At 36.1% G+C, this 72,089-nt stretch overlaps 2 long non-coding RNA genes across 2 annotated transcripts; both read right to left on the bottom strand.

Moving 5' to 3' along the window:
• Positions 1 to 24,012: 24,012 nt before the first annotated feature.
• On the bottom strand, positions 24,013 to 35,186 carry LOC137225357 (uncharacterized). Its single transcript, XR_010943813.1, has 3 exons — positions 33,686 to 35,186; positions 28,296 to 28,447; positions 24,013 to 27,829 (listed from the first exon to the last, which is right to left on the bottom strand). It is a non-coding gene; the product is annotated as an uncharacterized lncRNA (long non-coding RNA).
• Positions 35,187 to 37,899: 2,713 nt separating this feature from the next.
• LOC137225355 (uncharacterized) lies at positions 37,900 to 53,068 on the bottom strand. The gene is made up of 4 exons (XR_010943812.1): positions 53,005 to 53,068; positions 40,973 to 41,023; positions 40,034 to 40,102; positions 37,900 to 39,121 (listed from the first exon to the last, which is right to left on the bottom strand). It is a non-coding gene; the product is annotated as an uncharacterized lncRNA (long non-coding RNA).
• Between the last annotated feature and the right edge of the window lie 19,021 nt (positions 53,069 to 72,089).

The following is a 72,089-nucleotide window of genomic DNA, read 5'->3' as shown; positions in this document are numbered from 1 at the left end:
TCATTTTTTTTGAGATTTTAGAGTATTTTAATGTCCATTTCTTCAATGTGGGTGCCTTTTGAAATTATTAGGATTAACAACTTAAAAAGGGTAGAGCAACGGAAAGATGGAGAACGCAAACAATTGGTTCTCGTGGATTTAATTTCAGATTCTAGGCATGACGTGATTTTTCGAAACAACCACCAAAAAGTGCTTACCTCGAAAATCTAGAAATGCAAACGCGGACAGATCTTTGCAAACTACAAATCACTACAGCCCACATAATGGGGAAGCACGCGGCCCTTCGGCTCTCAATGTCAAGTGCAAACGTGCAGGTGTCTCCACAGCGCAGCCAGGGTAACAGCCATGAGCAGCCTCCACGCTCCGTGAGGGTTTCATAACTCATGCTCTGCACTTGTTTGCACTGGATGCAATTATGTGTGCTTGTTTATATATATTTATACATATATAATTTGATCTGACCTGAGGCCAAGAAGAAACTAGCAATTGCAACTCAAAGCAACTATTTACACACATTCAATTCTGAAGTATTGCTTCCTGCCCTAAGTTCACGGGAGGTATTGCCACTCTGAAGAACACCTCCACCGAACGGGAAGCGCTTGAACCCGATGCTCAGAAGCCCGTCTGTGCAAATGCCCACCGAGTCAGAGGCCCAGCGCTGCTGCTGCAGACACTCCGTGGTTCTGTGTTGAGGTATGCTTCCAAGCAGGGGCTGGGAAAGACCCGGGTCACTGGTGGCCCAAAAAGAACATCTGTACTGGTTGTTTAGGAAAGCTCGGGGTGTTTTTTAAAAGACAATTTAAACCGCCCGTCAAAGGCTCCCATTTGCACAATGCTGAACCCCCCTCTCTCTCCCTGCGTCCGCAGCCCCTTGGCTTCCCAGGAATCACAGGAGGGGAAGGGGAGAAAAAAAAAAGAGTTTGATAGGGAGGAAGCGTGTGCAGGGATGAACTCTGTGAAGCACGTTTTGAGCGGAACAGCAGGGACACGGGGAACAGCAGGAAGCACCCAGACCCCTAGCTGCCGCCAAAGCTTTAAAGCCTGGAGCCAGCTGGCTGAGGGAGAGGCCCACACTCAACACACTTCTTAATACTGATGGAAGGAACCCCTGATGTGAGAAAGTACTGCTCATAACCCAACTCCCTGATATTTCTTGGAGTTTAGTACAAGGCATTTCTTTAAGATATGGACAAGACATTTCTTTAAATTATGTTTGTAATTATCTTACCTTGGTCGCTGTGGAAGGGAAACAAGCATTGCATTGATTAAATGTGTACTCTGTGAATTTGATAAGATAGCAAAAGTGGTGAGCTCATACTGGTCATAGGTCATCTCAAAAGTATATCATGGCTGAGTAATATTCCAGAGTATGTATGTGTGTGTATATATATATATATATATATATATATATATATATATCACATCTCAGCCATAAAAAAGAACGAAATAATGCCATTTTCAGCAACATGGATGGACCTAGGGATTATCATACTAAGTGAAGTATGCCAGACAAAGACAAATATAATACAATATCACTTATATGTGGAATCTTAAAAAATGATGCAAATGAACTTCCTTGCAAAAAAGAAGCAGACTCACAGACATAGAAAACAAACTTATGGTTACCAAAGGGGAAGGGGGTGAGGGATAAATTAGGAGCTCGGGATTAACATATATACACTACTATATATAAAATAGATAACTGATAAGGACCTACTGTATAACACAGGAAACTATACTCAATATTTTGTAATAACCTATAAGGGAAAAGAATCTGAAAAAGAATATATATATTATAAAAGAATATATATTTTATATATATATTATTAAACGTATATATATACACACATACATATATAGCTGAGTCACTTTGCTGTACAACTGAAACTAGCACAACATTATAAATCAACTATACTTCATTTTAAAAAAATACACATCGATTTGAAAAAAAACATTTCAATTGCTAGTTTTATTTTGCTTTTATATTCAAGGTAAATCCTTTGAGAACACACACACACAATTTCTTATGGATATAAGGGACAATGAGAAAAAAAATCACTTTATGAAGACTAGTGAAGAGTACAACCTACTCCTCATTAAAGAGCTTAAAGTGTGCATGAAAAGGAGGCCTGATCCATTGACAGATGAAGGGATAAAGAAGACGTGGCACATATATACAATGGAATGTTACTCAGCCATAAAAAGAAACGAATCTGAGTTTTTTGTAGGGAGGTGGATGGACCTAGAGTCTGTCATACAGAGTGAAGTAAGTCAGAAAGAGAAAAACGAATACCATACCATATGCTAACACATATATATGGAATCTAAAAAAAAAAAAAAAAAAGGTCCTGAAGAACCTAGGGACAGGACAGGAATAAAGATGCAGTCGTAGAGAATGGACTTGAGGACACGGGGAGAGGGGAAGGGTAAGCTGGGACGAACTGAGAGAGTGGCATGGACATAGATACACTACCAAACGTAAAATAGATAGCTAGTGGGAACAGCTGCATAGCACAGGGAGATCAGCTCGCTGCTTTGTGACCACCTAGAGGGGTGGGATAGGGAGGATGAGAGGGAGACACAAGAGGGAGGAGATATGGGGATATATGTATATGTATAGCTGATTCACTTTGTTATAAAGCAGAAACTAACACACCATTGTAAAGCAATGATACTCCAATAAAGATGTTAAAAAAAAAAGAGGCCTGAGATATAACCACAGCATGGGCTCCACCAGTTTGCAGAACCATATTTTTCTGTCCAGATGATACCCTGAGACTTAATTCTATTCTTTAGATGGGGCATTTGGCAGAAACCCAATTCAACCTTGCCACAATCTTAAATGAGCTATTATTATCATATTTTACCAGTCACGTTCTCTTTGATGGAGACCCTACAAATTATGACAGTGTCCTGGAACGAAGATTGGCCAGTGTGAATATGGGGAGGATGGGCATTTGGCACCATTGATTCATACTTTGTTCACTTCAAAAGGTAAACCAACACTTTTTTCCATTTTTAAGGGTTTGTTTTTGAGGATTCAATTTTATGTGTCCATGTGCATGGGTTTGAAAGGACTGGGATAAACCTTTCCTAGCCAGTACTCATTACTTCACATATAGAAAAGCAACCTCACAGCAGGTCCAGATCTGTCCTAGAAGACTGAGGGCCACATGATTCCTTGACACTATGGGTAATGACTTTTGTCCTTTTATATTCTTAGGAAGCCATTCTATCTGGGTGGGTACTTGCATGTGGAGGGCTGCATGCTGAATTCACTGCTAAGGTGTGGTTGGTGTCCCAGGCTATGTCACGGGCCCACCACACCTAACTACCATGAAGAAGCAATTTAAATCAGTTTCAGAAATTGTGCATGTCAAATCCCATTCCATGGCCACCTCAAGTCCACCATCTTGCCAGGATATTCACCTTACACATTACATTAAGTCCCCTACATACGAACCTTCAAGTTGCGAACTTTCAAAGATGAGAACGTGCATTTGCATGTCCAATCACGTAAGTTAGTTCATGTGTCTGGTGTACCTTATCATGTGTGTGCATTCTCTACAAGTGGTTGTGCTTCTGTGTACTTTACTGTACAGTACTGTATAGAGTACAGTAGTACAGTATCTTTATTTCAAGCCCAGGATGTCTGGAAATAAGCGTAAAAGTAGGAGTGATGTAGCTGATGCTACTGTACTTTTCAAGGTACTGTACTGTAAGATTTAAAATGTTTTCTTTTTTTGTGTTTGCTTTTTTATGTATTATTTGTGTGAAATGTATTATAAACCTACTGCAGTACAGTATTGTACAGCCGATTGTGTTAGTTGGGGACCTAGGCTAACTTTGTTGGACTTACAAACATATTGGACTTAAGAACGTGCTCTAGGAAGGGAACTCATTCGTATGCAGGGGACTTACTGTAGTGTATTAAGGCTTTTAGACATTTAGGAAAAGATGGTTAATGATCTTCCAATATCCGTTTCTCCTCCCTCATTGTAATTATAGAATCCCCTGTCACCACTGACCTTTTGTGAGCAGCATTCATCCCTGCTGCCCAATCCAGAAACTACAATTCCCAGCCTGCTTTGTATCTGGTTGTGGTCATGTGACTAATGGGATGTGAGGGGAAGTGATGTGTGCACCTTTTGAATTACTTCTCTAGAAAGGAAGCTGCTTCCCTCCTAGGGAGGAGGAAACACTAAGCAGCTAATCTAGACTCAGAGGTGAAATCCAATGCCTACTATCTTCCCTGGATCTTCTGCCCAATATAAACAAAATATGAGAAAGGAATACATGCATATCTTGTTTAAGTCATTGTAGTTTTGCCAGTTAGCCTGCACCTTAAATAATACATCAAGCTGTAAAGAAACCTGTTTAACTATTAATAACCTGGTGCAACCAAAATTTATGATGATAGAAGTAGAAGTCCTACTGAAAAACTAGTGCACCAACAACATGGTGATTTAAAGAATGGGGGGAAAGGTAACTAACTCATACCTTAGAATTTGTATATTTTCAAATATATGCTAAGGTTATCATCCAATTGTATTGTTTATTCTATCCAGATTTTTAAACAGGCATTTTGGGTTTTTTCATTTCTTTTCCTTTACTTATTTTATTTAATACATGTAATATTATAAGTAATATATATGTTGGTTATAAAGTATAACAAGATCATGGAAAAAAAGAAATTTTTAAAATAAAATTCTCTCTTTACCTTAGGAAAAAAATATCATGAACACTTATGAGCATTTCATCCAAGCTAGTAACTAGAATCTTACTAATAACTTGCATCTTCGTATGTGTTTCTGATCATCTAATAACTCTATCACCAGCTCAGAGGTGCTCAGGATTCGATATTTTAAGAAAAATAAAAAGTATGTTAATATCACTTGTAATCACACATAGATGTTAACCATGATTCAGACTTCGGGTTTAGTTCTGAAACTTTAAACATTCTAAGCCTGATTCTGTAAAACACTATATTAATTCCTCCCTCAAGATCTGCTGAATAGTTCATAATGCAATAGTGAAGATAAAAGGCCAGTGTTTAGAGCCTCACATATGGGCGTGGATTGGAAAAGAGAATCCGAAGGAAAGAGGAGTACAGATGGTGGAAAAGAGGTCAAGTCTTCCCAGCACAGCCAAGGAGAAGGCATGTGGAGTCAAACAACCAGGGCTTCGGCATGCATTCCTATCTGTGAATAAGAAGCTGAGATGTGGCTAAGGGGACTGATGAAGAATACTCTTCTGTAATCTTTGAATCGGTGATAATGTGATGTCTCTCAATACCTTGATGCATATAAAATGCATGTTTAGAACAGTGCCTGGCACATAGTCAGCATTATTTAAGTGTTGCTAAAACTGCTATACTTGGGAAGGACGTAGAAAAGCTACTCCACCATACAAGTTATTCCTTTGGATAAAGACCATGGGAATTCCCTGGCTGTCCATTGGTTAGGACTCCACACTTTCACTGCCCTGTCGAGGGCGCAGGTTCATTCCCTGCTCAGGGGACTAAGATCCTGCAAGCCTCGGTGTGAGGCCATAAATAAATAAATAAATAAATAAATAAAAAGAGATAAGGACCGTGAACGTGTAAAGTGATCCCTTCATTGATTTACACTGAGACGTTGGGATTTAAGCCACTAGAATGTTCTTACATTACAGTAATTTACATTCTAGTGACATGATTTCAATAAACAGATCATTGTTACTTATGTTTATCTAGTTTGTTGATGTATCCCCAAGCTTTATCACTATGTTTGACACATCGTGGATGCTCAACAATATTTACTGAATAAATGTCTAAGAAATTAAAATTTTCCAAGGAATTTTCCTATTAAAAGCATCGAGGTTGCTCTCTGGCACTGGCATAGCAAATATTCCACTAGGCAGGAAGACAGCGATTCCTAAATAAATTCTTGTAATTCAGAAACTTTTGAATTTGACTTATGGTTCCAGAACCCAATTGCTGAATGGAATTATCTGAAGGAAATTTATAAATACAAATTCCTGGGCCTGACACAAGAGAATCTCAATCAGTAGATCTATACTTTTGTTTTTTTGTTTGTTTTACTTAGTTGAGGTCAAATTTTACCTGCAATTTAATAACCTGCTCTATAGATTAAACCATAAGAGACTATAAAAATATCAATTTCACAAGAATACTTCTTCATGAATAAATGATACTCCATTGAGTGAATATGCCATAATTTACATTACTTTTTATTTTCATTGAACACTTAAGCTGCTTGCATTCTTTCTATCACTATTATATATTTAAAAATTAATTTGTATATTTAAAAGTGCATTTGTTGACAAGGGGTAGAGCTTTTTAAAACACATTTTGTTGGGGTTTTTATCCTGGTTTGCTTTTCCTGAGGTTTTTTTTCCAGGTTTATTAATGTCTATCTCCTCATTTGTAAACTATCAAAGCAACTTTCAAGATCTGGGCTAGATTTCTCCCCAGCGCAACGAGATTAGAGGGATGTTCCAAGAGGAAAGAGACTAGTGTAACAAGTTATTTAAACTTCCATTTTATAGGGTAAATATCCTTTGGCTCCCCTATAAATATACCACCAAATCCTATTCTGGTTTTGTTTTCAAAATGTCTCAGATTTTTCTACTCTTTTCCAGAATACTGTGGTTACCAAATTTAGAATCGTAACCTTATACCTTGAGTACTGAGAAGAATAATTCCTTATAATAGTCTTGACTGGTGTCTAGACTTCAAACTTCTACCCTAAACAATACATTCTGCTACTAATGTAAAAGTTTCAAAACGGCAAATTCACAACTCATTTAAATATAAAATGAAGAAGCATCAAAGTGAGGGAATTAATGACTGAGGAAACCAGTAAGATGTTAAAAGTAGTTCAAGGAAGAACAGACTATACACATATACATATATCTGTACATGTATTCATTTACGTATGTACCTGTATACATATATGTGTATGTGTATATATAAAATTAGGAATGCTAGACTAAAGTTGTTAGTAGATGCAATACTGGTTAATATTTTATAATATAATAAAATCTCATGTTTGGGCTCATCTTCTCTACAGAACATAAATCAATTTTATCAAAATTTATTTGCATCATCATCAGTTTTTTACAACCTAACTTCTGCCCCTACTGAGTTACAATACAGCTAGTCAATAGAAAAACAATCAAAGGCACACATTCCTAAACAACTAGATAAACCCAGCATTTCACTGAAAAAACACCCAGTAATCACTTCTGCATCGTCACTTATAATTCATCTTTATTGCTATTTCAGCATTTATAATATAGTCTATGTCATGCCCCTTCTCCACCGTCCAAATTAATCATTCCAGAATACATCCTCCACTCAATACAGGTCAATTTTTGCCATTTCCTGCACACTCCATAAGTTTCTTCCTGCTCTACCCAAACTTCCTTCCAAATAATTCAGCCAACCTGTGTAGTAGACACCTGGCATATAATAGTGAACGGATATACTTTCTACTCTCATGGAGTTTACAGTCTAAAACAACATTTCCTTTTTTCTCTATGAACTTAACTACTTTTTATCTTTCAGCACTTTGTAGAATTCTCTCTACTCCTGCAAGAAGCCTTCTCCAACTGCACCCACTGACACTCAGCACTTAAAATGGAACGTGCTGTGCGAGCTATGAATTCCTGATTGGTTTACAAAATTATTTAGGATGGGGACTCTGTTTTAACCTTTAATTTTGACTACCTTCTGCAACATCTACTACTTTTTGGTTTAAAACTGATAACTGTTACTTGAGAGGCAGGGACTGTATATAAAAACTCACTTCTCCAGTCTCCATGTCCAAGAGTTTCTGGAAAAATTTTGCTATCAAACTTTCCTGATGTTGCTAGTTGAGATTATCCTAATTAATGATTCTAAAGCTTTGACTTCAGAGTGATAGCTGTCATGTAAATATAGATTAAAATGAGCATAAATATGCAGGTGCTAATCTATAAAAACATCTGCACTGTGAAGCAAACCACTTATAAAACATCAACAGAGGAAAATTTCTGGAGGAGGAGATAAGAGTGGTTACTTTCCTAGTGTTTGTTACAGAGACTACTATTTCCTTAATTCCTTAGTTTATTAAGAGCTCCCCACTACAGTGGAAATCTCATTCTCTTTTGCTAAGAATGAGTAGGTAAAAGTTATGCATGTCTATGAGGCTGTGCATTTCAAAAAGTAAGAGAAAGTATAGTTCCATAAGGTTAAAATATTAGCATAAAACAATTTCAAGTCCTTGGTTATATTATTATGAGTCTCTATTCGAAACAGTCACAGAAAAGTTCATCATGAATGGTTCAGATATTTCCAAATGGAAATAGAAGATCTGATCTGAATGCAAAATCAAAAGACCATCTACCATAGCGATTTTATGTGATACTTGTGTCATCTTGTTAACAATTCCTGAAAATGAACAGAGTGTAAGCTCTGGTAAGGAAACTATTTTTTAAATTAAAATCTCTTTCTGTATTGTAAAAGTTTCATATGAGGCATGTGCATACCATATCTTTCCAGTGGAAGCACAATAAGTTTAGGAAGAGTCAAATTGCTTGCTTCTTCAGTTAAAGGTTGATGGTTAGAAATAAGATGACAATGAATTTGCACTTAGGACTGAATGAACTTGATAATCATCTAACAAATGCGTTAGACTAAGGAAGAGCTTCGTTTCCATCTGTCATTAGTCTCCTAATCAAATTGCCTAAACACCATAAAGCCTCACAGGCAAGATAGAACAAACACTCAAAATGATTTTTTTTTTTAATTATCTCGTTTTCTTCCTGAGCTCTCTGCCAACCCCTCCTGGTCCTTATAATGAGAACTGAAAATAAATTCAGGCACAAACCAAACAAATAATAAAATTTGAAGTAATGAAAGTTAAAATTATTTAATTTTCTGCGAAATTACAGAAATTCACACTAGAATCACTTTAATGCTACTTATGAAAATAAGACCAATATTTTAGAGTAAGTTTCTGAAAGTAAGATAAAATTATAGCTGCTAAAAACAATTCCTGAAACCAAAGACTTTATGACTGATCAACACGGGTGACCAAAACACTAGAAGATTTAACACCAAGAGTTAAAATTCAGAGGCTACTCATTTGCTGTAAGAGAGAAACAGCAAGAATCTGGATGGAAAAAACAGCATGGGCTTGGCAGAACATGTCATTCTAGAAAAATAATTAATATGATTTTAACAGAATTAATGTACAAAGTATTTGGGAACCAATACTAAGCTATTTTTATGGAACTTACTCCATATGGAGGAGCAATACTTTCAAATTTGATATTAAATCATTTGATTCCTGGCACCATTTCAATGGAAAAAATTGCTTATATAATTATTTAAAATTTAATGTTCACTATATATGTGGCAACCCGTAAGGCAAAAGCATGGGTATAAATTCCATCACAGTCAATGTTCTTTCCAATACTCACATACAATACAGATTAACAAGTTTTGGTACCCAATGATGTTCATGTATTTCATGAATGTTTATTTCTTTATATGGTACTTACCAGTTACAGCTAGACGAAAGTAAAGTATTTAAACTCCCTTCTTGTCTACTTAATAGAATTCCAGAATTGGTAACCATGAAACAATATCTTCTTGAAAGCACGCAGATAAATCTGATGTTGGTGGTCCAAGACCAAACTTTAAGAAAAAGTGCTTTAGAGAATCATCAGCTCATGGAAGCTAACATTAATATTTTTTAAAATTATTTTTTGGTGTGAACACAATGGCATTCATCTCTCAAGTATCTAAGGAAATTGAGGAAGAGCCATGACATAGCTAATCTAAAAAAATAGATAACATAAGTGTAGATAATCGACTCTCCAATACCTTATTCATATTCCTAATTTTGTCTAATGTAATTTTAGAGTGAAGTGATGTTTCTAGCCACATGCTAGGTAGGTTGTGAGAAAAGAGGGCCCAATGACACGTTGAATCATCGAAAAGAGGTCAGATGATGTTTCTTCTCCATGAGAAGCTTTTGAAATGGGGTAGATTACTATAATACTGTACAATATGGGAGTTGGGATTTTATCCTCTTTTATGCCAATGTTGGATGATGCCATAGTGAGTGGAAATTTCCAATTAGGAGAAAGATTCAAAACGACAGTGGAGGAAAAAACAAATGATATTGTAATCAACTAAAACCTCAGCCAGCGATGATGCTAGATAAACTCTCCAAACACAAAAATGCAACAAAAAGCACAAAAATATAGCTTAGATGTGGGTGAGCAAAATGCTTGGTGCACAGGAAAATGCCTCAGAAGAACCATTACTGCTCACATCCCCACATTTCTCCAACAATCATCAGAATTTTGAATTTTCAAAAAACGGCTCCGAGCCGGAAGCTTTTGTTTGCAGTGGAAACGACTTACTCTTTAATTATCAGACAAGTATTTTCTTCCACTTGAACTTCTTCTGGGCCCTAAATAGACACTGCTAATGTGCTTTAAAAAAAAAAAAGTCAGAATTTTAAAGAAGTAGTGCATGAAGCTATAAGACCAGTTCATTAAATGCATCATTGGTATTGGTTTTTAATCTTAGCTCTCTTGTCCCCTCATTGGGCACACACCACTTTCATTAACTTTCAGGGAGTTGCATACATGCATTAAGGAAAAGAAAGTTCTTCAGAGTAATGAGGCCAGAAGTGTATGACAGCATCATCGCTTTTCCCCCTTGCTTTGTACTTACACACAATACCACTCTGGTACCTCCAAATAAGGCTTCTCAGCCTTAGTTTCTAAACATAGATATATCAAGCCATTCTTTGTTGTTTCCTAACCATTGCCACTGTAATTTTACAGAAATGTGTATTTTCATAACGAGAGGAACGATTTAAATGATTTTCTTTAACATCTGCTAACTTCCATGACTGTGTATTTATTGAATTTGGTCTCTGAATTTGCTAGGAGCTATTCTAGAGCTAACAAAAGAAGGTCCCTGCTGGATTTGAGCTTACAATTTAAAGAAACAAAGCAAATAATAAAATAAGCATAATACCTTGTGTTTGTATAGTGTTTATGATTAACAAATTGCTTTCCCATGCCTTATTTCAGTTAACGCTTCAAACTACCTTACGGAAGAGCAATGTGACATGATTACTGCAGTTTAAGTATGAACTAGCTGAAAGGTATAGGTGTTTTTAAGTTACTCAGGGTCACAGAGTCAAGGCAGTAACAGCCCAGGCTATGTTCATCTTTGCTGACTGACACTAATGTTCAACTGCTCTTTCCAGGCACCAAGTTAATGTAACTTTCAATAGTTGCTGTACATTACCCCATAGGTGGAAAGATTGCACTGCTGTCCCTTTGAGAGGAGCAATAAATTCTTACACTATTTACATCGTTTTCCTGCAGTTGATGGGAGTTGACTTGGAACTTAGGTGGGAAAGAAACAGAGAAAAACAGAAAAACCTATTTTGAACATGACCTAAGGGCAAGCAGAATTAAAAAATGGGAAGGGGAAAAAGAAGGGAGAACAAAGCGAAGACTAGATTCCCTTGAAAGAACATGAAAGATCATAAGAAAGACAAAAATGTAAAGGGGATTCTGCATGAAATAAAGTCACATGAAATGGTTTAGAGAGAATGATGTTTACCTTTTCTAAATGTTAAGGCAGGGCACTTGGGGGTTCTCTTCAGAGGTGTGACTGAGACGTTAAAGTAAAAAGAAAAACCACGGTTCATAGTAAAATCTTAGCAAGCCCTTTTTGTATCTGAACTGAATCCAAAATGGCTGGATGTGGAAATTGAGAAATACGACTTGGCTCTTGGGAAGAAAAAAGGGTGAATACTAGAACTATACCGAGAGAATGGAGAAGCAAGATACAAAGGGAGCAGGAGAATCAATAAGGAATCAAAGATCTTAACCTTTTAAAGTCTGAGCACTGGGATAAACAGTGCCGTTTATCCCATGAGTTAGGAAAATGGTGGAAACAAAGCAAGAAATTTAGTGTTTCCTGAAGTCCTATGACTCTGAAGATTAGGGTTTGAGATTGCTGAAGATAATCATGTTAATTAAATTAAGACACCGTCAAGGATAATACATTCCGGCTTATATGTTGATGCACTTCTGCCTTTTTTTTTTTTTTTTACTAGTCAGTATGAACCGAGACACGATCAACTGCCTTCTGTTAATGAATGCATTCCATTTAGCTGATGTTTGGATAATTATTTTCTGAAATACCTTCAGATACTTAAAACAGAAACAGTGTCTAAGTTCTGAGGGGAATAATAGCTCATTTTTCAAAAACAGATGAGATGTTTGTCTCATCTTTCTTCAGGTTTTATTTTTTCATTCAAGCTTATAATACAGGAGAAGAAATATTGAGATGAATTTCATACTTTCTTAATTATGTTGGTCTTCAGGTCAGGAGAAACCAATCAAGCACATGTGCTGATTAAACTTCGAAGCTTGGTTATGCTCAAGTGGCTGACTTTTAAGATTAGTGAAGCAAAATCCTAGCTCATTTTTCTTTCTATTTATTTAACTTAATTAAATGTGTGATTTTATATGATGCAAATAAAAGAGTTTTAAAACAGCTTATTTTTTGGCATAATTTGCTAAACCTTCTTTTTTTTAAACATCTTTATTGGAATATAATTGCTTTACAATGCTATGTTAGTTTCTGCTTTATAACAATGTGAATCAGCTATACATATACATATATCCCCATATCTCCTCCCTCTTGAGCTTCCCTCCCACCCTCCCTATCCCACCCCTCTAGATGGTCAGAAAGCACCAAGCTGATCTCCCTGTGCTATGCGGCTCCTTCCCACTAGCTATCTATTTCACATTTGGTAGTGTATATATGTCCATGCCACTCTCTCACTTCACCCAGCTTACCCTTCTCCCCTCCCCATGCCCTCAAGTCCATTCTCTATATCTGTGTCTTTACTCCTTTCCTGCCCCTAGGTTCTTCAAAATCTTTTTTTTTTAAGATTCCATATATATGTGTTAGCATACAGTATTTATTTTTCTCTTTCTGACTTATTTCACTCTGTATGACAGACTCTAGGTCCATCCACCTCACTACAAATAACTCAATATCATTTCTTTTTATGGCTGAGTAATATTCCATTGTATATATGTGGCACATCCTCTTTACCCATGCATCTGTCAATGGACACTTAGGTTGCTTCCATGTCCTGGCTACTGTAAATAGAGCTGCAATGAACATTGTGGTACATGACTGTTTTTTAATTATGGTTTTCTCAGGGTATATGCCCAGTAGTGGGATTGCTGGATCGTATGGTAATTCTATTTTTAGTTTTCTAAGGAACCTCCATACTATTCTCCATAGTGGCTGTATTAATTTACATTCCCACCAACAGTGCAAGAGGGCTGACTTTTCTCCACATTTATTGTTTGTAGATTTTTTGATGATGGCCATTTTGACTGGTGTGAGACGATATCTCACTGTAGTTTTGATTTACATTTCTCTAATGATTAGTGATGTTGAGCATCCTTTCTCGTGATTGTTGGCAATCTGTATATCTTCTTTGCAGAAATGTCTATTTAGGTCTTCTGCCCATTTCTGGATCAGGTTGTTTGTTTTTTTGATATTGAACTGCATGAGCTGCTTATAAATTTTGGAGATTAATCCTTTGTCAGTTGCTTCATTTGCAAATATTTTCTCCCATTCTGAGGGTTGTCTTTTCATCTTGTTTCCTTTGCTGTGCAAAAGCTTTTAAGTTTTATTAGGTCCCATATGTTTATTTTTGGTTTTACTTCCATTTCTCTGGAGGTGGGTCAAAAAGGATCTTGCTGTGGTTTATGTCATAGACTGTTTTGCCTAAGTATTCCTCTAAGAGTTTTATAGTGTCTGGATTTACATTTAGGTTTTAATCGATTTTGAGTTGATTTTTGTGTATGGTGTTAGGGAGTGTTCTAATTTCATTCTTTTACATGTAGCTGTCCAGTTTTGTTCGCACCACTTATTGAAGAGGCTGTCTTTTCTCCATTGTATATTCTTGCGTCCTTTATCAAAACTAAGGTGACTATATGTTTGTGGGTTTATCTCTGGGCTTTCTATCCTATTTCATTGATCTATATATCTGTTTTTGTGCCAGTACCATACTGTCTTGATTACTGTAGCTTTATAGTATAGTCTGAAGGCAGGGAACCTGATTCCTCCAGCTCCGTTTTTCTTTCTCAAGATTGCTTTGGTTATTCGGGGTCTTCTGGGTTTGCATACAAATTGTGAAATTTTTTGTTCTAGTTCTCTGAAAGATGCCATTGGTAGTTTGATAGGGAGTGCATTGAATCTGTAGATTGCTTTGGGTAGTGCAGTCATTTTCACAACGTTGATTCTTCAAATGCTAGAACATGGTATATCTCTCCATCTGTTATCATCATCTTTATTTTTTTTCATGAGTGTCTTATAATTTTCTGCATACAGGTTTTTGTCTCCTTAGGTAGGTTTATTTTTAGGTATTTTATTATTTTTTGTTGCAGTGGTAAATGATAGTGTTTCCTTAAATTCTCTTTCAGATTTTTCATCGTTAGTGTATAGGAATGCAAGAGATTTCTGTGCATTCATTTTGTATCCTGCTACTTTACCAAATTCAATGATTAGCTCTAGTCATTTTCTGGTAACATCTTTAGGATTCTCTATGTATAGTATCATGTCATCTGCAAACAGTGACAGCTTTACTTCTTCTTTTCCAATTTGGATTCCATTTATTTCTTTATCTTCTCTGATTGCTGCGGCTAAAACTTCCAAAATTATGTTGAATAATAGTGGTGAGAGTGCACAACCTTGTCTTGTTCCTGATCTTAGAGGAAATGGTTTCAGTTTTCACCATTGAGAATGATGTTGGTTGTGGGTTTGTCGTATATGGCCTTTATTATGTTGAGGTAAGTTCCCTCTATGCCCACTTTCTGGAGCATTTTTGTGATAAATGGGTGTTGAATTTTGTCAAAAGCTTTTTATACATCTATTGAGATGATCATATGATGTTTCTCCTTTAATTTGTTAATATGGTTTATCACATTGATTGATTTGTGTGTATTGAAGAATCCTTGCGTTCCTGGGATAAACCCCACTTGATCACGGTGTATGATCCTTTTAATGTGCTGTTGGATTCTGTTTGCTAGTATTTTGTTGAGGATTTTTGTATCTATGTTCATCAGTGATATTACCCTGTAGTTTTCTTTCTTTGTGACATCTTTGTCTGGTTTTGGTATCAGGGTGATGGTGGCCTTGTAGAATGAGTTTGGGAGTGTTCCTCCCTCTGCTATATTTTGGAAGAGTTTGAGAAGGATAGGTGTTAGTTCTTCTCTAAATGTTTGATAGAATTCGCCTGTGAAGCCATCTGGTCCTGGGCTTTGGTTTGTTGGAAGATTTTAATCACAGTCTCAATTTCAGTGTTTGTGATTGGTCTGTTTATATTTTCCATTTCTTCCTGGTTCAGTCTCGGAAGGTTGAGCTTTACTAAGAATTTGCCCATTTCTTCCAGGTTGTCCATTTTATTGGCATATAGTTGCTTGCAGTAATCTCTCATGATCCATTGTACTTCTGCAGTGTCAGTTGTTATTTCTTTTTCATTTCTAATTCTATTGATTTGAGTCTTCTCCCTTTTTTTCTTGATGAGTCTGGCTAATGTTTTATCAATTTTGTTTATCTTCTCAAAGAAACAGCTTTCAGTTTTATTGATCTTTGCTATCGTTTCCTTCATTTCTTTTTCATTTATTTCTGATCTGAGCTGTATGATTTATTTTATTCTGCTAACTTTGTGGGGGGTTTTGTTCTTCTATCTCTAATTGTTCTAGGTGTAAGACTAGGTTTTTTATTTGAGATGTTTCTTCTTCCTTGAGGTAGGATTGTATTGCTATAAACTTCCCTCTTAGAACTGCTTTTGCTGCATCCCATAGGTTTTGGCTCATAGTGTTTTCATTGGTTTCTAGGTATGTTTTATTTCCTCTTTGATTTCTTCAGTGATCTCTTGGTTATTAAGTAGTGTATTGTTTAGCCCCCATGTGTTTGTATTTTTTGCAGGATTTTTCCTGTAATTCATATCTAGTCTCATAGAATTGTGGTCAGAAAAGATACTTGATATGATTTCAATTTTCTTAAATTTACCAAGGCTTGATTTGTGACTGAAGATATGATCTATCCTGGAGGATGTTCCATGAGCACTTGAGAAGAAAGTGTATTCTGTTGTTCTGGGATGGCATGTCCTATAAATATCAATGAGTCCATCTTGTTTAATGTATCATTTAAAGCTTGTGTTTCCTTACTTATTTTCATTTTGGATGATCTGTCCATTGGTGAAAGTGGGGTGTTAAAATTCCCTACTATGATTGTGTTACTGTTGATTTCCCCTTTTATGGTTGTTAGCATTTGCCATATGCACTGAGGTGCTCCTATGCTGGGTGCATAAATACTTTCAATTGTTATATCGTCTTCTTGAATTGATCCTTATGTAGTGTACTTCTTTGTGTCTTGTAATAGTCTTTATTTTAAAGTCTCTTTTGTCTGATATGAGAATTGCTACTGCAGTTTTCTTTTGATTTCCATTTGCATGGAATATCTTTTTCCATTCCCCTCACTTTCAGCCTGTGTGTGTCCCTAGGTCTGAAGTGGGTCTCTTGTACACAGCATATATACAGGTCTTGTGTGTGTATATATATATATATATATATAAAGAAAAGTAAGAGAGCAGTCCAATCAATAAACAAATCTACCAATGATAATAAACTCTAAATACTAAACTAAGATATACCTAAAACCAGAAACCAGTCAGTCACATAGAGCAAAACCCAAGTCTACAGTTTTCCCAAAGTCTGCCATCTAAATATTGGGGTGATTTTTGTCTGCTCAGGTGTTCCACAGATGCAGGGTACATCAAGTTGATTGTGGAGCTTTAATCCTCTGCTCCTGAGGCTGCTGGGAGAGATTTCCCTCTCTCTTCTTTGTTCCCACAGCTCCTGGGGTTCAGCTTTAGATTTGGCCCTGCCTCTGCATGTAGGTCACCTGAGGCCATCTGTTCCCCGCCCAGACAGGAGGGGGTTAAAGGAGCAGCTGATTCGGGGGCTCTGGCTCACTCAGGGCGGGGGAAGGGAGGGGTACGGATGCAGGGCGAGCCTGCGGCGGCAGAGGCCGGCATGACGTTGCACCAGCCTGTGGCGCGCCCTGTGTTCTCCCTGGGAATGTGTCCCTGGATCACGGGACCCTGGCAGTGGCTGGCTGCACAGGCTCCCGGGAGGGGCGGTGTGGAGAGTGACCTGTGCTTGCACACAGGTTCTTGGTGGCGGCAGCAGCAGCCTTAGCGTCTCATGCCCGTCTCTGGGGTCTGCGTTGGTAGCCGCAGCTTGCGCCCGTCTCTGGAGCTCGTTTAGGCGGTGCTCTTAATCCCCTTGCCTCGTGCGCCCCGAATCAATGGTCTCTTGCCTCTTCGGCAGCTCCAGACTTTTTCCTGGACTCCCTCCCAGCTCGCCGTGGTGCACTAACCCCCTGCAGGCTGTGTTCACGCCGCCAACCCCAGTCCTCTCCCTGTGCTCTGAACGAAGCTCCCAGCCGCGCCCGCCCCGGCGGGTGAGCAGACAAGCCTCTCGGGCTGGTGAGTACTGGTCGGCACCGATCCTCTGTGCGGGAATCTCTCCCCTTTGCCCTCCGCACCTCTGTTGCTGTGGTCTCCTCCGTGGCCCCGAAGCTTCCCCCCTCTGCCACCCGCAGTCTCCGCCCGCGAAGGGGCTTCCTAGTGAGTGGAAACTTTTCCTCCTTCACAGCTCCCTCCCACTGGTCCAGGTCCCGTCCCTATTCTTTGTCTCTGTTTTTTCTTTTTTCTTTTGCCCTACCCAGGTACATGGGGAGTTTCTTGCCTTTTAGGAGCTCTGAGGTCTGCCAGCGTTCAGTAGGTGTTCTGTAGGAGCTGTTCCACATGTAGATGTATTTCTGATGTATTTGTGGGGAGGAGGGTGATCTCCGCGTCTTACTCTTCCGCCATCTTCAATGTCTCTTCCTGGCTCAACCTTTCTGTTTCACATTTTGGGTTGTTAAGACAATCTGTAAATGATGTTTCTAATTATTTCAGATTCTTGCTAAGGACAAAGTGTGATAATTATTGGAGTTCTGTAGATTGTAGTTTTATTTTGTGTCATCCCAACCTTCTAGGTTCCGAAGACTTCTCTTTATAACACATTCAGCAGAGAAAGTGTAGAAACACTTAACAAATTGGTTAATAGAAATAAACCAGGACAAATTTGGATGTGTTTTCTTTTTAAATTTTACATTACCTTCATATAACATATGCTGACAATGTTAAAGAAAAACTTTTACAGGCTGAAAGGTCTCTTCGAATGTAAACTAGGTATCATATAAATAACATTAATCCTTTTTTGGTTCTAGAGTCAGGAAAGAGGCTATTTTTTTTTTTTTAGACGAGTCAAATTTTTTTATGATAAATAGCCAAACCACTCTTACAATTCTCCCAAATTAAAAAAAAAAGAACAACAATCAAAGCAACAATTTCCAAAGCAACAGCAAACAAACGTAAACATATAGAAGTTAAATTATTATTTTTTTAACATCTTTAATAGAGTATAGTGTGAGGGAGATGCAAGAGGGAGGTGATATGGGCATATATGTATATGTAAAGCTGATTCACTTTGTTATAAAGCAGAAACTAGCACACCATTGTAAAGAGGATGACTTTTTAAAAAGATAATGTTTGTTGCCAAGGTTTCTTCCTATTTATGGTATGATCTAGGAATTTCAAAGGGATACCTTTACTGATACTTTCATTCTATTTGCTATGGGAAGAGGAAACACAATTCTGACCTTTATCGTGATATAGTTTATGTTCACAGCTATTAAATCCATATTCCTAGTGAATCATGTGTTTCTCTGCTCCATTTGCATGTGCAAAGTGAAGTTTTGCCACCTCCTCGTTAGTTTAAATCATCAGTCAAATATTCCTATGAGAACTAAGTAAAGAAATATAATTTTCATCTGACATGAGCCCACTGGACTGTTTTCCACTAAGGGAGCATACACCCAGCTTTATCATCAATGTTTTAAAATGTGAAGTTCTTGCAATGTAGGGTTGAATGATTCCTCTATACTTTCATGCTCTTTTTGTGATAGATTTTAAACTGCTTGAACCTGCTTTCATTTATGCCACTTTTAATATATAGAAATAATAAAGTTGTCAGTGCCCTGTTTAAGCTGAGGGAGGAAAAACTGTATTTCTTAGAGATATAAGCAGAAACAGGCTTATCTGGATAACCTTATGCTCATCCAGGTAATCCTCTAAGGAAATGCTGTTCAGTGCTTGTGTGTTTAGAATAGTTCTTACCTGAGCCATCCTGTGACTTAGGGGAATAACATTCCATCATACTCTGATGGCCCAACTGTGACAGTGGGAATGTTCCTATGATATTTGTTGGCAAACAGGAGTATTGAAACAGCAAACAATTAAATCAACAACAGTGTAAGATAGCCAAGCTTCCTGGGCATTTGGGTCTTACACATTGAAGTCCAGAATGGATGTGCAGTAGTTGTTAAGTCTGTAATTACTGAGGATGTTTTCTAGATGGAGTCTGTTGGAGGCTTAATATCCACTACCTTGAGAACATCAGGTTGAAGAAAGGTCTAAAATGGAGGTCTGTGAACTTTTGAGGATGATGATGGACCCAGACTCCACTAGTCCTGTCCCAAATATACTTCACACACACACACACACACACACAAATATATATGTGTCCTTCTACTCTCACAACCAGAACTAGGCCTGCAGCCCATACTTCAAAGGTCAGTGATGATTCCATAGTCCCTACAGCTAGGTTTTTCTGTAGTTTTCCAATCTACTAAATTGGAAAATTCACATGAGATCTTGAAGTGGTATCCACATAGGTGAGGTTTCTATCTTCCTGGTTTCTCTGAGTGGTTTTCCACACAATCTTGAAGGAGCTGAGAACTCTTTTCTTGATATTTCGTGTTGGGAATGAGGTCATCCACTCAAAGGTAACAGGGCTGCTGGGAACTGTCGTGAGATATCTACTTAATTCCAACAAATATGGTTGATTACCATAATTTTATAGAACTGGTAACTTTATTTCAAAAAGAAAAAAAGGAGCAAAGCAGGAGGGAAAAAGTCTTGACATTGGTTTATGATGTTTTCAATCTTGATTTACTGCTGATGACCATATAAATACTATTCATTCTGAACAATTCACATACTTTTTAAAGGTAGCAAAAACAAAACAAACAAACAAAAAAAAAAACAAAAAAAACCAGACCATAACATGGCAGAGAATAGGATAGGAGTAAAAAACAAAGAAGAAAAATCTTAAAATGTAAAGGGATTTTTATATGCTGTTTTATCTGTGAATGGAGCAAATGTCCTAATACATTTTAATGGATTTTAATAGGTAACAGTTTTATAATATTCTTTTTTAACTTCTTGGAATTCTTATTCCTCGTGAAATCTATGCCTTAAGAACAGGGAATGCCTCAGGCTCTTAATTTTTTGCTGACTCCCTCCAGTCCTTTTTCTTTTTCACTTCATTTCCAAGTGTACTACTTAAATAAAATCTAACATTTTATTTTTAATTTAATTTTTAAATTTTTATACAATTTTTAAAGGTTACACTCCATTTACAGTTATTTAAAAATATTGGCTACATTCTTTTTTTTTTTTTTTTGTCAGTACGCGGGCCTCTCACTGTTGTGGCCTCTCCCGTTGCGGAGCGCAGGCTCAGCGGCCATGGCTTACAGGCCCAGCCGCTCTGCCACATGTGGGATCTTCCTGGACCAGGGCACGAGCCCGCGTCCCCCGCATTGGCAGGCAGACTCCCAACCACTGCGCCACCAGGGAAGCCCTTGGCTACATTCCTTGTGTTGTACAATACATCATTGTATCCTATCTTACATCCAATAGTCTGTACCTCGCACCATTTTAAATTGATAGGAATCTTAGGAGAGGCTACCTCTTAAGGAAAAGGGATGAAAATGTAGCTTCTTTGATGGTAGAAGCAGTAGTATCTTCCTGGCTATAACTTCTGCTGATGCTTAGAATGCTGAACATTTATTATAATTTAGATGGAATTATTCAACTCAAAGTAATGCTGGAACCCTTTATAAAACAGCATAGTTGCTAGGAATGCTTTCATCTTAATTGGGAAAAATGTTGATTTTATTTGCTATAGTACTTACTCAAGGAAATGAAAATTTGAATACTGTGACTTGGCTAACTTATTTTACATAAATTCTCCCTTGTTAGATCATCCAGTTTTACATGGAGACTCCCCATTCCTATATCAAAAACAAGAAAGAGGGCTTCCCTGGTGGCACAGTGGTTGGGAGTCCGCCTGCTGATGCAGGGGACATGGGTTCGTGCTCCGGTCCGGGAAGATCCCACATGCCGCGGAGCGGCTGGGCCCGTGAGACATGGCCGCTGAGCCTGCGCGTCCGGAGTCTGTGCTCTGCAACAGGAGACGCCACAACAGTGAGAGGCCCGTGTATCGTACAAAAAAAAAAAAAAAAAAGAGTGAGCGAGAAAGAGAAGAGAGAGAAGAAGGCATGGAGGGAGGGAAAATTGAAAGACGTAATAGTTAACATATTTTGCTTTCTTCTGCCAGGCAAGTGTTTTATATATTTTATCTTAATTAATCATTGCAGCAACCCTATGAGATGGTCCTATTATTTTCTTCATTTTTCAGATGGAAAAACTGAGGAACAGCAAGTTTAAATGATTTTTCTAGCTAGTAAGTGGAGATAGATCCATTTTACTTGATTAAAGAATGTGCAATGTTAATCTTGTGTTTATCAGTGACAATATGGCTTAGTATTTACTAAATGGGATATTAGAAGCTTGATAAATTGAACCCCTTCTCCTCTCCCCATTATTGTTTAAAAGAGAATAGTCTTTAGGGACATAAAAATTTGTTGCATTTCAGAAAGAAAAATGTGTTTGAGGAGAAATGGATTAAAAAATTGATAAAAATGACAGACAAATTGATGATACAAACTATCAATACTGCTGTAGTTTAATATTTATTCCTTTATTTGCAGTCTCTAAAAAATTAACACCAAGAGAAATAATTTTACATATATTCCCTTAAGATTATCAATATTATTTCTCTTCATTGCATCAACATTAAAGAAGAGGACTTATGTCAGCTCACAAATCCTGAGAATGAAGACCTTTTTAATTAGTAAGCCAGCATCACAATCTTTGGGATTTCAAATGAAGTTGAATGCATGAAAGCAAGTACAGTCAATCTACACAAAAGACAAATATGCTATGATTTGCACATGCTTATAAATGCTGAAGAAATGTTAGAAGTTATCTTAGTCTGTTTGGGCTATTACAGCAAAGTACTATTAACAGAGTGGCTTATAAACAATAGAAATTTCTCACAGTTCTGGAGGCTGAAAGTCAAAGATCAGGGTGTCAACATGAGTGTGTCCTGGTGAGAACCCTTTTCCAGATTGTAGACTGCAGTCTTCTCTCTGTGTTCTCATATGGCAGAAGGGGCAAGGGAGCTCTTGGGGTCTCTTTTATATGGGCACTAATCCCATGCATGAGGGCTCCACTCGATGACTTACTTCCCAAATGTCCCACTTCCTAATACCATCACACTGAGGGGTAGGATTTCAACATACGAATTTTAGGAGAACACATTCAGTCTGTAACAGATGAATACCAGGAAACTGACACTCAAGAAGCATATGATGTTCTCTGATACATAGGCTAGAGTGTGAATTTTGATACCCAAATGTCTAGGTTCAAAGTTCAGCTCTGTCACTTACTACCAATGTGACCTTAGGCCATTACCTAACTTCTTCATTGCCTCAGTTTCCTCATCTCTGGAGTCTAACTGTTTTTGTCCATATTATCTTTCCATCTTTACTGGCTTCTACCCCCTGGCCAAGAGCCTAACCTCCCAGATATTTTCCAGATAGATGAAGTGGCTTTTATCAACCTAGGGCTATTCTCAAAAGGGTACATCTGTGAGCTATTAGTAGCCAACACTCACAAATGGGGTATGGGTGCACTGGCTCCTTTAATTTAAACAAAACTTATTACCATCTTATCCTAAAGTGACCTTGGAAGCTTTGGCCTAAGAATTTACAGATGGGAGCAATATATTAGATAAGGTCACCTGCTGGCATCTTTGACTTCCTTAAGTCTTAAAGTTTGCAATTCTATAAATGGGTGAAAAAAATCCACCAAATTTTAAGAAATAATTAAATACGAAAATTTACATTAAACTCTGCAAATTAAAGACGGATTGCTTGTATTTTAAAAAAAACAACCAAAACTTTCATTTTTGAAGTAGTAGTCTTTAGAGGTAATTAGCTGCTTCTAAGGTTTTTCCTATTATTTCTGTTGGATTTCATCACTGATTTGTCACCCACCTTTCCATACCTGGAGTAGCTTAAAATCAGACTGAAGACTCAATTCTACACTTTGTTCCATGACTTTGATAAGACTGTTCAGGCTAATGAATGTTCTGCAGTTCTACTATGAAGCACTTTGCTGCTCATCTGATAACTCCATTCCCCACCTAAGAAAACTTCTTCATTGCAATAGATATAGCAATAATGTTTACATGGTAGTAATTATAAATGGCATGCTTCTGCATGAGAACTTTCTACAAGATTTCTGGTGGTATTTTTCAGTTCCATAATATAAAAGTTGGAATGGATTTGCACATTATCCAACCACTCTCCCTATTGACAAATAAGAACATTGAGGTTTATAGAAAGTAATGACTTTTCCAAATTATCAGTGCTAGTTTAGGGTGGAATGGGAACCAAGCATGAGTTCTCCTGTGAAGTAGTTTATTAGTCTTTCCGCTGCACCACACATCTTTATATTTCTACTGTTTAATAGAGACTAAATTCAAGATTATCTGTTATCTATCTATTTGCCTATCATCTATCTGTCTAATTTATTTATACACCAGCTTGCTTCAGAAAGGATTTAAGCTGGCTTACAAAAAAAGACACAACACAAAGAGATTTTAGACATTTAATATATGAAGTGGAAGGAACATCAATTTGGGAAAAATAAGCTAAAGCCATGATCAAAGGTAATGGACAAAGTGTATGTTGTGAGACTTTTCCATTGGCTAAAGATAAGACATTCTCTAAGATCTGAGATTTCTACTCTGCAAAGAAAGAACACGGATTACATGATCACATCAGTGTGGATCAGGTAGCTGGATTATTGGTTGCAATGGATCATAGTCACCATTAAATAAAAATAAGCTAGTTTCTTAAAAGAACAGTCAATACTTTCTGACAAAATTGTTAAACTGTTTTCTTGAAGAGAATGGTACCAGTCCAAAGAAATAAATTGCAAGTGAAATCAGCTTGGTACCATTGCTCTTTTCTGACCATGTGTTCTGTCAGAACCTAAAAAGAAACTAAATAGAACACTTTTTTTATTATAGTTTTGCAAAATTATAAACAGATTTTTGTACTATTCTAACTTAAAACACAAATATAATTAAACTCCTGCCTTACTACAATTATACCAGTATATTTAAGAATAGTTTTATGTAAAGTCACAGTACATAGTAAAATTGCTGCCCCACAGTATCATTTTCCTACTAAAGTTTGAAACTCTGTCATTTTAAGGTGAGAAGTCAGAGGTATTTAGGATGTTCTCAAGGTGTAAAGGACATCAAAAGTCTGAAAGGTCACTAAGTCTGTAGTCACAGAAAGCAGCCATCTAAACTATATACATTTTAGAAATAAGCCCAATTTATTTGTTTAAACTCTGCCTGGTTTCTTCAATCATTCTTCGAATATCGTTTATAATTAGCCTCCAAAAATCACTAAGAAATGTATGGAAAAATAAATACAGCTCCAGTTAGATCTGTACCATATCTAGGTCAAGCTCACTAATGTTACATATATGAAGAGAAGATTGTCTCATTATTTATTGTGAAAGCATCACTGGTTGATGAAAGCAGAGAGGCTTTAGCTTTGATTGCTCAGAAGCTCAACATTATTATTCCACCAAGAGATTGATTCAAACCAGCCATATTGCCATTTTGTTATGTATTAGCTGTGGCTTTTCTTAGGATCCAGATTCATGTTTGTGTGTTTTCTTAATGTTTATTTTGTCTCATATTTCACTTCAATAGCCCTTTTGGCCAGATAAGCAAATTTTCTGTCAAACACATTCTTCCCAGAACTCATGAGATGGACTATTGCATTAAAAAGGCACTCATGTAGGAATCATAAATCGTAGACCAAGAAGTCAAATTCCATTTTTATATCAACCTTGTAGAAAATTTTTCATTTTCCATGAGAGATAAACGTAAGTGATTTCCTTGTGGCCTCAGTCATCTGTGGTCTTCCCAAGATTCCAGTTTCCTTAAAATTTCCAGTTCATTTTGATGATAGAGCTTGAGCTTGTTGCTACATAAATCAGTAGACATGGGAGTTTTAATGAGCTGGTTAGTTTTCGGGAGTTTCTTTACTACATATCAGATACTTATAGTGAGAAGACAGGCCATCTGTGAAATAGGCTTTACCACGTCTCCACCTTTCCTCAGAAAATCATCAGTAACCATAGTTCTCACTTTTTTGAGAGATGAGAATCATCCTCCCTCCACTTATCAAATTGTCTTTTTTGCCCCCTGCAGCATTGGGGACTACTGCTTAAGCAGCTCTGGAATTACCCTTGAAAGTAAATTTTACTTATTGCCTTACTCAGAATAGTATAGAACCTAAAATAATTCTTTTACAAATTTAAAATTTTTCTAGTTACTGACTTCTCGGTGATGGTCTTGATACTGCTTTCTTTCTTCAAAAATTTCCTCTTCTTGACATCCTTCCTGGATTATTTTTTCTTCCTTTCTAGCAACTTATTATTTTTACCAATGAAATAGAAAGAAGAGAGGTGATCCTCACACCCTTTCACTTGGTGCTAAAAGAGATTGTCCAATCTGTTCTCATAGCACCAGTAATTGGAAAATATTTTGGTCAAGATGTCAAAAAACACAGTATATATCTGCATATTACTAAAATAGTTCTTTATGTCTCCATACCAACTAATGGAACTCAGATAAACTTTAATCCTCTGCCTACCCTGTACACACACACACACACACACACACACACACACACACAACTTATCTCCTATCTTTAAAATCCAGAAAATCATTACAAATTTATATGGCAAACTGCCTCTTTTAAACACTTATCCTACTGTGATTGCATAAACCAGGAAACATTCCCAGAAATGGAAACATGAAGTCAGCCTGTCATCCCAATCTTTTTCAGTGAATCTCTTTTAATTAGGAAAAATGTGAACAAGGTCAACCTGGCTCCTTTCCGCAATTATCAAGTACTCAAAGAGTCGTGAACCAAGTATCTCAAATCACACCGTCATATATATGCATCTTCTTTATCATAGGACCCTTGGACTTGTAATACTACAAGTCTACTAATTTGAAAGTATGGGCTTTATAGATACATCCCAACCTGCAGGTTTAGGTGCTGCATCACCTGGAGTCCTGGTAAGAAAAGATGCCACACTGAAACTGAGGAATTTGAAGAGAGTCTAATAAAGGAATGATTTACAAAGGGATAGTGCTTAATCTGAGGCTAACAACTGACAGAGCTGCTATCCCTAGGTGAGAAAGAAGCAGTGACTTGAACTTGGAACTTGAAAATGGCATGGTTTGGAGGAGGATTGCTGAGAGCAATTTTGGCCTCCGGTAGAGGGAGGCTGCCAACACTTGGAAGGAAGGCTGAAGAAAACATTGCCTAACCTCACTCTCCTGTCTGTGCTTCTCATTGGCTGAACACAACCTGAATCCAGAGAACTGGGAATCTCTGGCCTAGAATCAGCATCCTGGGGCGTGGAGTAGGGTGGAAAGGGGGTGGAAAGTGGCACTCGATGGAATAAATGGAAAGCATTCAGCACAGTCACTACCCTTGAAAATGGTGACCATGTGAGGCAACATGGCAGGCACCAGAAGACACATCCTCCAGTCCAAAGCAGAAAATTTGAACTCTAAAATGGCATTCTAGAAGTGCGATGCTACTAGTCTCTTTGGGATTCAACTGGCACAATCTATCATTATGCCCTTATATCATTTTCTGAAGTAATCTGTCTTTGTATCCCCCATATGGCTGTATATAGTCACATGCATAGTAAATTCTCAGTAAACTCTTGGTAGAGTCACTGAATAACTTTCCTCTTATGTTCCCTACCACTGCTGCTAGCCTATTATCTTGTATGAGTTTCTGTCAGCAATGTTTCAAAATTCCAAGAACAGTCATGTATCCACATGCAGTGGTGTGCCAGACTTGGACAAATAATACAGAATACTGTATTTTGACAGTTGTGATCAAAGGCAGTGCAATTGCTGTTATGTCCAAGAGAAGTGAGGTCAGCAGCAAATCACCTCTGTCAAATGACTTCACTTAGAAAAGCCTCGTGGGATACTTTGTAGTTTTACTGTGACACTGTCTCCCAGAGCTAAAATGATAAAGATGGAAATGTTCAGTAAAAATTCAGAAACTTTCCTTCCTCTCGATTTCTCAACGAAAAAAAGAAAAAGTAGTATTGCCTGCCAATATCAGGAGTATATAGATGCAAGAACATCTTTTTCTGCTACATGAAGATGAATTGCCTGTAACGATTGCCATTTGAAAATTGTGGCCTCAAATTTTAAGCATCCATGTTGTACTGTTAAAAGCAGGTAAGTCCTGTTCTGATGGAAATGCACACGCTTCACTCTTCTGTAGAATATATTGCATCGAAGAAAAGGGTTTATTTTTCTTCTCTAAAATTTCAGTATCTCCGGTGATCTATGGGGGAAAAAAATCTGTACTGGGTAGTGCAGTAAAGGTCACACACTATGTATGCAGCTGTATTACTTTTGAGGCACAGAAGCAAACTCTTTAAGTTCTAGTAGCTAATTAAGATAAAGATTTGCTTGGCATGCAATTTTGCTTCCTTAACATCTTTTATATTGAAGTCACTCTGACTTACAGAGCATTGTACATTTTAGTCACTGACCCATAAAGTACAAATGAGAGCTGGTTAAAGGATAACAATGGTCATTCTGAATAACTTGCTGAGAAATGCCTCAAACTTGGAAGACGTTTTAATAATAATTCCGTTAAAGACTAGAGAAGCACAAAGAGAAAATTTGAATTACACAGCTCCTCTTGCTGTAATTTAAAGGTATTTCAAGCTAAATTTAAGCCTCTTGGATATGATATCATGCTGTTTTTGAGCCAGCAAATACAAGATACTAATAATAAAACCTACTTAGGGCTTCCCTGGTGGCGCAGTGGTTGAGAGTCCGCCTGCCGATGCAGGGGACACGGGTTCGTGACCCGGTCCGGGAAGGTTCCACATGCCGCGGAGCAGCTGGGCCTGTGAGCCATAGCCACTGAGCCTGCGCGTCCGGAGCCTGTACTCTGCAACGGGAGAGGCCACAACAGTGAGAGGCCCGCATACCGCAAAAACAAACAAACAAACAAGGATATCAATATAGATTTCAGAAAACTCTTAAATAAAAATTCACAAGCCTATCACAAAATTTATATGGAAATGCAAACAACCTAAGCAAAAAGCATCTAAAAAACTGATAGACTCACACTACCAGACTTTAAGGCTTATTATAAAACCACAGTACTCAAAACAGTGATCTTATCATAAGAATAGATATTTTTAAAAATAAGGTTTTTAAAAAATTTGCATCAACTTCAGCCTTTCGTCAACATCTCCTGTGGCATACATTTTAGTCCCATCTGTGTTACATACACAATGCTAGCATGCTCTGTGAATGAATTTGTTTCTGACCACTTTTTCAAATTATAGTTTTATTTTTTGTTTTTTCAAATTTTGGATTTTTTTGCATATATATTAACTTCCTGGGACTTCCATAACAAAATACCACAAACTAGGTGGTTCAAACAATAGAAATTTATTGTCTGACCATAAATTCTGCAGGCTACAAGCCCGGATCAAGATGTATGCAGAGCTGGTTCCTTCTGAAGTCTGTGAGGAGGCATAGGACATGCCTCTCTCCAGGTTTCTGGCATTCCTTTTGGGTTGTATATGTTATCATCTCAATTTCTGCCTTTATCTTCACAGGGCATTCTCCTTGGGTGTCTGTGTCCAAATTTCTCCTTCTTATAAGGACATCAATCATACTTGATTGGAGACCCACTCTAAATCTAATGTGACCTCGTTTTAACTTAACTAATTACATCTGCAATGACCCTAATAAGGTCACATCCTTATAGTGGGAGTTAGTACTTCAACATGTCATTTGGGGTGGGGAGAACACAATTCATCCGCTAATAGCATGTCTGGTCATTAATTTCAGTCTTTTTTCTTCTTTTGCCTAAGTCCCTATACTTTTAATTACTTTACTTTCAAGTTTTCTAATGAACTTCTATGTCTATTCCACTTTTAAGTCCATTCACTGAGTTATTTCTTATTCATTGTGTTACATGTTCTTTTCCCTATATTTTCTTTGTTTTATCTTCTATTTTTTTCTTATTATGTTCATTTCCCTTTCAATACTTGAACACATAGACAATAATTATAGAAGATTTCTTCATGTCTTTGTCTACTCATTCCATCATTTTCGTCATTTGTCTTCTCCTTTTGCCAAATTTTTCTCCTGTTAATGGGTTACATTCTTCTTCTTCACATGTCTTTTCATGTCTTGTAATTTTGGACACAGTGAATTTTTGTTAATGAGGACTGGATTTTATAGTCTTCAAGAGTGTTAAAATTTGTTCTGTTAAGTTTTAAAATTAATTGCAGAGCTGCTTGATCTTTCCTTAGCTTGTCTAGAGAAGCCATTATTCTAGGGTGTAGCCACATTACAGAGGCATGGCCCTTCTACCATCTTTGCCCAATGCCCCAGATGTTGAATGACTACATTCATTCTATCTGGTTAGAATATAAAGTGTCTTCCAGCCCTATTTGAGGTCTACGAACTGTTCAGATTATACCTTCCTTGGTGTTCTTTTCCCAATCTCATGACATTTCACCCTACACATATGAGGCTTGGTATTCATCAACACAATCAAGGGCATCCTATACGGATTTCTAGAGCTTTCTCCATGCAGTTCTATCTTCCCTAGTAACCTTCCTTGCAATTTGCAGCTATCTCATTCTTTCCAAAGTGGACTCCATCTCCTCAAACCCTGGGGACCACCATGCTCTCCTTATGATTCCACTCCCTGTGCCATGATCCAGGAAATGCTTCCACCCAGATAGCCAGAGTATTCCTCCAATTCCCTTCTTTTGTTTCCCTGTCTCATGGATCACAGTTCTGTGTTCTGAATTCGAAAACCTATTACAATTTTGTCCAGTATTCTAATTATTTATGGCAGGAGAAGAAAATCTGGATCCAGTTACCCCATCATGAATATAGCAGAAGACTTACTATGCATTTTGATAAACAAGTTCTCTAATAGAATTTCTTCTTTAATGGTTAGTGCTTTTGTCCTATTTAAGCAAAATGATGAAGGTAATCACATTTTCCTCTAATATCTTTATTGTTTTACTTTTAACAATTATATCTGCAATTCATCTGAAAAAAATATTTTTCTGTATGGTGCATTAGGCCATTTGATATTCAAGATCTTTTTTTCCCATTTGAATGTCAAGTGGCCTAGTCTATTTATTAAAAACACTTACCTTTTATTGCTTTTACAAATAATGTCACTATATATATATATATATATATCATTTTACTTTGGGACTCTGTTGCATCAGTTTGTCTATTTGTGTACCACCACTGCACTCTGAATTACTATAGCTCTATAATAATTTAGATAGATAGACTAAGTCTTTCGGCTTCGTTTTTTACAAGATTGCCTGGGCCATCCTTGGCCATTGGTATTTCCCAATGTATTTTAAATTCAACTTGGTGATTTCTAAAATAAATAAACAGATTTCTAAATAAATAAATACTATTTTTATAGTATTTTTTATCATGACCTTATTGAATCTTAGACTTGTGTGAGAATAATTTAAATCTTTACCATAATGAGACTTCCAAAACCTCCTGAAATATTTTTAAATTTATATAGATGACATTTCATTTCTGTTGATTGGTTCTTGGATTTTAGGAAAAACATATTGCACATCATTATTTAGATATATTCCTATGTGTCTGATTTTTTTGATGTACTTATAACTAATATCTTTCTTACAACTTGTTTCCCTATACATTTTTTGCTGGTACCTAAACATACAATTGTTTCTTGTTTATAATCATCAGTATAGTCACATTGCTCAATTTACTATGAATTTAATAGCTTTTTAAATTATTTTGGAATTTCTACATACATAATCATCTTGTTCTAAATAATGGCATCTTTATTTCCCTCTTAATTATCCTTACACTTTTTTTTTTTTCTAGCCTTATTGGCTAGAGACTGAATTAAAATATTGAATTAAAGAGGTGTCATCATCCTGTTTTTAATCTTGAGGGGATATTTTCAATATTTCACAGCAGTGTATGTTTATTTCTATAGGTTATTTATGGATATTCTTTGTCAGGTTAAGAACATTTCTTCCTATTTCTGTTTACTCTAACTTGCAAGGAGGTTTTTGTGTATTTTTTTGTTTTCATCATAAATATATTGAATTTGACCAAATTTTTTTTCTGTACCTTTCAAAATGACTATATGACCTTTATTTTTTATTCATAATGTAGTTTTATTCAACTATGTTGATCAATTTTTTTAAAAAAATTGTATTAATCTACCTTGAATAAACCCCAGTCAGTCTTGAGATAGAACTTTCTAATGTTTGTTAAGCCATCTTCTCAAACAAATTGATTATGAACATGTTGGAATTTATCTTGAAATTTGCCACAAAGGGGCTTATGAACATGTCAATTCATATAGTTCTTCAGGGAGGTACATTTTAGAGAGAAAATGGCTGTATAATAGTTGTTAGATTGGATAAAATATAATGCAACAGCTAATTAAACATTAGGCTCTTCCTAAAGTTGAACACTGTTAGAATTTTCGGAGGGGCTCTCAGGTTTATTAATGTCTATCAGAGAATTGCTGGAGAATCTTATCAGTAATGGTAATTACTTCCAGAAGGAACGCCTAATCACATTAGACCATAAAATTCTTCCAAGTTTTGGACAGTTCTTTTAAATGTCAAACAAAAGATCTGTTTATTAACTGAGAGGGTCATGAAAAGCTATGAAAACTGCCCAATGCAGGTGACACGGGTTTGTGCCCCAGTGCGGGAAGATGCCACATCCAGTTGTAGAACAAAAGAATGGGTTCACAATGGAAGTTTAAAGGGATAGTAGTGGAAAGAATAAAGATACTCTTTGCTGGTACCCTCTTGAGTCCAGCTGATCTTTGCACTGTGGCACATACCCTTTGATCCATTACTTATATTTCTAGTTATTTGGCATGAGAGGATAATCATGTATGGATCACATATATAGCTATTAATATTCTCATTGTAACAGGACTTATACCAAAAATAGTGAGACAATGAGAGAAGGTGGGAGGGAGGTGGAAAAGAAAGAAAAATTTTCAATGCTTATCAGTGATGGAATGACTGTATAATTGGAATCCATCAGTAAAACTAAATAATTCGCAGAAGCCATTCAAATGACTATTATTGAAGATTTTCATTAACATCAATATCAACCGTACATTGTTAAATGAACAACAAAAAAGCAGATTCCAATACCATATATTCTCATTAAAAATAACGTATACACAAATAGTGTATATAAAAATCCTGTATATAGTAATGTGGAAAGGCTCTATTAAATTATTTCTGGGATGATAGATTATTTTTATTTTCTTATTTTGGATTCCTTTATAACTTTCTTAAATATGTTTTGCTTTAATAATAAGAAAAAATATTTCTTATAATAATATATTTTGCTGTAGTTAGACACAAATACAACCTTCCCATATTATTTCATAAAAGCCTCTAAAACCCTTTTTAAAAGATGCTTTCCTTGGGCTTCCCTTGGGCTTCCCTTGGGCTTCCCTGGTGGCGCAGTGGTTGAGAGTCCGCCTGCCGATGCAGGGGACACGGGTTTGTGCCCCGGTCTGGGAAAATCCTACATGCCGCGGAGTGGCTGGGCCCGTGAGCCATGGCCGCTGAGCCTGCACGTCCGGAGCCTGTGCTCCGCAACGGGAGAGGCCACAACAGTGAGAGGCCCACGCACCGCAAAAAAAAAAAAAAAAAAAAAAAATGCTTTCCTCAATGTAAAGCAATTCTTTAACATGCTTTACTGAACGTATACTAAAAGGCCAAGAGAGATATTCCATTTCACTTCTGTGTTATTTCCTACACTGCATTATTGAGAATACAGCTTAGTGTGTTTTTATTCCAAGCATGCCTCGCACAAGTAGCACACATTATTTCACTGTAGCCCATGGCATCCTTTGTGCAAATCTGCTGTCAAGTAGCCCACCAAATGCAATTTATCCAGTCCTCTTTATAGTTGTTGGAGTTTCTGGAATTATAAAGTCCCTGGCAGTATTCTCCAGAGCAATACTTTGTTACTTAGAATTTGCCTGTACCAAAAGGGACAGGCATAAGAATGCAGTGTCATCTAGTCAATGATAACAAGAGTCCGAAAAGTGGCATAAGAACACGTAAGCAAGTGCTCAAGTGAGTCAGTCAGATTCCTGCGATACCTGTGAAGAATGCAGCACCAAAACACAGTCGCCAGTTGCCCATCTGAGAGCCACAGCTTCTACAGAGCGCTGGATGTTCTCAGCTTCTTTCATTCTGGGAGGAATCTGATTGGAAAAATTATTGCTGACGTGTTCATTAAGAACAAGATTAAGAACACAATAACAAAGAAATGAGCAAAAGACTTGAACAGAGGCTTCTCAAAATGACCAGTAAGCATATAAAAAGTAACCTGGGCTCACACCAGTCAGAATGGCCATCATTCAAAAGTCTACAAATAACAAGTGCTCGAGAGGGTGTGGAGAAAAGAGAAAACTTCTACTCTGTTGGTGGGAATGTAAACTGGTGCAGCTACAATGAAAAACAGTATGGAGGTTCCTTCAAAAAACTAAAACTAGAGTTGCCATGTGATCCAGCAATCCCACTCCTGGGCATATACCCAAATAAAACTATAATTCAAAAAGATATGTACACCCCTACGTTCACAGCAACACTATCCACAATAGCCAAGACATGGAAACAACCTAAATGTCCATCGACAGATGAATGGATAAAGAGGATGTGGTACATATATACAATAGAATATTACTCAGCCATAAAAAAGAATAAAATAATTCCTTTTGCAGCAACATGGATGGACCTAGAAATTATCATACTGAGTGAAGTAAGTCAGAAACAGAAAGATAAATAGCATATGACATCACTTATATGTGGAATCTAAAATATGACACAAACTTACCTATGAAACAGACTCACAGACATAGAGAACAAACATGTGGTTGTCAACGGGAGGAGGGTGGGGGAGGGATGGAGTGGGAGTTTGGGATTAGCAGATGCAAAATGTTATATATAGAATGGATAAACAACAAAGTCCTACTGTATAGCATATGATATACATATATATCTATATATATCTCCTGTGATAAACCTTAGTAGAAAAGAATATGAAATAAAGTGTATATACGTATAACTGAATCACTTTGCTGTACATCAGAAATTAACACAACATTATAAATCAACTATAATTGAATAAAATAAAATTTTTTAAAATGTATCTTGGCCTCACAAATACCAAAGAAATGAATATTAAGTAAATGCTATTCTCACGAAAATTAAAAGGACTAGCAATTCCAATTGTTGGCTAGGATGTGAAGCAACAGCAATCATCATATTCTGCTGATGGAAATGAAAACTTATACAACTACTTTGGAAAACTGACAGTAGCTACTAAAGTTCAACAAATGTCTGACTTATGACACAGAAATTATCCAACTCAGTATATAACCAATAGAATTCTGTTTGTATACACATCAAAAGACCAGTATAAGGGTTTCCCTGGTGGCGCAGTGGTTGAGGGTCCGCCTGCCGATGCAGGGGAAGCAGGTTCATGTCCCGGTCCTGGAGGATCCCACATGCCACGGAGCGGCTGGGCCCGTGAGCCATGGCCGCTGAGCCTGCACGTCCGGAGCCTGTGCTCCGCAGCGGGAGAGGCCACAGCAGTGAGAGGCCCGCGTACCGCAAAAAAAAAAAAAAAAAAAAGACCAGTATAAGAATGTTCATCAAAGTACTGTTGAAGCTCCTATTCTCATTCTTAAACATTCATCACAGTAGCATTATTTGCAATACCCCAAAGTAGAAACAATGCAAATGTTTGTCAGCCCAAATGTCTATGAATTTTGATATATTCAGAGAATGGAATACTATTCAGTGATGAAAAATAAATGACTTACAGCAACATTCATCAAAAAGAATGATTCTTACTGTAACAATAAAAAAAAAAATCATCCTTGTTGATGAATGTTGTTAGAATCATAATGTTCAATAGTCAACATTAAACATAATGTTGAGTAAAAGAAGCCAAACACAAAATATGACATAGCATATGATTCCATTTTTATACAATTCAAAAATTAGCAATGTTAAATTATGGTGTGAGAAGTAAGGATAGTAAGTATACTCTGGTTGGGGGAAGAATTTTTGGAAGGAAGCATGAGTGGGCATCTGGCATATTTTTTCCATAAATTTGGTCACTTTATAAAAGTTTTAAATTTGTGCACTTTACTGAGCATGTGTCTTAAGTCAAAAGTTTATTTAAAACATTTTTAAACATGCAAAATTAATCAATGGTATTAAAAACCAGAAGAGTAATGATCTTTGGGGAGGGATCTGGGCAGTGCTTGGGAGCAGGTCTGAAGGGGGCATCTAGAATGCAGGTAATGTTCTGTTTCAGGACTTGAATCATGTTCATTTTAGTGTTTTCACTATGATTTGTGATGTTTTATTTCTATTAAAAATATTTATTAATAATTGTTTAAGATATACATGAATTATTGGAATTTTTCTTTGTGTGTTATAGTTCACATTTTTAAACTGCTTAGAAACAGTACATTTGTCAATTTTAACAGTAAACAGTAATTTGTCCAATTTTCCACTCTGATAGGCCAGAACATGTCAACTACACAATCAATATTAAATACTAACTCTGCTAGGCCAGCTCTAAATACGCATTATGTATAGCAATAGAATGAGATTCTCTATCAGAAAACATATATGTACCTTTATGCAAATAATATTTCAGGTGTGATATGATCTGGTACTCTCTGGCATCTGAAATTACAGATGAAATTTGAGCCCAAGAATTTGAGTTATTTACATTTCAATAGCTTAAAATAAGTTTTATAGTCTCCGACTCTGAAAGAAAGAACAGAATCTTGATTTTTAAAACAATATGTATGTAATTAACAGCTTAAGTCTAAATTGTGGTTACTACTAGAACTGAAATCTATCTTGTTCTGCCTGGAATACTGGTGAGTGAAGCCATCAGAGGGCCAGAGGACTCTCCCAGGGAATAACAACCTAACTAAAAAGACCATTAGCACAAATATCACAGGTAATTCAGATTTACATTTTCTTCTGGCCCAGTGACCCCATTTCTCAGATGACTAGCCAAGCCCTAAGAGCAAAATCTAAGTAAACACCCATATGCAAACACAGTGTAACAGAGATCCAAAGTCACCCTCTTTCTGGAACAGCCTGACTCTCTGATGTTGCTGGGAAATTTCTCCTTCTTTGGAATAGAGACCCTGGCACACTGCAGCACTGTCAGATGGAGACAGAAGGAAACAGCGCCATGACAAGCATTGCTGATGGCCCATTATTAGCACTAGCAGCTAAAGGTGACAGCACCAGCCAAGGCTGACATCGCTGTAGTTAGAAGTCTCTGTTGAACTTGGAGGGTGGTCACAGCTTCAGTCTCCATCAGAGACAGTAGCAGCTATAGGAAATGACTCAACGAGGATGAAGTCCCTTGTGCTTGACTCACTGCAGGAGACGCATACAATTTTTATAGAGGTTGAGAGGACTTGAGTATATGAAACTCATGTATGAAGGGTCAATTTGAAAGAGAAAAAAATATTGAAAGAAATTATATTATGAAGATAATTATTTCTGAGTCTCTGAGAAATAGGTGGGGGAGGCTCGAGGGACAGAGAGGATTTTGGAGATTCCTTAACTGTGGAGAGTTGGAAGAAAGTTAAGATTATTAACATTAATTTAACCTTACTGAATCCTAAGGCTGATATCAGAAAACAGATTATATTGCTAATGAAGATGAGTAGCTTGATTTTATAGATTTTTTCCCCATTATCTAAACTATTTCCTAGTTATATAAATAAAAGTTATAACTCATCATGCTCTTACATATTACTCCCGATATAGTAGAATTCTTAGGCTAAAGATTTTTAGATCTTTCCTCATTGAAATTCTTGTCAACTTGTTAAAGCCTAACAGCACAAAATAATATCAAATGCCACCTGCACAGTGTGACATAGCAAAGAAAGGAGCTGTGTAATCCCTTCTCAAATGCACTGCTCAGATCCAACCAGAGTCATGAATCTGTAACATAGTGGCATTTTAGAACAAGCTATTACTCCAGAATTTGAAAACACACAAAATCTAATTAATGTTTTGGTTCTTTTTCCTTGTTCTTTGTTAACTTGGAAATATTAGTTCCTAAATTCTAAACTTCCAAAGAAACGTTAAAGCAAGCAAAATTCTGAGTAAAGAGTACATTTGGGTAAGACCAGGACTGGAATATTGGCATCCAACTTTTCCCTCCCAGAACCTAAATGAAAGGGCTTAAAAAAAAAGTAAAAATAATGGAAAATCTGCATTGGCGTCAGAGATGGCAGAAGTGTACCAATGTCATGTTATGAAAAATTAGTGGAATTTCTAGTAGAAATAATCCAATTGGGGATAGACTAAAAGATTTTCCTAAGAGCCAACTCCTAACTCTCTCTCTCAAGAAAGCAAAGGAGTGAGAAAATGCCTGGCAGAAATCTGGGCAGAACTGCAGCATTTCCTAAAACATGGAGGCAAAAGGGCTGGAGATGAGGATGGCTGACAGTTTAGTGGAGGAAAATGCCTCTTGGATCTCTTCCACACTGTGGATCAAAGCAATCGGAAACGGATACCATGGGAGGTCAAGTGTGGCCATGGCAATCAGAGTCAATGGCAGCAGGGCTGTCTCTTGATGCAGCAGAACCTCATCTGACAACGAGTCACCTTTGATTGTCCCAAGAGGGGAGAAAATAGTTTGAGTGGAAGGTAAAAATGTTCCCCTGTATAATGCCAGTTGCCCAAACTGCCCACACTTCCAGCTTCCTCTCTGCTTCCTTCGAGTGATAGACTCACAGAATTGGTCATATAAACTTCTATTAGCCTATGTCCACAAAAGGACTTACACCAGAATATAGCAGTGTTATTCATAATAATCCCCAACAGGAAACAACCTAAAATGCCCATCAAAAGAGAATGGATAAACAAATGGTGTTATATTCATCCAATAAAATGATGTTCATTGATATAAAAAGCATGAACACGGACACATGCAACAATATAAATGAACATAAAAATTTTACCTTATAAAGATGTACACACCAAAGAATGCATTTTTATGAGAATATCCATTTATATGAGTTTCACGAAAAAACTCACCAAGGGTGATAGAAATCAGAACAATGATCGTCTATGGGGAATTGCCTGAATGGGTGTATGAGAGAATTTGGGAGGTGATGGTAATGTGTTATGTCATGCTATTTACAAGGGTAAGTCCATTGTAAAAACTCATTGAATTTGTCAAAACTAATATGTGTGCATTTCACAATATGTAAATTTAATCTCAATTTAAAAAAAAGAAATTATCTGAATACTGTGACTCAATTTCATGCCTTTCATTGCTTTAAAAATCTATGTGTGGGGGCTTCCCTGGTGGTGCAGTGGTTGAGAGTCCGCCTGCCGATGCAGGGGACACAGGTTCGCGCCCCGGTCTGGGAAGACACCACATGCCGCGGAGCCACTAGGCCCGTGAGCCATGGCCACTGAGTCTGCACGTCCGGAGCCTGTGCTCTGCAATGGGAGAGGCCACAACAGTGAGAGGTCTGCATAACAACAACAACAAAAAAAAATCCATGTGTGGCACTCCTCTAATATTGTAAAGTGATGTATAACATGCATTTTCCTGTGTGCTTAATTTAAACTTAGCTTCATTATTTCCATATCCTTATTTTTTCTTTTAAAACAGCTTTATTAAGATATAATTCATAATTCATATACTATACAGTTCATCCATTTAAAGTGTACCATTCAACGGCTTTTAGTTTATTTACAGTGGTGTTCCCTGGTGGTCCAGTGGTTGAGACTCTGCATTTCCACTGCAGGGTGCGTGGGTTTGACCCCTGGTTGAAGAAATAAGATCCCACGTGGTGCAGTCAAAAAAAGTAAAAAAATATATATATATTTATATATATATATATATATAGAGAGAGAGAGAGAGAGAGAGAGAGAGAGAGAGAGGTGTGTGTGTGTGTGTGTGTGTGTGTGTGTGTGTGTGTGTGTGTAGTAAAGGGATGATTCTGGATCCATTATATGATGAAAGACTCTTTTCCCTTTTGTTTTTCCAAAAGCAACTCTTTTATCCTTTAATCTCAGTTAAAACACACTACAGGGAAATTACCAAATATGAACAAAACTGGCTTTTCTGTTGACTGCACCTATCCAAAATAAGCTGCTTCCTTTGAGCTAAACCAAAATCACAAGATAAGAATTGTTAATTTAACTGCTTCACTGACTTTCTATGAACTGAATGCTTAATAAACTTAGAAAGAAAAAGAACTTCTATATTATCTTGTATTATCTTATCCTTGGTATTCTAAGAGACCCACTTATATGGTGACTTTACATTAAAAAAAAGTAAGGTAATAATTTCAACCTTATCAACCTCAAGATAAATGAAAAAAAAATAAGTTCCTTATTCCTTGTTCTCATTTTATGATATTAAAAGTTTTACCCACCCTGATATTACTCTCTTAACAAGTCCTGCAAGATACACATCTTCTGAAAGTAGATATCAAGAGAAAAACCTTTATGAAAAGAAGAAATATGAGTCATACTTATTGAATTTTTATGTTTAAAGAAAAATATGTCAATGAAAATTGCCTATAAGATCTAATAAACAATTCCATGTAAGTTATTCTAACCTTCATTCAGCCTTGCTAGGCCCATTTCTAAAGTATCTATAGGGTATAAGGTACACTCACCATTGACTTGTCCCTTTCTGTCCCCTGAACAATCAGTTATTTCCTATAATCATACTTTTGACAACTTCCAGTATTCATCCCCTCTGTCCATCCCCAAAGCTTTCACTTAGTTCAGGTCCACTTTTCATCTCCCCTGGATTATTTTTAAAACTTCCTAGCTGGTCTCCACAGCTCTAATTCTCTTAGGGCTATAGCACTAATCTTGCTAAACACTATGTCTTAGTCCATTTAGGCTGAGATAACAAAACAACATAGACTGGGTGGTTTATAGACAAAAGAAATTTATTTCTCACAGTTCTGGAGGTTGGGAAGTCAAGATCAGGGTGCCAGCAGATTCACTGTCTGGTGAGGGCCCACTTCCTGGTTCATAGACCGCAGCCATTTTTTGCTGCATTTCACATAGTGAAAGAGGTGAGGAATCTCTTGGATTTCTTTTAAGGGCACTAAGTCCATTCTGAGCACTCTTTGCTCATTATCTAATCACCTTCCGAAGGTCCTACCTCCAATATACCATCCCATTTGGGGTTAGGTTTCAACATATGAATTTTGGAGGGACAAAAATATTCAACCTAGAGCACACCGACAGGACAACACTGAGCTCGTTTGCCTGCTCAAAAACCTTCGGAAGTTCCTCTATTGCCCAACAAACTCCATATAGTCCTTTGCGACAGAAGCACACTGGTCCCAACTTACCCAACCACCTTTGCTTTGCTGTAGTCCTCCATACATCCAAACCTTTAAAACCTGTAATTAGAAAAGTAATCCATTCTGGCCATAAAAAAATCAAACTGTAGAGCCATATAAAAAAATATGATAAAGTGAGTGGTTTTCTACATCCCTTCAACCTCATTTCTAAGTAGAAACTGCTGTTAACATTTCAGTGTGTGTTCTTCATCCCATAAACAAAATATACCTGTATATTGTATAGAGATTGAAATACGAAAGTAGATTTATGTTTGGGAACTTGCATGTTTCCCATGTAACATTTTGACATGAATATTTGTTCAGTCATTTGTGATTTATCTTATTCTTTTCATGATTGTCCTTATTCTGTTAATAGACTGTACTAAATATAATTTATTTAATTGGTTCTTATTAGTGACATTTGGACTACTTCGATTTTTAGCACTTTTATACAACACTTGATTGACTATCTTTGTATCTACATCTTGCATGCACCAGTGAAAAATTATCTGTAGAGAAATTTTCTGAAAGTGAAATAATCTAATCAAATGCCATGCTCATATTTATTTTGAAAAATATCACCCAATTCTTCTTTAAACAACCTGCACTAATTTATGCCCATTTCCCACCTTTCACCTTGACAACAGTAGGTAATATAAACTACTTTAATCTCTGTGCTTTAATGGGTGAGGACTGGTATGTCCTCTTTAAGTTTCCTTTTAAAAATCATGAGTGAGTTTGAACATCTTTGCGAATATCAATAGGTCATTAAGTGTCTCTTTTTTTGAACTCTTTTTATAATCTGGCAGAATTTATGGAGTTGTTGGGTTTTTTCGTATTTTTTTCTATGAGTTTCTTAGGAGTTAATAAATTTCACCATTTTTCTATCATGTCAGATACAAATAATTTTCCTATTCTGTGTGTATTTACACTCAAATGATTTATTTGTTATTGTCATAAAAATGATTTTAATGTCATCAAATTTATTAATCTTTACTTTATGGAAGTTGTTCTCAAAATAGTGTGCATAAGAAGCAGATAGGATCGTTATAATGCAGATTCCAGGAAAAGAAGAAATTAACGTTATGCTAATTACATGAGAGAATTGGAAAACTTTCCTTCTTTCTCTAGGCTCTGGAATAGTTTAAATAAATTCAGAAGAATTTTTTCTTTAATGCTAAGAAAGAATTATAAAATTATCTAGTCTTGTTATTTTCTCATTGTGTATATTAGCTGTTTGACAAGTATCTCATTATTTTTTATTTCTTCAAGTTATTTTTTTCTCCCTTCTGGTCTCAATATTGATAATTTGCATTTTTCAGAAAAAGCATACATTTCTTATGAGTTTTAAATTTGTTTTCAAAGGTTTGTTTTAATTCATTTTAATAAATAAGTTTATATTTTATGTGTATTTATGTGTGTGTTTATTTTACTTACCCATATCTAATCTTAATATAACTGGAATATATTACCATTTCATATCCCTACATGTAAGAGATGAAATTTCCAAAAGTTAGAGATGAAAACGGACCTCTAAAATAGAGATAAAAATGACCCCATAAAAGCAGGGGGAGATGATAATAAACTTTATAAATTTTAAGCCAAATATACAAGTTAAAATTTCAAGACTTACTTCGTAGAATTTAGAAATACATGTTTTACACTATACATATAGGAAAAGAAAGGGGTAAAGAAATTTTACTAACCCAATGGAAGGCTAGAAAAAGAATAACAAAACGTGGAAAATCAAGGTAAATAGAAAGAAAAAAGTAAGATGGTAAAAATAAATGCAAACATATAAATAATTATAATAATATAAATGGACAAAGTGGCTTCTAAAAGAAAGATATTTTATTTTATTACTTTATTTATATTGAAGTATAGTTGATGTACAATGTTGTGTGTATATATATATATACATACATATTGCTGTGTATGTATACATATATATTATTTTTCAGATTCTTTCCCCCTATAGATTATTACAGGATATTGAATATAGTTCCCTGTGTTATACAGTAGGTCCTTGTTGTTCATTTTATATGTAGTAGTGTGTATCTGTTCATTCCAAATGCTTAATTTATCTCTCCCTCCCACCTTTCCCCTTTGGTAACTTTAAGTTTGTTTTCTATGTCTGTGAGTCTACTTCTATTTTGTAAATAAGTGCATTTGTATCATTATTTTAAATTCCACATACAAGTGATATCATATGATATGTCTTTCTCTAACTTACTTCACTTAGTATGAGATATTTTAAATACAATTAAAAACCCCAACTGTACACTATTTACAAAATTCCTACCTAAAATTTAATGACACAGGAAGGTTAAAAGGAATGGTTCACCTATATCAGACAAAAATAAATTAATAGAGTAAATAAAGTTACTTCACAACTTTAAAATTAATATATATAAGAAAAAATAGCAGCTATAAACACGCACACATACTAAAGCCTTTAAAATGCAGCAAATAAATTTTTACAACATTAGCAAGAGTATGTCAATCCACATAACGGGAGCTTTTTACAAGTCTCCTAGCAATTAATAAATCAAGCAAACAAAAGATACAGAAGATTTGCACAGCGTAATTAACGAAGTGTTGGTCATATATGGACTGTTGCATCTTGTAATTACAGAATACACATGAAATTTTAAAACTGGAAAGACATTTTAGAATTCAAACCATATTTAAACAAAGAATAAACATTACCATAATATAGAATATGATATTAAATTAAAAATTCATAACAAAAAGATAATGTGAGAAAATGGAAACATTTTGAAATTACAAAACATGTACATACATAACTTTTGAGTCAAGGAAGAATCATATTAGCAACTATAAAATACTTCACATTGAAAAAGGTGAAAATATTCACATCAAAATTCATGGAATTAAGGTAACTCAGTTTTTAGAAATTTATAATAATAAATTCTTATAGAAATACAGAAAACTATAAGCAAAACAACCAAAGAGGTTAGAAAAAGAACAACATGGAAACCCTAAATAAGAGTAAGAGCACACTTTCTTAAAAATTACAGAGGGAAAATAAGATAAACTCAGTAAACATACCCAAAAGCTATTTGGTTTGAAACAGCTATTTAAGTAAATATACCTCTAACAGGTGTTTTGTTTTTTTTTTTTAAGAAAACAAAAGACACAAATAAACAATATAGGAGTAGAAATACACTCTGACAAAATAATATATTGAACAATATTATACCAATAAATTTGAAAATTTAAATGTAATATTTCTTAGAAAAATAAAACTTGTTAAACACTTATAAGATTCCATTGCTTATAAATTATATTTTATCATTGTCAGCTTGAGTAGTAAGACAAGATGAAGAAATAGGATTAAATAAGAAAAAATCAGATCTCACAAATATGTTTAGCTACATAGAAAATCTAAGATAAACAGAAAAATTATTAGAAGTAATAATAATCAGTGAGTTTGCTGAAAATAAGAATCTAACAAAAATTACTTGTCTTTCAATTAATAACCAATAAAAGTTTTTTAAGTACTTTTTATAATTGTAACAAATAAGTTTTCTGGAAGTAAGTGTACCAAAATCTGTAGTGGAACTATATAGAAAATGCTATAAAATTTTATTGAAAATATTTGCCTTGTAAATTAAATGGAAGCATGCAGTCATGGATAAGAAGATGTAATATTGGATAAATTGAATATAGTTACAATAAAAATTGTAGGGCTTCCCTGGTGGCACAGTGGTTGAGAATCTGCCTGCCAATGCAGGGGACATGGGTTTGAGTCCTGGTCTGGGAAGATCCCACATGCCGTGGAACAACTAGGCCTGTGAGCCACAACTACTGAGCCTGCACATCTGGAGCCTGTGCTCCACAACAAGAGAGGCCGCGATAATGAGAGACGCTCGCACCAGGATGAAGAGTGGCCCCCGCTTGCCACAACTAGAGAAAGCCCTCACACAGAAACGAAGACCCAACACAGCCAAAAATAAAATAAATAAAAAATTTTTAAAAAATTGTAACAGGATCTTATTTAAACTAATTTAAATTTTTAATCATTTTAAAACATTTAAAAATGTATTTAGAAGAACAAAGGGTCAAATATATACAAGACAATACTGGAGAAATACTAATTTTGACCGGTGGACAGGGTGATAGCCTACTGAATAGCAAAGCTCATGATGAAACTGTAGTAATAAAGACAATATATTCTTGACATAATAATAAACAAATAGACCAATCACACAAAATGGAGATCGCAGGAAAATAAAAGAGACTCACATGAATATTATAATTTAATGTAATCCAGAGATGGTATTAAAATTAGAAATGAGGAGCATATAACATGACCATTCAATAAATGGTGCCTGGACAACTGATTATTCAAATGGAACAAAATAAATCCCTGTAACACTTTACACAAATGCATGCATGTATACACACATGCCTTTCTAGATGGATTAAGACAAAAAAAAGCAAGGTATGAAAAAAGCAAGTATAGAAATTTCTTAAAATATAAAAGAATATATATATATATATATTTGTAGCCAAGGTATGGGTGGATTTTTTAATTAAGAAAGAAAGAAAAGACAAATTTTGAACTGTAAAGGGATAAATTAGACTACATTAAAATTAAAACTTCTATATCTCAAAAGGTGCCATTTAAAAACAAAACTGCAAGCCCATGGCATAAAAATGATATTCGTAATGCATATAATTGATAAAAATATTTAAATATAGAATGTGTCAGAAAACAGAAAAATTTGTAAGAAAAGTACAAACAACCCAACAGAAAAATAGCTAATGGATATGAAAAGAAAATTCCAAAGTTTGTGCATGAAATCATGCTTAATTTTACAAAATTGAGAAAAACAAATTTGAGCAACATTGAGATAACATTTAATCTGGTCACATAAGCAAACTTAAAAAGAAAAGAGAAAAATAATTACAAATACCATGTGATCTCACATATATGTAGACTCTAAAAAATTTCAGAAAAAAAAGCTCATAGATAGAGAGAACAGATTGGTGGTTGCCAGAGGCTGGGGGTAGGGTGTGGGTGAAATTGGTGAAGGGAATCAAAGGTACAAATTTCCAGTTATAAAATAAATGTCATGGAAATGTAATGTGCAGCATAGTGACTAAAGTTACTAATACTGTATTGCATAATTGAAAGTTGCTGCAAGAGTAGATCTTAAAAGTTCTCATCACAAGAAAAAAAATTCTGTAACTATGTATGGTGATGGAAGTTAACTAGACTTATTGTGGTGATCATTTTGCAGTAGACACAAATATTGAATCATTATGTTGTACACCTGAAATTCATATAATGCTGTATGTGAGTTATACCTTAATTTTAAAAATGCTAAAGAAAATAAAGAAAAATCTAATCATCATAGCTGGGCCAGACTGTGGAGCACCTGGAACCCTCAAACACTGTTAATGGGAGGGCAAATAGCTTCAGGCAACTTAGGAAGCATTTTGGCAATATTTTATGATGTTAAACATGTATATATCCTGCCCTATGGTCTAGCAATTCTACTTTAAGGTATATGACCTAGAGAAACTGTGACACTTATGCATAAGGATTATGAAATTGTTCATTGTGTCACTGTTTCTAGCAGGCAAACAAAAACAAAAACTGAATATTTCACAAGCAGATAAAGAAGTTGGGATATGCTTTCACACACTAAAATAATGTAAAACAGCAATTAAAAACACATGAACCATACAATACCTATCAAGACAGATAACTATCAAACCGTAATCACACTCTTCTAAAGTTAAGAATCATTATTTCAAGGTTAGTATTTTGTGAGATAAAGCCTTTTGATTTTATCTTACCACTTCTGAATAGCATGACCACAGGCGTTGCTGCCAACCAAATGTATTGAACTGGTGACTTACCTCTAAGACTGAGGCAGAAAGGAAAATTTCACATGCATACATTCTACTTTTCAATTTTATTTTGAAGTCTTGAAAATCAAAGTCCCCAAACATAGAGCATTACCAAAAACTTGGTATTCAGTGAAATACTGATAAAATTTTAACAGGAGGTGACCTGAATTACTTCCATATCATTAGTATTCCATTTGCTTTTGTAATGATTTCTGAATAATTTTATGTGCAGCAACACAATTGCAGAGATTATAAATACAAATTGATAAGAAAATGCACTATAGAAAAAGTCTGTTATTTCCAATGAACAAGACTATGATTATTTTGCAAGATGAAAATACACTTTTTAAAAGTGTAGCATATAAAGTAATGATTATTGTTTTATACATTATCCTATAGAGGAAAAATGAAAAATTAAAATAACTATTTTAAATGAAAAGAGCAGGATGATTGACACAGTGTCTTCTTTCTAGAGGTTTCCAGGTTCTAAAACTGCCAGATACACTTTTATCCTGGAGCTTTAACAAGCATGAAAGATCATTAATCCAAGGTCATAATAGCAAACTTCCAAGGGAAAATAACCAGTCATGTAGAAATTATTTAAATTACCACAGAAGCATATGCCAATTTAGCTTGGTATTTTGTATGATCCCTGTTGACCACTTTTCTACACATGATATCAATACTTCAGAAAACTCATCTCTGGATGAGGGGAGATACATTTTAATTTTCAAACTCTGTTAGGTAAAGAAATAAAGAGGGAGCCACCATGATTACCACAAACCACATATACGCTTACACACAACTCCTGAAAGCTGTGTGCCCACCTTAGTTTAAAAAGCTTGAGCACAAGATTCTCTTACTCCATTTGAGGCCATATTGTTAAGAACTTAGCTCTGTATAAATTTCAAAATTGCCCCTTATTAGGTGTATGATATTATACTTTTTTCCCCCTCTGCTCTAAAATGGAAGCAAAGATAATTACCTCTGCCAGGTTTTCAATGGGAAAAAAAGTTTAGCTAATCTTTTTCCTGTAGCATCTAGTAGGGTGGCAAGCAGTATTACATGCCCCCTAAATGATAACCTTTTACTTAGGGATTGTACAAAACACTTGCACTGATAAATATTAACCAAATATTTTTCCTTCTTTAAACTTAGTTCAATTTTAAGACATTTACTTAACTCCTACTGTGTATTAGGCACCGTGATCAATGAATAAGAAATAGTTTGGGCCCTCAACAAATTCAGTGTCTAGTAGGGGTGATACAAGTAAACATAATTGTAATGTAATAAATGATAAGATACAGTAATTTCCAACAGCGGGGAAACATAATCCAACAAAGTGGTAAATGGAAAGTTTCAGAAAGAAACACCTTAGCTGAGTATTGAAGGGTAAATAAAAACAAGCTAGATTTTTTTTTTAACTGAGAAAGACGTTCCAGGAAGAGAAAATAGGCTGAGCATATATGTTTGAGAAATACAGACTCTTTAGTTGGGTAACAAGTGCAAAGAGTAAAATCTCAGGCATAAATAACAGAAATGAAGCTCTTGAGATGGGCAAGGGCCAGGTCAAAGTGACCTTATACAATAGGGGTAGAAAATGAGCATCCTTAGACCATTTTTTTAAAGGTCAGATTTTTTGGGGAGAGCTAGTTCTGGTGGGTGGATGGATTTCAAAAATGTCAAGCTTGGAAAATGGGAAACCAATTAAGGAGTTATCCTAAAAGTTCAGGTGAGAGAGACGATAAGAGTCTCAAAGAGATAGTGGATAAGGGCAGGAGTCTAGAAATCTTTAGGAAGTTAAACTGAGAGGACTTGGATGAATGGGTTAAGAGAGAAGACCAAGGCCAAAATGACTCTTAGATTTCATGCTTGGGTGACTAGGTGGCTGGAGATTTCTCAAGCACAGATCTGGAGTATAGATGAGAGTGAGAGAGAGAGAGTTTTGGGCAGAGAAGATGATGAGCTAAGTTTTAGGCACCTGGGGAGAATCAGGATGGCAGATTTTGAGGATATCAGCATACGTGCAGAAAAAAAAGAAAGAAAAAAAGAAAGAAAAATGGATGCAGTACTTACAAAAAATTCAGAGTTAGAAAAGACACAATCTGAAGTAGAACTCTGGGGAAAGTCTGTACTGAGAAGATATGAAACGTGAAAATGGCTGAAGAAAAAACAAGAAGAGAAGTTCTCATAAATCCCGAGGAAGAGGAATTTTAAGAAATCAACAGACACATATTTAATAAAACTCCACCCTAAACAATTAATATCCACCCCCCACCGCATACTTTTTCTTAAAGATTTTCTAAAGTCATTTTAATTTACCTGAAGATAAATAGTACTTAACTGTCCTTTAATGCATATTTCCCACAGCATATATAGTGCCATATTAAAAGTATAAAGGATATTTTCTGTACTCCCAAGATAGTTTTTGGCTTGTTTTGAGGTTTGTTTGGTTTTTTTTTACTGTTCTAAATTTCTTATAGAAGTAAAACTTCAGTGAGATGTTCTTATACCTTTCCAAGCCTTGAAATCTTATAGGAAATTATAGGCAGTCTCACTTGGAACGTAAATTCATTCTGTAAATAAGGAAAGAAACTGAGAGTTTAAGGTATACATTGAACTGAACACCAGAAACATTTTAAAGAGACATTTCAAAATTCAGAAGGGAAGAATTCACCAAATCTTTAGTACATGACTTGATCCATGTTCGTTCAATAAAGACTGAGTGCGCCCCACCCCCCATTTTCCAGGCACTGTGCAGTGCGCTGGGGACAGAAGGACAAAGAAAACACAGCATTGGTCCAGCATCCAACATCTCACAGCCCGGAAGAGACATAAATAAGGAAGGCAATTACCATAATAGGCCAGTAATCTAAGACATCTACAAGATGCTATGAGGGCTCAGGAGAAAATGATCAGTGATATTTTTACATTAATCAAATTGCCAGTTTAAAAGGGACAACATATTAAAAATTAACACTTTGTAAATTAAAGTAGGATGTTATATGAAAACTCTTTATCAGGGAAAAAATATTTTGCTCTTTCTCAACTTGGTCATCGGGTCTTTACATTGAGGAAAGAGGTTTCATTTGAGTAGGTTCAGTTTTGAGTTTTGCTCTCATCTTCCTAAATGATACAACCTGGGTTGAAGAACACTTAGAAAGAGAAGTTGGTGTTTGTTTATGGAAACAAATAACAGGACATCTGTTATTGTAAAATTTAAAGAAAAACATGTTATTGAGAAAATTTAATTCAGTGTACGCTTTATTTCTTGTAAACCAACAGAGACCAAATTAACATGTTTGAATATTATTTATGCAGTATTTTCATGTAAATGCTATAAAAAAGAGGAAAACTAATTTTCAGACTTCTTATGCTTTTTCTCCTTTTCCTGCATGTGAACAGCAAGCACGAAAAGTTATTTTTATGAATATTCTCCATTCAATGTGTAAATGCATTCTTTTTCTTGCAAATGCCAATGTCTTATCTCCATATTTTCTACTTTGTTATGGTAAAAGATGACTGTCCTACAGATTTACATGCCTTGCTCTGCTGCCCTACAGATGTATATTCAACAAAGAATAAAAAGGTTTAGAGAATGAGAAGCAGACTTAACTCATGGACAGTCAAAATCAGAAGAACGTTGCTAATGTCAGTTTCACTGGGATTCATAAAGGCAGTCTCCATAGCAACATCATTTTCACAAGACACAGAAATGCTGCATTTTATTTTATTTTTTAATGGAAAAGCTGAAAGTCAGATTATCATTTTTTTCTCATATCCCATTTATCCTCTACCCTCAGACAGGTCCAATCGCATTCAAAAGGAGATTTATGGACATGAAAGATGGCTCCCTATTTAAGTGGAATAATACTCAACAGAATTTCTTATAGAAATATAGTGTTAGAGGATTTGGGATAAAATAAATCTGAGGGGAACTACTCCTGAAATTAGAAACATATTACTTGACTCTTACTCTGAGAGCTTGGGAGCTAGTTATTTAAACCTGATGTTGTAAATCCAACAAAGGAACTCATTTAAGAGTCGAACTAAATCCAATTTGTGTGACTAAACAGCTTAGGGAAACATTTGGCCTCTTTCTGTTTTTCCACTTGCTTTGAGAATTAAGTTTAGGAGAATGATTATAGCTTTCATAAGTTTCATTAATAAAAATGTATCTATACTAGCCTTCCAGGTATTATTGCTTTTAGAATGCATATATTTTTTCTTCATGAAAGATAATGGTTGAAGAAGAAATGAAAGGAACATTTGACAATATTTTTATTTACTAGGCTGTTTAAGGGATTATTCCTAGAAAAAAAATTCCTTATTAATTTAAAATGGTCTCTTCTTAGTATTCAAACACTAAATATCTAACATCTCTTCAGTTTTAATGCTAAACCACATTTTAAGATTATAATTGTATTACAATTATATAAAACTTTTTTTGGAAAATTCTAAAACAAACTTTCACTCAAGAGACTGGAATAACTCCATCATGAACAAATACCTATTTACTCAATAAACCAGAATGAGTCTCTTTGGAGCTTTCATGGTCCATTGACTAAATGCCTTAATAGGTGAGAGGTTTTCTGATGTTTTTAAACCAATCACACCTTGCATCAGGCAAACCAGAATGCTGCTAATGAAAATATTTTACGCTATCAGTTAAACAAGCAATTATTTTGTAACACATTCATTCTATATAAAAGATTGCTAAAATTAATTTGTATTGATTATAATTATAAAAATGAAGAAGAAAATATGAAATTCAAATATATATATATGTACTATAGACCTTAACAGGTCCTCCAGTACAATGAGGTTTTTTGTTTGTTTGTTTAGTTGCTTGATAATAATGGAACTAATGCTGCTAGGAGGAAATTATGCAATAACTATAGAAATTGACTTTTATATATTTTATTATGTATAATATCAATTATATAGCTTCTGGATATAAAATGTAGCTTTTTAGGTTAAGGTTTATGTTTTCTAAGAAAAGTCAAATTTACTTGTCCACAAAGAACATTTGGTTGATGGAAAAAGCTTAGGGTCAAGAAATAGCCAACTCTAATGGAACAAAACAAAATTGACAAATGACTAAAAATCTAAACAGATGCAAAGCCATAAGAGTAAACTGAGTTCTGAAAATCAAACCAGTTTCATAAAGATTATAAAAATATGTTAAACAAACATATCAACATCTAATTTTGGTGTTATCATCTTTGAATATGGAATATTTATATATGGCAAAACTTATTTTATTAAAGGACCAAAAGCAATCAAATATTATTTATCTTAATGTATCCATTGAATGAATGTAGTCTGTCTACTGCTTACATCATTGTAGCATAATTTTACCAGTATGTTGTTCCAAAATAGACGGTTAGCTTAATAATTCCAATTTTTCTTATACTTTAATACATGTTTGCTATTTCAAACCCTCTAAGGACTTTCTTATCTTTTATAGCAAGGAATCAAATAGAAACATTTTAGTATCAAACAAACTTATTATTGCATTTACTTTTCTCTGCAGATATTTCTCACCTTATCCATCTGTTCCAATATCTATCATGTTTCTAATCCCCAAACACCGTCAGTGCCAGCCTAACTTGCTGTGGTCTTCTGCACTCATTTTTCTGTCCTCCCCCTACGTGTTTTGGGGTCCCTCTGAGCCCCGTATCACTTGACGCAGTCTTTTTTATCCTGCCTGCCATTTGCACCCCGCTCTTTCTTTCAACAACAGTATACATCTTGTGTCTTCTGAAAAACCTTTTCCAAATAACCTCACTCTTTCTTAAACCTACCAGCAGAGTATCCATCAGTGGGACTCCTATAATTATTGTTCACCTATATTTCTTAAGGCTTCATGCATGCATGCCTTCTCTTTCCCTTCATATTGTTAGTTCTAAAGGACAGGGAGAGTAAATTTATCTTGGATAGGACATGACTTCTGACAAACTTAATGTATTTGAATCACTGTGAAAATGACTAATTTATGAAGTATTTCCAAATTCCCCCCAAATGGCTGATTACTCTGATTTATATAATTACTCTGATTTATAAAATTCAAAAAATTGAATTTTACTTTGAGGTTATAGTCAATGAATGATGTGATTATGCAAAAATTATCACTGGTAAAAGCTCATGCTTACGTTTGACTGGAACATGGATTATGGATCAAAATCTTTTGTTGGATGTATATCCTGTAGATCAACTGTCTCACCCATTGTTCCTGCACAGATGAAAAGGAGAAAAAGACAAAATCAAAAGTAACTTTCTTAGACTGGAGATGATGTAAGAAACATCATCAGGGATGGAAGGAAGAGAGAAAGAAAACTCTGCTGATGATGTATGTGACTGAAAAAGGAAGTTCAGGAACAGAAAATCTTAGGAGAGCCCAAAATAGGAAGTACTTTTTATGAAACAATGTAGATAAGTAGATAAATACACACCCCAAAGAAATATAAGAATACATCTCTCTTAAATTAGTGTTATTAAGATATAAAACATTTAATGATGGTAGTCCTCTTGTGAAGAATTGTCTTCAGATATTCATCAGAATCTTCAGAATTTATCTAGGATTCCTTAACTAAGGGATTTGTGTATAGAATTCAGAAGTCATTGAACTTGGAGGGGAAAAAAATAAATTTTTATTTTCATTAACGTCTAAACAGATCAGTATTTCTTCCAATTATGAATGTGGGTAACAAACCACAATAGTTTTAACAATACCTATGCTTGTGTCACCAAGAAATTACTGATACTTTCTTATATTACAACTTTTACAGTTGCAAAATAGCATTTATGTTCAAAACTAACTTCAAATTACAGCAATCAGCCCACTGCTAGAACATATTATTTTATGCATTACTAAAAAGCACATATATTACTATCTCAAAATATTGAAAGCTTATTATTTTGATAATTGCATTTCCATATAGTTGATCTTCTTTGTGATTCTATTTATTTTTACCTTGTGAATTTAGAAACATACTGAGCAGGGCTTCATAGGCTTCACCAGACAGCCAAAGCTGTTCATGGCCTGCTAAAGGCTGAGGACCCCTGAACTCAACCTAACGTTTAGAAGCCTGCCTTATGGTCAGTTGCATTAGCATGGAAGAGTTAAACTGTAGCACACACCCAGGAAAATTCACTTTCTTATGTTCTTTCAGGAGTCCACTCAATCTATTTAGATGAAATCTTTTTGTGATGAAGTGATTCTGATAATTCCGTAAGAACTGAACAGGGTACAATGAGAATATGCCCTACACTAAACATGACGCTATGTGCAACACATAGTGTGCAGTAAAGTAGGCAAAGTCCCTCCCTGGCCCTGTTGTCCAGGAGACACCAATGGTTATATATAGCTACAAAGTACAAATATGTGATGCCTTGTCATCACAGTACAACTTGTGGATGATGGAGCAGATGGTGCTAGAGACGTAGTTAGAAATCATACCTGGAATCTGGCTGCTAGAGCCAAGCAACATGGCTTAGTAAATGCAGGTTTGCATCCACATTGTTAATTATTTAAATGTGACCTGGTGGGGGAATGAACAGCTTGGTAAGCCCCAACTCAGCTTCTTGCAACCTGACAGGACCTCACTGTGGTCAGACAGAACACCATGACCAGGTCTTCTCCAGTGAAGACCTGGGAAGACTCAAGGGGTCATGATCACTGAACATCTCCAGCCTAATAGCCACTCTTATGCTTTACTGCAAATCTGTCCTTTGAACTTATCAGCCAAAACTGTAAATGTGTCACAGTTATTATGTGCACCAAACCCAATCATCTGCAGAATATTTGGGACGTTGCAATCTTTCTCTAGTTCTGTCAAGATGCTATTTTGATATTCTTTGATGTTTAACCTAAATTACATTCTAACCACAAAGGTGGGTGTATATATATGCATTAAATATATACAAATAAACATTACATAGCAAATAAAGAAACATGCATGCATATACCAATTCTGTTTCCCTTTGATAGGATAAATCACCCCAGGAAACACTACCATTTCTTTTCTCCTTCTTCTCTCCTCCTCCCCCTTCCCCTCCCCCTCCTTCTTTTTTTCGGGTGTTCATCCAGTGGCTGTAAAGCCTGAAACCTGAAATGGCCAGTTTCAATTTGAAGAAACTAGTGTGTCCCATGATAAAGCCATTTATTCCTTGGTTCCTAAAATCCCCCAACCAAAATATCCCAGAGTCCAGGGATAGAAGCAACATTTTGCATGTGTGTATAAATATGAGAATTGTCACTTTCCTTTCCTCCACCTCCTCTCAGAATCGATGTATTCTGGCTTGGGAGAATCAGCAGTACATATTACCTTCTGGTTCATACTGTATCTTGAAAAAATAGTCTCCTAGCTGGGCCATAACTAGGTCAAAATAATTCTTTATTTTGGAAGATTGAAATCTTCTAACTTACAGGGTACATGATAAGACTAGTGAATCCCATGATCCTCAGCCCATACCTTTTTTTTTTAAACTATAAGATGAGTTCTTTGGTTAAGAGCAATGTTGCATATGGTACTATGATGAAGCTTATAGATATTCAATAAATTCAGGGATGAAGGTGTTTATGGCATGGTAAGAAGCAAAGAAAATCTAAATCCAGGATGACAGCATAAGTCAGGGAGAATAAATTACTTCCTTTCATGGTGGAAGGAGCCCAAAATCATCAACCTAGAGCCTGGGAAATTGCTGGTACCCCTCTGCCCCATATATGGTTCTATATTAAAGGGAGTATCCATTAGAAAGCTTTCAGCTACAAGTGATAGAGTACCCAATATGGTAGGCTTAATAATGGCACCAAAAGATACCCAAATCCTAATACCTAGAACCTGTGAATGTTACCTTATATGCCAAAAGGGACTTTGCAGTTGTGATTAAGTTTAGCATCTTGATGTGGGAGATTATTCTGGATTATCCAGTTAGGCTCTAACTAAAATCATGATGGAGAACAGTGAGAAGGCTAGCTTTCTTCCTCTTTTTAGTTTTTATTTTTATTTTTTGGTCACCCCGAGCAGCATGCAGGATCTTAGTTCCCTGACCAGGGATCAAATTCATGCCCCCTCCAGCAGAAGCATGGAGTCTTAACCACTGGGCTGCCAGGGAAGTCTCTTTTCCTCTTTTTATAAGGACACTATTTTCATCATGAGGGCTCCACCTTCACAACCTAATTGCCTTCCTTACCACCAAATATAATCACATTAGAACTTCAACATATGAATTTGGGAGGTACATAAACATAAAGTCCATAGCCATGGGCATTATCATGGAGCACAAGCAACCTCATACTCCAGGCTCTTCCACATACTTCTTCCTCATCCTTCTTTTTACCCAATCTTCACATCCCAGACCACCCAGCAAAACCAAGGAAATAATGCCAACTTATACTTCAGACTATTCTTCCAGGTAAAATAGACAATCCAGTGGAAAGCTCTGCCTACTTCCTTTCTCTGGAAAGAATTCCACTCTCCACTGTCCTTCAGAGTTGCACCTGGTAGGGTTGTAATATTGCACATCTACTTACGGCCAATTTTATAATTTTTGAAGGAACCTTCTATATATTAGGATTTATTCTCTTTTTTCTCAGTCAACAGATTAAATGGAATTCCCCAGGGAATTCTAGCCATGGGTAGTGGGACAGGTGGCAGGTGTGCAGCATGATGTATGCTGGGAGGAAGAACAACCAATTTTCTTTACTTAGTGTGTGCTCTGTATCAGTTAGTACCTGATCCCATATGTGCCACTTCCATTTGATGATATGGTGGTGCTGGGCAGGCCCTACCTTACAGATGGGTGGATCAGATAACACCCAGGTCATGAGGAGCAAAATGGTCCTCTGGTGTTACCATCAGGGTCCTAGTCTCTGCCTTCCAGTTTCCAGTACCAAATCAAGAGCTGTTTCTTGAAAGGAAACAAGTTATTTGACCAGGCAAGCATGACTTTGGTCAAATATTCTAAAGAAGCGGCTTCCAAAAATTGTGGCCTCAGGACTCTGTAAGAAATGCATTTTAATTTGTAAACCAGTATAACATACTTAGAAGATCTTGAACAAAAATAAACAAGTTTCAATAAATGTTGCCTTACTATAGGCTATGTACTCTGATATTTTCCTTTCTATTCTATCCTCTTTCATATTTTTTTAAACGCTGCCCAAGACCTGTTAAATGGATCTTACAACTCACTAATGGGTCACAACACACAGTTTGAAACATGCTGCCCTAGAGGCCTCAGTAATTCTCCTACTGGGATCTGTTAGAGGAACCACAGAACAACCCGCTCAGCTAATGAAAGTTCAAGCAAAACTGATTCTGCTGATTCAAAACATCCGAATGGCAGAGCTGCTTGCTCTGCAGGACCTGCTGAAGAAGCTTCCCTGGACCACACTTAAGCCCAGTGGCCCACAGGATCACCTAGTAAGTGAGTCAGAGCAGTACCCCCAATGTGATATCCATTGCCATCAAAATAAAAGGGGCCTATGAAACATTTTCCCTTCTCCTTAATATAAGATACAGCAACTGGCCTTTCAGTTTTGAGATTTATCTTCATGTTTCAGTAGTGGGAATGATATGTTTGTTTTCAATACTACCTAAAGTACATTTCTTATTGATAATCATCCTTCCTCCAGGGAATGTGGAAAACGAATCTCACTTTGGGAAGTTGGAGGACAGAACTGATATAGGAGAAGTCCTTCCCAGACCCCCAAAAAAAGGAATTGAGAGAGACTTTCTAGGTCCCAGGTGGGGCTTGAGGGAAGAGGAGGGAAAAACATGGTCAGAACTTCATGTTCAGGCTTATGCAATGGATGAATTTGATAAAAACAGCCAGAGAAGTTTAGGAACCCCAGAGCAGTAGGGTTCGGTTCCCAACGGGTCCTAGGGTATTTTTATGGTACCTTAGATAAGGGTACCATAAATGTATGTCAATGTGCCTTCCAGGCTGGAAATGGCTGATTGGCAAAATGAGCTGGAAGAAGATGAAGATCATCAAATTGATTTCTCTTACATTTGAGATCAGTGTGGCAGAAATTCCTAGTTTTACATGGGCCTAGAGAAGGAAGCAGGGAATTCCTCACACACAGGCCAACTCTCCCGACTCTCAAAAAAATCCCCCAGGAAGGCAAAAGAATCCTAAAGAGGGGCAATATTTGGATCACTTGCAAATGACTGGGAGGTACAGGTAGCAATCAAGACTCCACTGGATTTTCAGCTCCAAGATGCTGCGGAGGAGAAGCCTGAAGACTGTCAATTACACCTCACAAGGAACCAGCTACCAGAAGTCATAGCTCCAGAAACCAGAAGGATGGAGCCTGTAGAGAAGTTTCCCAATGCCTGGACATCAGCAGAGGAGAAAACACAGCTCACAGTATAACCAGAGCAGCCAGCTTTACAGCAGAAGACACAGAGCAGGTGCCCAGCTAGACAAGAGACCCATGAGAGTCTTGGCAACACACAACAATTCACACATAGATCTGGAACCCTCCCCTCGGCTTCATGGGAACATGTGAACTATCTCCTCACTTGGGCCATAGGATGGGGAACATAGAGGCCTGAAAAGTTGTTTGAATTTTTCTTGCCTCCAGTGACAATGGAAGGTTGTTAGGAATTCTTGACCAATTATGGAAAATAATGAAACGACTGTATTTAATAACATATGAATTTATTGCTGTACATAATTGATCCTACTACTTCGAACTGGATTTAAGCTTATGAAACCAAGTGAAAGTGTAATGTTTGAAATTTAATGGTGCACCAAAATGACCTGTGGAGGTTGAGCTACAGTGAATAAGAAAAGATGCATTTTCTTTGAAAAAATGAGTGTTGTGAATAGATAGAAAATTCCCATCTGTTCATTCAACAGATAATGAAATTGGGGTTGAGCAGTGTCGTTAAAAGTCATGCAATTCAAAACTGCACTTTGCAAATAATAAATGAGACCAAAAGAGATAAAACTGTGCAGACAATGTCCCACACATACTTAATACAGAACAAGGACTGGAATCCAATCTAGTTCACTGTTTAGTCCAAAAATTAACTAACTCCCTTAAACTCTCTTTTATGAACATGCAACCTAGATTTGCAATTGGAGCATAAAAGTGGAAGAAAACATCTGTATATGAAATTTCCACTCACTACACATCAGCTGAAAAGGTGATAACAGGAGATAAGTGAAACACTTCAATAACCTACTTCTGCAGTATTCATCTATTTTGTATGAGCAAAAAGAATGTATAATTGCCATAGAACCTTCAAGAGGAGATTAGAGGGTAAAGAAAAATTTTCATTAAGAACCTGTGATACACAAATAAAACATGCATCAGAAATATAATTATCATAAGAGTAAATATTTAGCTGTGAGTCTAAAGGCAGAAAGTTACCCTAAAGTAATAGATTTTATATAAAATGACATTTGTTTCAAAAATAGTAATAAATTGTGTTTGTAACATATATTGAACCATATTCAGGTGAAGCAAAGATCTTAGACTAACACCACAACTTTAAATATGGACATGTGTATAAATTCTCATACGGGAAAACTTCTTCTCAAACACAGAAATATAGTCCCAGATTCCAACCCATCTCTTATGTTCTATAAAAGGGCAACATTAGTACCTACCTCTGGTTCATCCAATTCCCTCTTTCTTAGCTCACTTTCTGCATTCCCTTAACCTCTGAATAGTCTGTCTTCACCTCTCTCAACTCCCTCTAGCGGGCGCTCTGGTTTGGGTCATGAATTCCCCCTTCTGGACTGATGTGCTCCTTCCCCAGTACTGCGCTTCCCCACCCCCACCCCTCCATGGGGTTACCCTCTGCAGAAGAAAGCCACCTTGATCAAAGTCACAACCCCTTCCCAGGGGCTCCTGGCATCTAATGACTGGTAGATCCAAGGGTATGGAGGCCTGGTCACCTTGGCCCCATTTGGCCCAAATCTAAAAGGCCATCTAGCTTCAGCTACATGCCACGTTGGCAGAAGCCTGGGTGTGGTTGCAATAGAACTTGGCTTCTCTCTTTGCCTAGTTCTACTTCCTTCTCTCTACCACAGTGTTAATCCCAAGAGTACTACCCACTGCAGCTTCCTGGACTTTAAAGCCAGCCTCAGAGTCAGCTTGCTGGGGATGTGTCCCCAGCTCCCCCTCCTTAACTTGAAATCCCAAACTCTCCATGAAGCTCCTCCTACGAAGTGGCTGTTTGGCTCCATCACAGCTACAAAAACTCACAAGAACAACGCCTACAAATAATGAACACAAAATCAAATTTATTACATACATTTAGTTGTGTGTGTGTTTTTTTTTTTTTTTTTTTTTTTGCGGTACGTGGGCCTCTCACGGTTGTGGCCTCTCCCGTTGCAGAGCACAGGCTCTGGATGCGCAGACTCAGCGGCCATGGCTCATGGGCCCAGCCGCTCTGCAGCACGTGGGATCTTCCCAGACCGGGGCACGAACCTGTGTCCCCTGCATCGGCAGGCGGACTCTCAACCACTGCACCACCAGGGAAGCCCTACCATTACTTTTATTGTGGTGAAAAACACATAACATGAAATCTATGATATGAACCAGGTTTTAAGTAAACAGTACAGTATTGTGAAGTCTATGAGCACTGTTGTAGAGGGATCGCTGGAAATTTTTCATCTTGCAGGACCCATTGGATGGTAACTCCCTATCTTCCCCTCCCCTCTAGCCCCTGGCAACCACCATTCTACTCTCTATTTCAACGAGTTTAACTACTTGAGATGTCTCAAATAAGTGGAATCATACAGTATTTGTCTTTCTGTGACTGGCTTATTTCAGTTAGCATAATGTCCTCCTGAGGCATCCATGTTGCCACATATGACAGGCTTTCCTCGTTTTTCAAGGCTGAATAACTTTCCATTGTGTGTACATACAGCATTTTCTTTATCTATTCATCCATCAATGGACCTTTAGGTTGTTTCCACCTCTTGGCTACTGTGAATAGTGGTGCAACGAACATGGAAGTGCAAATATCTCTCCAAGATCCTGTTTTCAGTTCTTTTGGATAAATACCCAGAAGTGCATTTTATTATTAATTGTCTTGTTCACAGATTAACCTTATATACATGTCTCAATATCCTTAGAGACCAATTGGAAAATATGTAAATATTCTAATTTGGATTATGTCCCTCACGTCATGATCCTTGCACATTATTCTTTTGCTTACCTTAGGAAATTGTGGTGGGAAGTGTGTTACATACAGGGCTGATTTTATCTTGCCCAAGATCAGGAGTATGAACTAGATCAATTTTTCACAACTTGTGATTTGTGAATGGCCAGTAACGTGTCACAGCATTCCAGAAATTTCATGACAACTATCTCCATATCTCTACTGTCTCATAAAACAATGTAAATAGTTTCCCTTTACAATGGAACAAGAGTGAGCTGACAGAGATCAGGGGAGTGGTCTGTTATTCCCCTGAGTATCACGCATGGATTTACGACTCAATTTTACCTGACTGGACACCATTGTAGTTTTGAGGGGTGTGAAGGTTTAATTTTTTCTTTTTTTACTCTTTCTTGCAAATCAAAACTACAAGGAGTCATCATCACCTCACACCAGGCACAATGGCCATCATTAAAAAGTCTACTGAAACCTTCTGAGACTGAACCAGGAAGAAATAGAAAATATGAACAGACCAATCACAAGCACTGAAATTGAAACTGTGATTAAAAATCTTCCAACAAACAAAAGCCCAGGACCAGATGGCTTCACAGGCAAATTCTATCAAACATTTAGAGAAGAGTTAACACCTATCCTTCTCAAACTCTTCCAAAATATAGCAAAGGGAGGAACACTCCCAAACTCATTCAATGAGGCCACCATCACCCTGATACCAAAACTAAAGATGTCACAAAGAAAAATACAGGCCAATATCACTGATGAACGTAGATGCAAAAATCCTCAACAAAATACTAGCAAACAGAATCTAACAGCACATTAAAAGGATCATACACCATGATCAAGTGGGATTTATCCCAGGAATGCAAGCATTCTTCAATATACTCAAATCAATCAATGTGATACACCATATTAACAAATTGAAGGAGAAAAACCATATGATCATCTCAATAGATGAAGAGAAAGCTTTCGACAAAATTCAACACCCATTTATGATAGAAAACCTTCAGAAAGTAGGCACAGAGGGAACATTCCTCAACATAATAAAGGCCATATATGATAAATCCACAGCCAACATCATCCTCCATGGTGAAAAACTGAAACCATTTCCACTAAGATCAGGAAAAAGACAAGGTTGTGCACTCTCACCACTATTACTCAACATAGTTTTGGAAGTTTTAGCCACAGCAATCAGAGAAGAAAAATAAATAAATGGAATCCAAATTGGAAAAGAAGAAGTAAAGCTGTCACTGTTTGCAGATGACATGATATTATACATAGAGAATCCTAAAGATGCTACCAGAAAACTATTAGAGATAATCAATGAAATTGGTAAAGTAGCAGGATACAAAATTAATGCACAGAAATCTCTAGCATTCCTATACACCAATGATGAAAAATTTGAAAATGAAATTAAGGAAACACTCCCATTTACCAATGCAACAAAAATAATAAAATATCTAGGAATAAACCTACCTAAGGAGACAAAAACCTGTATGCAGAAAATTATAAGACACTGATGAAAGAAATTAAAGATGATACAAATAGATGGAGAGATATACCATGTTCTTGGATTGGAAGAATCAACATTGTGAAAATGACTCTACTACCCAAAGCAATCTATAGATTCAATGCAATCCCTATCAAACTACCACTGGCATTTTTCACAGAACTGGAACAAAAAATTTCACAATTTGTATGGGAACAAAAAAGACCCCAAAGAGCAAAAGTATCCTTGAGAAAGAAAAACGGAGCTGGAGGAATCAGGTTCCCTGACTTCAGACTATGCTACAAAGCTACAGTAATCAAGACGGTATGGTACTGGCACAGAAACAGAAAGATAGATCAATGGAACAGGATAGAAAGCCCAGAGATAAACTTACGCACACATGGTCACCTTATCTTTGATAAAGGAGGCAAGAAAATACAATGGAAAAAGGACAGCCTCTTCAATAAGTGGTGCTAGGAAAACTGGACAGGTACATGTAAAAGTATGAGATTAGATCACTCTCTAACAACATACACAAAAATAAGCTCAAAATGGATTAAAGACCTAAATATAAGGCCAGAAACTATCACACTCTTAGAGGAAAACATAGACAGAACACTCTATGACATAAATCACAGCAAGATCCTTTTTGAACCACCTCCTAGAGAAATGGAAATAAAAACAAAAATAAACAGATAGGACCTAATGAAACTTCAAAGCTTTTGCATAGCAAAGGAAACCATAAACAAGAAGAAAAGGCAACCCTCAGAATGGGAGAAAATATTTGCAAATGAAGCAACTGACAACGGATTAATCTCCAAAATTTACAAGCAGCTCATGCAGCTCAATATCCAAAAAACAAACAACCCAATCCAAACATGGGCAGAAGACCTAAATAGACATTTCTCCAAAGAAGATATACAGATTGCCAACAAACACATGAAAGAATGCTCAACATCATTAATCATTAGAGAAATGCGAATCAAATCTACAATGAGATATCATCTCACACCAGTCAGAATGGCCATCATCAAAAAATCTACAAACAATAAATGCTGGAGAAGGTGTGGAGAAAAGGGAACCTTCTTGCACTGTTGGTGGGAATGTAAACTGATACAGCCACTACGGAGAACAGTATGGAGGTTCCTCAAAAAGCTAAAGATAGAACTACCATATGACCCAGCAATCCCACTACTGGGCATATACCCTGAGATAACCATAATTCAAAAATAGACAGGTACCAAAATGTTCATTGCAGCTCTATTTACAATAGCTAGGACATGGAATCAACCTAAGTGTCCACCAACAGATGAATCAATAAAGAAGATGTAGCACATACATACAATGGAATATTACTGAGCCATAAAAAGAAACGAAATTGAGTTATTTGTAGTGAGGTGAATGGACCTAGAATCTGTCATACAGAGTGAAGTAACTCAGAAAGAGAAAAACAAATACTGTATGCTAACACATATATATGGAATCTAAGGGGGGAAATATGGTCATGAAGAACCTAGGGACAAGACGGAAATAAAGACACAGACCTACTAGAGAATGGACTTGAGGATATGGTGAGGGGGAAGGGTAAGCTGTGACAAAGTGAGAGAGTGGCATGGACATATATACACTACCAGACGTAAAATAGATTGCTAGTGGGAAGCAGCCACATAGCACAGGGAGATCAGCTTGGTGCTTTGTGACCACCTAGAGGGGTGGGATAGGGAGGTTGGGAGGGAGGGAGACACAAGAGGGAAGAGATATGGGAACATATGTATATGTATAACTGATTCACTTTGTTATAAAGCAGAAACTAACACACCATTGTAAAGCAGTTATACTCCAATAAAGATGTTAAAAAAAAATGTATTGAATAGGAGCACACATTTAAAGTGATTTCAATCATGCGTTGTCAATATGCTGTGAGTTTAAGTAATCTTTATTTAAAAAAGGCAAAAATCAAATTAGAGGTATTCAATTTTTGTGTTTTGTCTTTTTAACATTAATTTTTAAACTCAAAGAATCATTTTAAGATGTTAGTTAAGAATTCTGACCTAGTAAAGATTACCCTGAAATTTGAGATTTCCATCCTTTATATGCCTCTAATTATCTTCAATTCAAAATCATTATTCCTTATGCTTCCTGCTTTTAATGAATGTTCTAATATGACTATATAGGGACTTACTTCCCTGGCAGTCCAGTGGTTAATACTCCATGCTTCCAAAGCAGGGAGCGCAGGTTCAATACCTGGTTGGGGAGCTAAAAGCCCACATGTCACATGGCATGGCCAAACAAACAAACAAATAAATAAATAAATATAATATAAGTATACATTATACAGAATATGACCAAAATTAAAAATAGTAAAACACTTTATTTTTTTTTATATATGGGAGTACAGTTGATTAACAATATTTTGTTAGTTTCAGGTGTACAGCAAAGTGATTCAGTTATACATATAAAAGTATCTATTCTTTTTCAAATTTTTTTCCCATTTAGGTTATTACAGAATATTGAACAAAGTTCCCTGTTCTATACAGTAGGTCCTTGTTGGTAATCTATTTCATTTTATTTTTATTTATTTATTTTTTAAATTTTTATTTATTTTTTTTGGCCACACTTTGTAGTCTGTGGGATCTTAGCTTCCTGACCAGGGATCAAACCTGCGTCCCCTGCATTGGAAGCATGGAGTCCCAACTACTGGACTGCCAGGGAGGTCCCTGGTTATCTATTTTAAATATAGCAGTGTGTACATGTCAATCCCAAACTCCCAAACTATCCCTCCCCCTGTCCCAATCCTTCCCCCCCCCCCGCACCCCAGTAACTATAAGTTTGTTCTCTAAATCTGTGTTTCTGTTTTGTAAATAAGTTCATTTGTATCATTTTTTTAGCTTCTACATATAAGTGATATCATTTGATATTTGTTTTTCTCTGACTTACTTCATTTATTATGATAATCTCCATGTTGCTACAAATGACATTATTTCGTTCTTTTTAACAGCTGAATAATATTCCATTTTATGAATGTACCACATCTTCTTTATCCATTCATCTGTCAATGGACATTTAGGTTGCTTCCATGTCTTGGCTATTGTAAACAGTGCTGCAATGAATATTGGGGTGCAGGTATCCTTTTGATCCATGTTTTTCTCCAGATATATGCCCAGGAGTGGGATTGCTGGATCATATGTTAGCTCTATTTTTAGTTTTTTAAGGAACCTCCATACTCTTCTCCATAGTGGCTGTACTATTTACATTCCTACCAACAGTGAAGGAGGGTTCACTTTTCTCCACACCCTCTCCAGCATTTATTTTTTGTATTAATATTTGTATTGATATTCAATCTAAAAACAAAACACAAAATTACCAAATAATTACAAATGGCAAGATTTCCCAATGGCAGATGATGTAAGTTGTTTTTATATATTTTCAATACTATAGTATTTAATGTTCCACATACATTGGCTTCAAATATAAATTATGTCTTTTTTATTATTTATTTTTAAATCACACTTTTCCTGCATAATTAAGATAAATTAACCAGTGAATGTCACTTCTCATTTGAAATAAAAGCTAAAACTAGTCTTATGTGTCTTAAGAATAGTCAGAAAAGTGTACTAAAATTTAACCTATTACACCAGTGTATCTCAGGAGACACTGTTTCCTGATCTATCTCAGCAGAGAGAATACATTTAGATGAAGCACCAATATGACATCCAAGAGAAATTGGAAGGCAATTTAAATTTTTACTGCTGCTTTTGGAAAACATTAAAGAGGGACTACATTTTTAACTCTGAGCAAAATGTGTTAAAATCTCTTTATCTGAGAATCTCTTTCAATATCTTTCACAATGTGGCAAGGTAGTCACTCCCAATCTCCCTTCTCCTTCCAACCCAACCATCAAATTCTTTCTCCCTAAATTTTTGCAGTTGCTTCCACTGTCCTGATTAAGTTATAGATTTAAAGTAATAATAAAATAAAAAGGCAACCCTGATTGCTCCTTAAGCAATAAAAGAGTCTTTCTCTTAATGTGGACATGGGGAAAAGGTTGTTACTATTCAGTCAATATTTTTTTCTTTGATCCTTGAACTTCTATTTTCTTCCAGTACTCTTAAAAATGATGTATGATTTATATTTTATAAAATGTACAGATCTTAAAAGTACCGTTGGACGAATTTTGACAGATATGTACACTTGTGAATGTTCAAACTATATGGAATATTTCCATTAGCCCAGAAAATTCCACTGCACCCTTGTCAACCAACAGGTTCCCTACAATTAATGGAGCTATTCAGTGTTATGATTTCTATTATTATTTTATGAATTATTCATACTTTTCATGTAGCAGTACTGCATTCCTTTTTATTGCTTTTTTTTTATTGCTTTTTTTTTAATCCATTCTCTTCTTGAGGTACATTTGGTTTTTCCAGGTTTTGGCTCTCCTGCTATTTTGCATTTAATAATATACAGATCTAATATGTTTTTACTTAAAACCAGTTTGTTCATTTCTCATCTATCATATCAGCCAAAATTGAAGTCTAACAGTTGCCCATTTAGGGGAGATTATGGAGCAGCCACAACTCATATATTCTGCTGGATGAATGTAAATTATTATAATCACTTTGGAGAGCAATTTGGTAATATTTAAGAAAGCTGTAGAGATGCATTCTCCATTATCCAGTAATTCCACACCTACTTACATATTCTAAAGAAACTCTCAGATATATGAATAAGGAAACATCTACAAAAATGTTCACAGAAGCATTTTTTATAAAACCTAAAATATCAAAACAGCATCAATGTGTTGTCAGAGAAGAATGGAAAAATTGTGATATATATCCTTAAATTGAACATTATTTGGCAATGAAAATAAGTGTGGGTTACTTGTATCTACTTGGATAATTCTCACAAATATAATATCGAGCAAAAAAGTTTAAAAGAATGTTATGATATTTTTCTAAATGTATTTAAAACAACAAAATAGCGCATATGTAGAAAAAAAAAAGAAATATGTAAAAATGATAATCATCATATGGAGAATAACAGTTACCTCTGCAGAAACTGAGAGAGATAAGAGACAGGAAGCTTCAACTAATTTTCTTTAAGCCGGGCTGCAGATACATGAGTGGTCACTATAATATTCCTTGTGTCTTCTATTATGTCTGAAATATTTAGCAATAATAACAAATTTTCTTTCATGATAATAAACCATCCAAAAGTGAACACATAATTCAACAAATTCCTAAGAGGATCTTTCAGAAAGTATATTAAGATTAAAAGAGTTTAAGTAAGAACGTTTGGGAAACACTGAAGGGGCAGAACTTCCAGATTACTGATTCTCTGAATCAGCATTGCAAACGGTCAAACATGCTGCGTGAGGGACTGAGCAGCTACTGAAAGGGATCTGGTATCTTCTCAGGACTTGAAGGGTTGCTTTGCAAAGACATTTTCAGATGGATCCTTTTTACTATTTATGCTAAAACATACCATTTAACTAGATCAGAATGTATATGCACATATAGATAATTCAGGGACAGTGATATACTGGTACATGTTTAACAACCTGCTTAGGGAGAGGAGGACTGATTTAGTAGGAGTGGTCAATTCCAACGTTGTAAACACTCCCACCACAGTTGATATACTACCAACTTGCTTTTGATGAATGCAAAGTTGGGAAGAGATATGCCTTCGGCTGGTACCAGCCAGCTCTGGCACATCACGGTGGGAGACAGGTGTCAGAGAAGACTTCCCCCGAGATGGGAGAAGTCTGATACAGTGGAAGTCACCCATGGCCCAAAATGATACTGGGATTTTCCCAATAATCAAACGAACGCAAAGTGATTCAAAAACTACACTGAAGGAAGGGTAAAAGAGGAGAAGAGAACTTAATGGAAAAAGTTAACACTATTTCTTATGTGAAACTAAAAGTAAAATTTTGCAACCTTGGGACTTCCCTGGTGGTGCAGCGGTTAGGAATCCACTTGCCAATGGGGGGGACACAGGTTCATGCCCTGGTCCAGGAAGATCCCACATGCCTTGGAGCAACTAAGCCCGTGCGCCACAACTACTGAGCCTGAGCTCTAGAGCCCATGAGCCACAACTACTGAGCCCACATGCCACAACTACTGAAGCCCATGTGCCTAGAGCCTGTGCTCTGCAACAAGAGAAGCCACCGCAATGAGAAGCCTGCGCACCGCAACAGAGTTGCCCCCTGCTCGCCACAACTAGAGAAAGCCTGCGCGCAGCAACGAAGACACAATGCAGCCAAAAATAAATTAATTAATTAAAAAAATTTTGCAACCTTTCCTGCATTTCAGAGGCTAAGTCTTATCCTTCTGGAAAGCAGATCTATTTCCAATAAAATGCTCCAATGTCTTGAATACTCTAAGTTGGTGGTAGTGCATTATTATCACAATGAAATGATGGTGTCCTTGATAGACAAAAGTCAATAAATACAAGTAAAAGAGCTCAGCTAATAAGAAAAGATGCAGAAATGTACGGACTTGTTTACATACGGAGATTACACAGAGTCAGTTTCTCAGTTCCCAAAACTATCATGGAAAGAGGTAGGATGCACAGCTGTGTGTTATTCCATGCATGAGGAGAAGGAATAAAACCAGGTTAGAGAAGTTTCTCATGCATTCAATTAGTGGTTTACGATCCTCTTGGCCCTCCTCCTCACCACTGAATTGTGGGAAAGAATCAGGCTACAACTGTACCTGCTTAACAGGTGCATGAATCAACTGTAAAGCAATCCCCAACATGTTTCTTAACGTTTTCTGAGGAGGAGAGGTCAATTTTCCAGTCTATTCCCTAAGCACATCCAGACTTCAGGAGTCCTGGAGGTTCATTCCTAGAGGCAGATTAAGTACTTTGTGATGGGATTAAAATCTCACATGATGTGGGAAATTCTGTGATTAAAGCCCTTGTTTTTGTGAGTCTATACCTTCAGCTCAGCACCTTAGACACCTACATTCGTTAAATGATTCAATATGCAATTTTTTCTTTAACCCTAGATTAAAACTAGAAAGATGATCAAATCTCAAAAGTTCTGTTTTTAGGGTAAAACAGGATGAAACCCTGAACAAAGTGATTTTCCTAAGGGGACTTAAGAATATTACTATACCAGCTTCTTTGTTAAAGATTTAACATCAGATAAAATTTCTAAAATTTTTGGTTGGGAATGTTCTATACACGGAGCTGGCTTATGGTAAATATTGCTACATATATAACTTTAAAAAACACTTCCATTATTTCCAGAGACCCATAAAAATAAATTTTGCTCTTCTCATTGTTTAATAATAGATTTTTGATTACTGCTTATTTTTTTCCTTGGGAACTGAGAGGTTTGTTTCATTTTACTTCCTTTTACACACCCTATGGTGTAATAATGACATACTGAGATCTGCACTTGGATTGAAACAGACATCTCTCTTGGGATGCTGTGGCACATAATTCAAATGAGCTGATAACTAAAAAGTTATTTCTATTTAGCTTCGAACTTCATTATGAGGATTGCAGCTTTTTAATTTTTTACACATTTTCTTAATTATGTTTTGCTTTGTGCAATATTAAAATTAGTTTTAATTTCCTATTCATTTGCTGACTGAGAGTGGGGAGATACAGTCTGAAAGTTGAGTGGATGCTTAAAAATGTAGCAGCCACAGAAATGGATACCTGGTAAACACATTTCCTTCATAAGAATGTCAATCAAGTTAAATTTATATTGGATCTCTAAGACTAGATTCCAGCCATCTTAAGAATCAATAACGATCAGTAGTTATTCTAGGAATCAAGATGATCATTTAGAATATATTTATTCCAAGTGAATGAAAGGCACATGACTTGAGTCCACAGGAAAATAGTCACAGACAAACTTAAATGCAAGGAATGATGTCATCTAAACCAGCTTCATCTCCTAGAATAGTGGCAAAACTCAGGAGTGTAGTCAGCAATGTATAAGAAATGTACGGAATGCTTTATCCCCAGTCCTGTTACTTGACAGATTAAAGGTGCTCATTCCCACATGTTAGTATGGCACCATAGGTTTGATGTGATTCTTCATTATTAAAAAGCAAGCAAACAAACAAAATTTTACAGAATTAGCAGTAATGGTTATTTGTTCCAAGTGGATTTTCATCAGTTATTGCGAACCGCCAGATGTGGTTGGCCATTTGCATATTTCCATGAGCTCTTTTCTCATAAAGATTTTTAAATGTATGATTTCAAAAATAATTTTATCCCAAACCAGCTTATGTCAAAAGAGAAATCATTTCTCTCCCTCTCATATTCTCTCTCTCTCTGTCTTTACATCCCAGTTGATAAGATGTTCATACTACCATGGACATAGATATAACTACAATGAAATAAACTGTTTCCTATAACACAGGGTTGCAGTCTATACTCTTCTCTCAGATCTCTTCTTTTCAAGGATAATTCTTTAAGTTATATTTACTTAAAGAAATAATAAAGTATTTTATGGAGAAAGATGTTATAAAATTTTTCAAATAAAATAAATACACTTTTCTTGACATTATTTTAATGTTCAACATGTCAATGATCCAGAGATTATTTTTCTTGCTATATTCATATATACTATTAGTTTTCATTTCTTCCTTTTAGAGTTACTGTTACCTTACAATTACTATACACATATGATACATACATTCCTACATATATGTGGGTTTTAAAACATGAATGAAAAGATGTATATAGGAAGACAAAATAGGAGTAAAGATAAAAGACACCAAATAGAAAACAGTAACAAATATAGTAAATATTAATCCAACTATATCAATAATCATTTTGCATGTCAGTGGTCTAAATGCACAAAACAAAAATGGAGATTATTACAGTGGATCAAAAAGCATGACCCTACTACATGTTGTCTACAAGAAACCCACTTTAAATATAAAGACTTATTCAGATTAAAGTAAATGGATGGCGAAATAAAAACCATGCTAATACTAATGAAAAGAAAGAAAGCAAGGGAAGCTATATTGATTTCAAAAAGAGCAAACTTCAAAACAAGAAACATTATTAAGGATAAAGAAGGGCATTACCTAGTGAGAAAGAGGTCAATTCTCCTAGAAGACATAACAATCTTTAAGGCGTATGTGTCTAACATCAGGGTGTCAAACGCCACGATGCAAAAATTGATAGAACTGCAAGGAGAAATAGATGCATCTACTATCACAGTTGGAGACTTCAAAAACCCCTCTATCAGAAACAGACAGAAGTAGCAGGCAGAAGCACATAGTTGAATTCAACAACACCACCATCAATCAATTGGACATAATTGACATCTATAGACTAGTTTATCTAACAACAGCGAAACACACATACCTCTCAAGCTCATGTGGAACATTCTCCAAGACAGACTACACGCCTGGCCATAAAACACACTTTATCAAATTTTAAAAATAGAAATTATAAAATGTCTGCTTTCAGACCACAGTGGAATTAAACTAGAAATCAGTAACAGGAAGGTAACTGAGAAATCCCAACATACATGGAGATTAAGCAACACACTTCTAAATAAGACATGGATCAAAGAAGAAATCGCAAGAGAAATTTTAAAATATTTTGAACTAAGTGAAAATTAAAATACAAC

The sequence above is a fragment of the Pseudorca crassidens genome, chromosome 5, assembly GCF_039906515.1.
Source record: "Pseudorca crassidens isolate mPseCra1 chromosome 5, mPseCra1.hap1, whole genome shotgun sequence".
Taxonomy (NCBI): domain Eukaryota; kingdom Metazoa; phylum Chordata; class Mammalia; order Artiodactyla; family Delphinidae; genus Pseudorca; species Pseudorca crassidens.
This window is presented reverse-complemented; position numbering and strand designations above follow the sequence as displayed.